This window comes from Coptis chinensis, chromosome 7 (genome assembly GCF_015680905.1).
Source record: "Coptis chinensis isolate HL-2020 chromosome 7, ASM1568090v1, whole genome shotgun sequence".
Classification (NCBI taxonomy): Eukaryota; Viridiplantae; Streptophyta; class Magnoliopsida; order Ranunculales; family Ranunculaceae; genus Coptis; species Coptis chinensis.
This window is the reverse complement of record NC_141462.1, coordinates 58,060,735-58,132,823: the sequence shown is the minus strand read 5'-3', so window position 1 is coordinate 58,132,823 and position 72,089 is coordinate 58,060,735. Positions and strand designations below refer to the sequence as shown.

Genomic DNA, 72,089 nt, shown 5'->3' with positions numbered 1-72,089 from the left:
GCCTCAGAAAAATCTTAGACCATAGAATCAGCCTCATACCTTGTGAGGACTCTCGAAAAATGGAGACTCTCGAGGAATTCAGTTTCACAGCTAGCTGGTGAAGGTTGTCCCAACAACCCCTTGTAATAATCAACAAATGTTTCTAAAACTTCCTTCTATCCTTCCCTTCGAACTCCCCCGACATCTTGCAATACCCAAATTAGATTTTTTTTCCCTTTCTCTCCTTGAGAATCTTATGAAAAAACTCAGTACACTTATCCCCAAATTTCATCCAATCACATTTGGTTCTATGCCTAAGATCCTCCCCTTCCATAATCATAAGCTAATAGAGGGTAGTTATGGCTTCCTTTTCCTTTGAACATAGAGCTAATCTTTGGTCCCCTTCCTAGAGCTAATCGTTTCTTATCAAAGAGATAATTATCAGTTAAGAGTTATAGTCTATCACAATTACTTGAGCTACAAGATTACTTGAGCTACAAGGACTCTCTACTCTACTTATATAAATACCAAACTATTTTTCATAAGGAACTACGTTGAAACTTGATCCCTAAAGAATAGATTTTGGGTACGTAGGCAGCCATTATCTTGGTTCAGTTTCATCTCTCCCAACATCAAATTCCTCTATTTCTTAGTGTGTTATTTACCATTGCTCTCGTTGTGTTGAAGCAGTTTACTGCCGAAACAGTTTCCCCCATTAAAACTTCAAGAACAAGAGTAAAGAAAGTTTAGAGAGTTTAGAAAGAGATTTTTCCAACCATCAAACCATTCCTCCAAACAAAGGATTTAAGATAAACAACAAAACCCAATCCCACTTTCTCAACATGTCACTTTCCGATATCAGAAGGCTTGGTTGAGCCTAGCAGGTTGTAAGTTGTTCATTGAGATACTGCCAACTGATTCTTTCACAGCGAACTCTGGAACGCGCAGTGAGACTTAGGGTTTTTCATCCCCTCGAGAAGTGTCTCTACCATCATCACATCGATGGTCTTGTTGTCTGGGGACTGTTCCGTCTAAACATAAGATTTCAGAGGAATCCCCATAACTCCACTCACCACTTCCTTGGTGAGCTCAAGTGAGCGACCATCTTTGACAACCGTGATGCGGTCATCCTCCCCTCTAAGCATATAGTTATAAAACGAAAGAGTGAGAGAGGGAGAATAACTCGCACCTTCGAACAAAACCAAGGGTTCCCATCCTCTTTTTCTAATCTCAGCCTTGAAGTGCACTTCAAATAGATCGTAATTGAAGAGGTTTTGAAAATTTTGCTCCTCACGATTTTAAGAACTCGAGTAATTTAGAGTAGGGATTGATAAAATTGGGGTTTTTAGTTGGAATGGGGGTTGAAAATGGAGTAGCCTATGAAAAAAATTAGGTGGTGGTGTGTATGGGTGATGGGCGGTCGCGAGCTAGAAGGGGGCAGTCGCGAGCTGGCTTGGGCTTACCAAGCTACAAATTACATGCTCACCATCCTTTTATATTTAGTTTTGAGAATTCTGAGAGAGTCATTTTTAAGGTAACAATAGGTTCCCCAGTCAAAGTGGTTCTCTTCATTCTTGACTACATCTTCAATGCATCTTCAAGCCATTCAAATCCCCCCGCAACTCTTGCATTTCAAGTATTTTTTTCTAGCATTTATTTATTCCATACTTGGTAGTGTTAACAGAACTCCTCCCCTACAATCCTTTCTCTTGCATTCACATTCTATCCAAGGGCACTCGACCATCCAATGGCCTGCCTAACCACACTTAAAAAATTCATTTGTTGATGAGCTTGATCTAATCCTAGACAATTTTTCTGAAACAACTTCATCCAACCATTGCAAATAACTTCGGCATGATTGATGTTGGCACTTCAAGTACTTCCTTCTTGGGTTCTTTGCTGTTTGCGATATGCCTAACAATCGCATCCCATCACATGTAGCTTTCGATCTTATAGGGAAAGTACATAAATTGGCACTCAATAGCTGAGTGTCCAACTTGATTACAGACCTAACATTCAACATGTGGTGAACAAAACATTTACTAATTTGAAGAAATAAAAATTAACAACAAAATTTGAAACACTAAATATTTGTCAACTGAATATTGTGTAATAATTCAATAAGTAGATTTAACAATATAATTTGTTTTCTCTATTTATTAACATACTTGTAAAGGAGTATAGAGCTCACTACCTAAAACAATGTATAGAGCTCACACAAAGACAAGTATAGAAATATCATAAACACCTCATGTATTCATTAGAAACTAATAATGCATATGCTTCGGTTTTACAATTACCTTCATTTTTGCTAAAGTAGAGCTGCTAATTGCTTTTTGTTCGAGATCCTTCTTATTGTGGTTTCAACTTTTTGTTTAGGAATCGAATTTCAAAGTCTGCTTTTGAGTTTTGATGTTTTGCAGTTGCAGTAAATGGATGAAGAGAAATCCCAATTTTTCCTCCAATTTTGCTTTGATCTTGAATAAGACCGTTGTCAATTTTTAAGAAAACAAATTTTGACCATTGTAAATTTTTTAATAATAACGAAATTACACAGTTGTAAAAGAATGACATCATCATAATGACATCAGACAATTGTAATGTGTATTAAGTACCAAGTTGGATGTTCCCGTTGGCACCATTTGTATGAGCAAATTGCCAAATCATCAAATACGTATAAATATTTAACATCATACACAACGAGTACTCATTTAGCAAAATTTGAAATATACGGTACCGTCTTTTGAAAAAAAATTAATATTGTACCCATAATTAGTGTAACATCCATTATAGTTCAATACTCATGTCGATAATTTTTTTCAACATTTGAAGCTTTTATAAAGACATAAAAGTATTTTGCTATTTCTCGGTATAGATATTTCTGATGGTTCGGTTATAATACTATGGATGTTTTGGGTAGCCAATCAAAGCAGGTGAACGTATATAAATGTTAATTTTGGTACAAAACTGGTATTGACCGACTTCATTGAGAAACTTAAACGTAACTCAGATAGATTGAGTTGCAATTTTCAAAAATCAAAATGTAACTCAATAGATTGAGATGCAATTTTAGATGGCTTCTCACTACAGTTTGAATCAATGGCTTTAAGTTTGTTTGTGGGAAATGTATGTATCGAAAATAACATAAGGGGCGTGGTATTGGCACCCCCATAAATGGGACTAGCACTCCTTCGACAAAAAGTATAACAATAATGGCTATTCCTTATATGTCCTTTTACACCCCACATGCCTATAGTTCTACGGCAGGCAGTTGCCGCGATATCATACAATCTATGACATCGAGTTGCCGCGAGATTCCATATCCCAAGGCAGGCAGTTGGCGCTACATTTTTTTTGTGTTTTTTATTTTTTTTCATTTCAAATTTTGCGTATTGAACACACACGACATATGGATACCTCATTTTCTTCTTTAAAACTTATTTATACACTCCAAGAACAACACCAAAACCATGACAAAATGTATAATCGAGCCATAATTTTGCTATCTTGCGGCAAATATTTTCATATGATATAAGAAAATTTTGTGATCAAATTAATGAAGAAGAGTTTTGATAATTAACACAAGCAAAGACTCCATTTTAGTAAACAAAATCATATCGCAGCAACTATCTTTTTTTACGGTGGCTATTAAAAAAAAAATTAAAAAGGACCCACGACAACCACCTTCCATGGGATATGGGATCTTGCGGCAACCCAATGCCGTGGATTGTGCAATCCCACGGCAGCTGCTTGCCGTTAATATTTTTTGTGTATTTAATGGAGGGGTGCTAGTACAATGGAATTGGTCAAAGGGGTGATAGTCCCATTTATGGGGGTGTCAATACCACGGCCCTAACATAATAGAAGTCTTTACATAATAGAAAAGAATTCCTGCTCCTCTCACGCCCACTGCTATGCACTTTATCTAGTATTTTAAAAAAGATAAGGTATGAGCAAGAGGAGCCACAAAGCCACAACTAGTCTCACTCACCCTCCCAACCAGTACACCAGAACATCTTCAAACTCCAAAGAGAGTCGTAAACTAAAACAACCGAGATATGAAGAGTTGTATACTCAGGTCTCGTTTCTATCTTCCTAGGCAATCTTACCTCAGCACCTCACCAGCTAAAACTTTATTCTCGTATTCATCCAAAGCATCCAGTACTCCTAAAGGAACTACTTACACTAAACCAAGTGCAGGGCACCTCACAAAACAAAGCGTTAGAAACAAGCCTCTCATCTTGAATAGCACACCAGCCACCAAGACATTAACAAAGGACGTAGTTCAGCTGGTTTCTGATGATGGGTATTCAAGATTTGTCGTGTTGGGAGCAGTTTCATTTGGGTTTGCCATGCTGCTTGCTGTAATGGATGACAAGAATAGGGCATTGGCCTTTGGTCCTGAAGGACCTTTGATGGAGGATTTCTGGGACAATATGAGGAGATACGGTTTGTATGCCCTTACAGTTAGTACAGGTGCACTTTACACCATATTTCAGCCTATAGTGGAGCTTTTGAAGAATCCCATCTCTGCAATTCTCATAGTAGTTATTCTAGCTGGCAGCTTTTATATTGTGACTCAAGTTGTTTCAGCAATGGTTGGTGTATCTGACTTCGCTTATGAGTATGGATACTAGATAAGAAGGTTCATTCCACTTTTTTCTACTTGTTTTGTACCTTAAATTCTCTTCTGAATTTTGTTACGTTAATCGTGATGATTTATATGAGATTATGCACACTCAAATATTTATGCAATCCTAGCCGTTGAGTAAATGTAATTTATCACAGACAAACGCCCGTTTATGTTTACAGAAAGTGGGTAGAATTATGAACCTGTAAATTGTGATTCAACCATTATCCTAACTAGAGCACCAAAGAACAATGGTAATTACCAAGGCAAACTCTATACAAGTTAGAAGGAAAGAATTTAAGCACAGACTCTAGAACGTGGCAAGAAACCAAGTAGAATAAAGAAAAACGGATTTACTAAGCAACTATGCTTTACTATAAGGAGCGTGTTCTACTTCGTATCAGGGGTAAACACTTAACTTTTTTAATATTTTAGAGCTCCCAGTTCTAAACCATATATATATTCTTCAAAGTTTCAAATCTGATTTTATCTTCAGTCTGAAGGGTAAAGGAATTCATTAAGTTATTAGGATTCCCTGTTTGTAGATTGCATTGTAGTTCAAAATAGAATTGCTGAGTAGTTCCGTCATGGATTGTCTGATTCAATAGTGGAGGGTGCTGTAGACGGTAAGTGTTCCATCCTTACTTCTCACAATGGTAGAGAGGTTGACTGGCTGGAGCTTCCAAAGCCGTCTTCTGCCTCTCATTGTCGAGAAGTTTATCCATGTCTGGGATTATATTCGGATTGGCGCTGTGTGCATAGACTATCAATGTCACACCCGATTTTTCAGTAGAATCTGAATCGACAACAAATAGATATTTACTCTATCCGGTGAACCGAGATCGTACATTTATGATAAACATGCATTTAATTACAGCTAAAAACAAATATTGGAATAAGAATACTTGCAAAATTAAATCCAAAATGAATAACCTCCAAATTACAATCATCCGATATGTCGAGGAACATCAAACCGAAATAAAAATAAACGAGAACGTCTCAACTTATTAACTCAAAATCCAACATACAATCAAAAAAGTAGAATCTCTAAAGAAAAGCAACTCCTAAGCAAAGCCAGCTACTCCAACTGTAGCTCCACGGTTTTCCAACTCAAAAAGCTACTACTACTGCAGTTCATGCGAAAGGTCTAGGTTCCATAAGGAACATACCCCCGAATGCAAAGCAAACTGGGGTCAGCATTAAAAATGCTGGTGTGAGTGTTCTAAATGCAATGCTCATGATAGTTAATAACAATACACATTATCACCATGAAGTTACGTATACCACGTCCACATCATTCGGCTATGTTAGAGACATCGATCCTTTGTCACCAACTAACAAGAGAAACTTAGTTTCTCTTAACGTGCAATCCATGTAGCAAATACCAATATAATATATAAAATTTAATATAACATTGTAACCAACTATCTAAATAATAACTTTAAGAAGTATACAGTACCTTAGCGCCTAACCGTTTAGAGTGGGCTTCATCCCTGCAATAAGGATTAGGTAGCCCACCCTCCTACAAAACAGGGTTAATTCAATGATAACAATAACACATAAAAATAATGTCTCAAGTATTATATAAATTATTAATACACTTTTTAATGAAGACTCCCCCACGATTTATTAAATTATCTTAGACCTCTTTTCTATTTCCTAAATGACCATTTCCCATTTCCGCACTTTGAACTCATGTCGAAATATGCCCTGCCCAAGCATGACTATCATTCACACCCAAGTCTATTTAGGTGCTCACATTTTACATTTGGGGTTACAACTAGAAATGCAATAATACAATGGACGCTTGGACATGTGTGAACAACCGCGTGAAATACCAATATCATGCAAATCCACATAACCAAGGTTTACGTCACATCTCTTAGTGAGACAAAAGACGTTTAATTCCTCCCCTAAAAGATGGAACCTTATTATAAATTTAATCCCGCATTTACTTCACATCTCACAAGGATGGAATGCGACATAAAATATCATATGAATCCACATATCCAAGGTTTACGTCACATCTCTTAGTGAGGCAAAAGACATTTAGTTCCTCCCCTAAAAGATGGAACCTTATTATAAATTTAATCCTGCATTTACGTCACATCTCACAAGGATGGAATGCGTCATAAAATATCGTATGAATCCACATATCCAAGGTTTACGTCACATCTCTTAGTGAGGCAAAAGACATTTAGTTCCTCCCCTAAAAGATGGAACCTTGTTATAAATTTTAATCCCGCATTTACATCACATCTCACAAGGATGGAATGCGTCATAAAACATATCCAAACTTGCATTTACGTCACATCTCACAAAGATGGAATGCGTCTAAATATCAAATGTATCTTACAAGATTCACATCACATCTCCTAGAGATGGAATCGTAATCATCATGAGTATAGGAAATGTCCATCTTATTCTAATAGTGTCATAGGTTTTCTAATCATTTCACATCCATATAGTATATATGTTATACAAAACAAAATAAATTTCCCGATCAACAATACTTTACGTGCAATATTTCTTATAACACACTCCCAAGAGTAACGGTTTGCACAAGCTCAATCAATTTCATGTTAATATTCAAATAAACCAAGGTTACACTTGTGATGTAAATATACTAATTTCACGCAGTAGAAAATCATGCACAATGATCATAAAAAACAATCCATTCAATAAAATTAACCATTTTCCATTCACAACTTTATCCAAAATCAATAGTCTCGTATTTCAATGTCTCAATTGACATCCCACCGTCGGATAGGCCTGCAATATTAATGGGTATGAATATTGTGTGTTATAAATATACATCTCAAATTTGAGGACAATCCAGTACTGGGTCATCCTTCATCTATGCCTAAACTTATGACTGCGGCAGTGTAGTCTTCTGGCGTAGTATATACTACGACCAGTCACGCTTATGTGTGCCTTGACAGAAACTCCACCGTTGGATTTGTCTAACATTTATATATGTCAGAGTTAAATGTATCAGGTAACTAAGGATTAAATTTGAGAGACCTCCGAGTTAGGGAAGATCTCCATCTAAACAGAATTAAAAGACTGCACATACAAGTTTTCTGGAATAATGTTTTCTGTTAACTGTTCATCTTCTTCACAAAACTCTATACAGTTCATTAATGGATTTATACTCCAAATATATAATCCATATGATCACACATAACAAACAACATATCTTACTTCTATGGAAACAAAAAAAAAAGAAAGAAATATAACTTATCTTATTAAATCTACAAGATGTAAACAACTAGGAATATCAATAGTGCGGTGAGCCCAATACTTTGTGTTCGACTTTTCTCTTTTCTTCTTCTTTTTTTTTTCTCCTTCTTTTTCAGTAGGGTTTTTCCTTTGAAATCGTGGGAGAAAAAAAAAAGGTTAGATACGTGAGAGTTATCCTTGATAATTATCCCACATTTCTCTTCTAGTTTTGCTAAACCAAAATTTCTATTTTTTTTTTTATATTTTTGAAATTTCAAAAAAATTATATCAATAAATAAAACTGAATAAATAATAATACCACAATTAATTAGTAAAAATAAAAAATGGGTTTTTACAATCAATCTGTTTATTTTGAATATGACAAGTTTAAGTGTGATGTCTAATAATCTCTTTTAATTGTTCTAAGATCACTCGAATTAATGTTTGCAATTGAAGATTAATGGTGGAAATGTAATTTGAATGAAGTTGAATTGAGTTGAAGAATTGACAGTAAACTGAAGTTTTTTATTGAACAACAATGGTGGTTTTACAATTGCTTTGTTTTCTCTCTTTCTCTCTCCAGTTTACAACAATTTTTGTGGGAATGTTCGAATGAATCTTTCGTTCTACTCATCTAGTCTTTATATAGTGTATTCAATTAGTTTTGACTCAATCAAATCATGACGCGTGTACATTGTCTTTCTCCTTCTTTTCCTGCTCAATACCTGCAAATGTTTGAAATAACCACGAAATATACCAAGATGTCAATATCTCGAGCCTTGAAATATCAGATAAAATGCCTAAAAACACGATATTTGCCCACTACATCGCCCCCTCTCGAAATTTTGAAATTTTACTTCAAATTTCAACTTTTCGAGAAACAGTTATATCAAAATAATCATTTTCACATCTGGGCCTGTCTAATAACCCAGCCCAAGCTTCAAGTATAAAAGTTTAAACAAACTGTTTCTCATTCCCTCACCTTTTCAACTTCTTACACACGCTATCTAAAGAAAAACGAGAAACCAGAATATTCCCTTCGTCTTCGTCCTTGTTATTATCTGTTCTTCTCCAGAAAAACCAACTTTTGTAAGCTGTAAGGTAAGCTCTTTACTTCTTGTACTCTACTTGTTAAACTAAAACGCACATTATCATATAATCTTTGAAAGAAATAAATTCGACAGCTTAGGGCTTTGAAGATTTTTAAACTTGAAGAGTGTAAATATGTGTATTTTTGTGTTATATAATAGTATAGAACACTGTACTATTCTTTAAAATGCTCAAAAGTTTGTATCTTTGCATCAATAATATGGTCTGTGTGTATAACCTTTTATATGTTGTTTTAGATATCAAATGTATCTACTGAAAAACCCCATTATCGATACTTCTGATATCTCAAACTGTATTATTGATGATGTGCTATATATATTAAATTGGCGATACTAAAAATACCTTTGTCGTCACCTATTTGTTTATAGTCATCGTGATGGCAAATGAAGACACCCTTTCTGATGTTAGTACCAATAGTGAAGATACTCATTCTGAAGATAGAGCCGATAGTCATAACTTTGCCTCCAATTCTACTAGGAAATATCGACCTCATACCTCCTGGGAAATCTGATAACTTGGCAAAAAATACTTGGAACTGCTCTCATTGCATGTATCCACTTTCTTCCCAAGATAGCATTATGATCTAAATGATGCTTAATGACTATAAATGTAGTCATAATCGTCTATGGACCAGCTCTCACTGGTAATTTAATTTTTCCAGCTGGCCTAGTATAGCTTCCATTGAAACCAAACAGATTAAACTGTGGTTCTTTCAGATGCGACTCATCAAATCCGATACCTGTGAATGCTATCCAAAAAAGAATGTTCACAAAACTTCCACAATCGACCAACACCTTTTGCACATCATATCCTGATATCCTCAAAGTATTTAACAAAGCATTATCATGAGGTAACATATTACCTTGGATAGATCATCAGGTACAAACATAATTGCTCTAGGTATGCTTGCCGATACTAATGTAGGGCTCACCGGTATTGGCTCGACATTCACTTCTAGTACCTCTTTAACTGTCGATATCTTCCGAATCTTGTCCCTTATAATCTTTTTGTGTGGGATGACCCCTTTGTATATCATGTTGATTACCCCTAGGGGCTTATCATTCCCCACAGACGGTGCCAATGTGATGTCTAAGAACAATCTATTTTAATTCTTCTAAGATCACTCGAATTAATGTTCATAATTGAAGATGAATGGTGGAAATGTAATTTGAATGAAGTTGAATTGAGTTGAAGAATCGATATGAAGTAAACTGAAGCTTTTTATTGAACAACAATGGTGGTTTTACAATCGCTCTGTTTTCTCTCTTTCTCTCTCCAATTTACAACAATTTTTGTGGAAATGTTCGAATGAATCTTTCTTTCTCCTCATCCAGTCTTTATATAGTGTCTTCAATTAGCTTTGACCCAATCAAATCATGATGCGTGTACATTGTCTCTCTCCTTCTTTTCCCGCTCAATACCTGCAAATGTTTGAAATAACCACAAAATATATCGAGATATTGACCCTTATGTCAATATCTCAAGTCTTGAAATATCATATAAAATGCCTAAAAGCACGATATTTGCCCACTACATTAAGCATCTCATCTTGCGTCAACTTCCTTTGCTTATGCTTCCCACTAAACTTAATAGCGATGACCAGGCACAAAGTTTATACATTCTGTCTTTGGGAGTTGAGTGAGAAGTAGCTGCAATAGGCGAATTTGTCTGTCCTCAATTTTTTCATATAGATTTTGGTTCTGATAAATCTGAAATCCCAGTGTGATGTAGGTGTCTCAACTCTCAAGTCCTACTAATATCACAAAGAAACACCAGTTTCCATTCTTTTGAATCATCTCAGTGCATGTCCCAACTTAGATAGAGATGGATTATCTCTTGATCTGTCTAATATTTGGAGGCTGATTGCATTAAAATGGGGAGTCTTCCATAAATCCCTAGAATAGCGTACTCTGAAATATTTTGTCCCTTATAAGCCTCTAATGAATGAATATACAATTATTCTAGACTTCTATTGTGTTTTCAAAAGTAGTCACAACACTATCTCCAAGGATAGAATATATGTCACGGTATGTACTTCAATTCAAAAATGAAAATAACAACCTATATGCTTTCTATTTTTCTTTCTCACTAACCAAAAATTGAAGGGTCGTTGCCAGGATCAGGATGCCTGTGTGAAGCCAGGTATCCTAACTAGGCTGGACTATAACGACTATACAAGTTTATTCTGTTCATATAGCCTCAGTGTGTGGCTTGATGCTTTCTATATATGTGTGTGTGTGAGAGAGAGAGACTAGTTTTTTTTTTCTTTGAATTATATCAAGTAAACTATCAAGTCAATATATAAACATGGTTTTGATTGAGAATGATAATGGAAACTCTAATTATTGCTTATATGTGGCTATGCGCTTGTTATAAAGCGATCAAGACTGTGTCAAGTTTTAGCTGCAAATTAGAGAAGAAGAAATCCAAACATTCCTCAGTAACCTTGAGTAACTTAAACATGATGAGCACAACACTAGAAACACAAGTGCAACAAGAACATGAAAACAGGATCAACAACTTCATCACTAGGGACGGAGCCAGGATTCAATGTTTGAAGTGGGTGAAAGTAAATGAGGGGGTAGTAGTTCATCTTTTCCAAAACTTTTGGAGAGGCACAACCTTGTGATTTCATAAAATTTTACATTGGTGGTCATACATATAACATAAGAGATTTGCAAATACTTTTAAATATTTTCCATTCATTACTAAATATTGAAGAGTGTACAATCAGAAGAGAAAATCCAACTTGGTGTAGACTCAATGTTTTTAAGCTTAAAAGCCCATTTTGCAGGTTCATGAGCCTGCCCATTTTGCAAGATTTGCAAATACTTTGGAGGGTAAGTGTGTGTGTTAGGAGGGGGGGGGAGGGGGGGAATTGGGATCTCCGCCCTGGTTCATCACTACACTTATTACCAACATTCACAGAATCTAATGCCGACTTGGATTCTAAAATAAATATCTCCTTTAATGCATCGGCCATCAAGCTTTGTTCACCTAAAGATCTACTCCGGCAAAGTTTATAGTTCCCTGGCAGTCCTCTGAGTCGAGAACAAAGGAGAAATTCATCGAAGCAGTAAAAGTTTATTTCTTGTAAAAAATGTACAAGTCTTGTGCACAACTAACTAGGTATAGTGCTTGCTGTATTGGAAGGCTATTCTGCTGGAAGGATTGCTCTTGGGAGCACCAAGTTGCAGTTGTTTGACTCTTGCTCTCTTATATAATGTAGGGTTAGTTAGACTTATCTAACTAACCCTATAATGTAATTTGATAAAAGATAGGTTATTATGGGGAAAAACAAGAGATAAGGGAAAGCAAAACTTTTTGAATGAACTTGATTATTGATTTAACTCGGTGTCTTCTCCTTACAATCTACCCATGAAGTTGTTTACAATCTACCCAGAGGTATGACAACCAAATGCTATACCAAATAAAATTTCCACTAACACTAGCAAATCCACGATGATAATTACAGCCAAACAATTAAGAAAAAGGTTTGAACAAGGGGCCAAGTAACCACTTGATCTCTAAAACAGTAATCTGATATATTAGGAGCATTTACCACTAACCCCCATCAAACATTGTACTTGGCAGCAAGATAATGTGCTCCAAATGGCCCTCTACTGCCGTGTAAGTAGAGCTCTGGTGCAATCTTCTTCTCTTCCAATTTGTTCAACATTGGTGTGAAAAGTTTCCACGCCTCATAAAGCTCATCACTTCTAATGAAAGTCTGCGCACTCTTTCAATGGCATCTAAGAGTAGCCTTTCATATGCATCCGATATTTCCTTTGTATATCTTACACAAAGTCCATTAAAAACGTTTGTGTCAAAATAGAAATTATGTTTTGCAGGAAATTAAGTCTAAAAGATATGTATAAAGTTGGACAACGGACTGTGAATGATACACATATGGAATAATATATTCGTATCCAATGTTGTATTTTGTGATATATTCTTTGTGATTTATTTCCTTTTATGTATTACATCACTTATATATATATATTATCTCTAAATGAGAAGAATACATCATCTTGTTATCCTTCTTTTCATGGTATCAGAGCTTTGCGTCTGGCTATCCTGTGACAGTTTCTCAAAGGCCTTGAGTCTCAGTGAACCATGTATGACGAGTGGCGCTTGAAGAGGACTATGACCTTCTAGCATGCTGATAATTGCAGACATCGCGGGCCTAAGAATGCAAGATGGATTGTTGCATAAGAGACCTATGTTGAGTATCTTCATTAATTGCTTCTTTCTCAGAGAAATTTGCTCCAAGGCTTGAGTCAATCAGTTCGAGGAGATTTCCTTGTTCTTGCAAGACATAGACCTGGAATGTGTCTCACCAATTTTCATCACGATGGCACAGTAGGTTAGGACACCCGTCTAGCAAAGTTATGTCTCTTTTATGGTCGAATAAATTATTGTCATCTGAGTTTAAGCACCATCGGTCTTTCTGTAAAGGGTGCGCTATGGGTAAATCCACACACCTCCAGTTTAAAATATCTAACGATATACGTACTGTTCACTTTTTACTCTTGTCCACTCTGATGTTTGGCAATCTCCCACTGTTTCACATTCTAGCTACAAGTACTATGTTTTGTTCACTGATGATTTTGCACTCTTTACCTGGTTGTATTTTATGAAACATAAATCGGAGGTGTTCAGTCATTTTCAAATTTTTCTTGCCTATATCAAAACTCACTTCTCCGCTACACTTCAAACTTTCCAGAGTGATGGAGGAGGGGAATTTGATTATGGTAACTTCAAGCAACTCTGCTCCTCCCTTGGCATCCATCATCGGTTTTCTTGTCCACACACGCCAGAACAAAATGGTTTGGCAGAAAGAAAACATCACCACTGCACATAGTTGATATGGCTCGTACTCTTTTGTTCACTTGTCATGTTCCTTTGACTCATTGGGTTGATGTTGTTTTTGTTGCTGTCTATCTCATCAACCATCTCCCGTCTCCTATTTTTCAGTGGTCATCACCTTATTCACGTCTCTATGGGAAGTCCCCATCTTACTCTGAGTTATGTATCTTTGGTTGTGCATGTTATCCACATTTAGAAGCTTATATGACTAATAAACTTTTGCCAAGAACTATTGAGTGTGTCTTTTTAGGTTACAGTCTACAACATAAGGGGTACAAGTGCTTTGACCGCTCTACTGGCAGAGTATATATATCTTGGCATGTTCGTTTTAATGAGCAAACTTTTCTTTTTTAGTCATTTTCACCTTCAGGCTCTTCTACAGCTCCTACAGATTGGGTTCTTGTTCCGGTACTTAATCCAGCCACTGGACAATCCTCTCCACAAGTTCCCTATAGCACTCCTACCATTGCTCTTCCTCCAGTGAGTGATCCTGCTATTATTCTCCCTATAGTGCTTGTGGCAGGTCCAATACTTGCTCAGGATCTTCCTACAGTGCATGCACCACCTCTAGTCTCATCTTAGCCTAGTCATTCTTCTTTGGTTACTAATTCAGGCACTTCTCAATCACCTACTGTTTCTACTACAGATGGGTACTCTTCTGATCCAGGGTCTGGCCATCCTCCTATTGGACATACTATGGTCACTCATCACAGGGATGGCATTCACTAACCTAAAGTTTGCACTAATGGTACAGTGCGGTAGCCTCTCTCTCGTGCACTTGTTGCCCAGCTTACCTCCTCCACTGAGGAACCCACTTGTTACTCACAGGTTGTTTGGTTTCCTGAGTGGCGCCAGGCGATGACAGACGAGTTTAATGCTCTTCTGAAGAACAAGACATGGACTATTGTCCCTCATCCCAAAGGTGAGCTTATTGTATTAAACAAATGGGTGTTCAAACTGAAGCTGAAATCATATGGTTCTATTGAGCGACCTAAAGCTCGATTAGTGGCTAAAGGCTTTCATCAACAACCTGACATTAACTATGACAAGACATTTAGTCAAGTGGTAAAACCCACTACTATTCAGACAATATTGAGTCTGGCTATATCATATGGTTGGTCCTTACGACAGTTGGATGTCAAGAATGCCTTTCTCCATGGCTTTCTTGATGCTACGATTTTTATGCACCAACCATCTGGTTTTGTTGATCTTACCCACCCCGATCATGTATGCCAACTTCATAAAGCTATTTATGGTCCTTGAGCTTGGTTTCAACGTCTCAACACATTTCTTCTTCATTATGTGTTTCTTCAAAGCCGTGCATATCCGTTTATGTTTGTTTTTCGCCGTTCATCAGAGATAATGGTTTTGTTATTGTATGTTGATGACATTATTCTGACTGGAAATGTTCCATCTGTACTATCCTCCTTCATCTCTACTCTTGGAGCTGAATTTGAGATTAAGGACCTTAGATCTCTCTCATACTCCTTAGGTATTAAGATCACCTCTACTACCACTGGTCTTCATCTGTCACAGACCAAGTACATTGTTGATCTACTTCGGCATTACTCTATGATGAAATGTAAACCTTGTGGCACCCCTGTGTGTGCCAAGTCTCAGTTCTCTACCTCAAATGGAGACCCCTTACCTAATGCGACTGAGTATCATCAGCTTGTTGGCTCTCTTCAGTATTTGGCTTTCACTCGTCCTAACATTGCATATGCAATTCATCACGTTGCCCAGTTTATGAGTTCTCCACGTACTCTAAATTTGATTACGGCCAAACGTATTCTCCAGTACCTTAAGGGTTCTTTAGAGTGTGGCTTACTGATTCGTCGTTCCCTTACTCCCCTCGCCATTCGGGTTTATTCTGATGTTGACTGGGCAAGGTGTCCAGATTCTCGTTACTCTACCACTGGTCTTTGTATCTTCTTGGGTTCCACCTTGGTTTCCTGGACTGCGAAGAAGCAACCTACCATCTCTGTAACGCAAGTATTTAAAAAATATATATATATATATTTATTAATTAATTAATTTAATTATTTAGTTAAAATTCACTGGATTGGATTTGGGATATGTTGGCTTGATTTCTGGGCCCGAGTCTGTGTTGGGCTTAGGTTTCAAACCCAAGTATATATTCATATTTTTCTAGAGAATAGGGTTTTGAGATAAAAATAAAATAAAAATAGAGGCAACTCATTTGCTAGAGGGTTGGAGCGACAATTCGGACGATGAGGGATTCGTCGAGTTCTAATACAGGTGAGTAGTTAGTTTTTCTACTTCACGTGTATACGGAAACAGCTTTAATGTTCAATGTTTTTCACGCATTTTTACTGTTCGTTCTTCCTCGTCGTGTGTCGTTATTGTTAAACTAATTTCTGTTATATATGGTTCATTGTTCTTCTTATTGAAAAAAAAAAAAGTTATTGAACTGTCGAAGCTTCGAGAAGCTGTTAATGGCGGCACAAGACAGAGAGATCGTCTCTGTATACTTGTTAAACTTGTATTGTGTTTAAATATATGGTGTGTTAGTTGGATACAATATTGGTTGTTGAGGTTGGATTGGGTGCTATCGGGATTGAAGTTTAGATGGGGCGGTCGAAGCTTGGAATCCGAGATTAATGGCATCGCCTGTCCATTTTTATTTTGAACTCTTGTTGTTGTAGTGATGTTTAATTGGTTGGTTTGAGGTTGGTTAGTGATGGGTGATTGAATGTTGATCGGATGAGGCTGTCAAAGCTTGTAGAAGCCATTAATGGCGGCTCGCCCAGACATCCCCTAGTAAAATAATTCGAACTGTTATTCGGTCGATTTTGGTGGTTGATTGATGATTGGTGGAAGTGGGGTAGTGTAGTGTGTGTGAGGGCGGTCGAATGGGGTGTTGCTGATGTTTCGGAGGAGCGCTAATGGCGGCGCAAATTCGAGATCTAGTTTGGATGAAGGGTATTGATTTAATGAGTTGGGGATTTTGCTTTTGTTAAAGTGGTTGGGGTTTTTCCCCTGATCATTTTCGAGTATTTTTGGAGGGGTGGCGATCGGAACTGACGGCGGTAGATCCGGTGGTGGAGGCTGCTGGTGAGCTAATGGAGAAGACGACTTGGTTGGACTTGGGCTTGGGCTTGGGTTTGGGTCGGGACCAAGTGGGTCGGTTTTGTTTGGGCCCGATTCTATTTATGTTGGTTGGGCCAGTTCTATTTTGTTTCTTTGGGCCCGGTTTTAGGTTGTTTAGTTAGGCCAAAACTCTATTTTTATGTTGGGCCGGTTCTATTTCTTGTTGGGGCCAAATCTAATTTTTGTTGTTGGGCCGGCTCACATTAGTTTTCTTTGGACCGGTTTTTCTGTTTTTTGTTTTGGGCTTGGTCCATATGTTTTAAAGTAGGTCAGGTTGATTCACTAGGCCAGTTTAGACTTTTGGGGCCGAGTCCTAAGGTTTGGGTTTGGGCTTGGCTAGTTGGGTTCGAACCGTTTCCTTAGTCATGAGCCCATGAGCCATGCACCTTTGCCCTTAGCCATGAACCAGGGCTATGACCCTAAACCTGTTGAACATGGAAATGACAGTTTGACTTTGTCAATGACAGGTTGACTTTGACATTGACCGTTGACAACACTGTGGAATGTTGACTTTTTCCAGCTTTTCACATATTTAAGAATATGGACAAATGTAGTAATAAAATATTGTCGAAAATTGTATAACTTTGTTTGTCATTATCTAATTCAGATTTGACGTGAGTAGTGTGTAAAGAATATAAATACTGGCACGTAACAAGAGGGAAATTCTTATAAGACTTAGATATATACGTTTTTATGAGAATTAATCTACACATGGACTTAGATTCACGAACTTTAGTATTGGGCTTTGATGGTGACTTGATGATAAGAGCCCAAAACTGTAGTTTTAACCCCTTAATAATCATACTTTTAGACCAATTATGTGAGTAATAATTAAGAGTTAACACTGATTACGTGTTTTTATGCATTTCAGGCTTCAAAGTCCATTATGTGCATAAATGTGCCACTTTAGCGAGATAAAGGAGCAAAGGTCGGTTACTAAGGAGTTCCGTGATTAAAGGCCAAGATTCAAGAAGATAAAGCCTTTCTAAAAAGGTCCAAAAGCTGAAAAGTCGACGCGGGCAGAAACAACACACAAGTCAGCAGAACTTCCGAAGGTCGTATCTTTGGACTCAAACCTCGGAATGGGGCCTACCTTATGTCAAAACGACCGGCTCGAAAAGAGCTTTCCAATGGTTTAAGCCTTGATCCAATCAGAGGAGCAAAAGTGGACGAAAAGTCTGTTGAAGCCAACTATAGCTGAAGAGGCCTTTTTGGACTGAAAGAATTGGGTTTTGGGCCTGATTCTCTGGCCCAAAACATGGCTCCAAGCCCATGCACGATTTTTGGATCTGAAAGTATAAAACAAAAGTTTAGCTCTTTGTTAGGGGTAGATTGTAAATGGTAGATAGTTAGACCTAGATTAGATTTAGATTAGTTAGCCTCCATTAATGAATTCTAGATCTAGTTTTTTCATGTAGATTAATTAAGTTTAGTTCCATTTCAATTATTGTATTAGATTAAACCTTTGAATCTTGTTATTCATTTTGATTAGATCAATAAAGTAGTATTTTTATCAATTTCGATTTTGTCATTCCCATTTCTAGATCTAATTTCAATTCCTGCCCTTATTTCATTTGAGTCATTAAATTAGATTTCATTATTGTTTAATTAAGTAAATTTCAATTCTTTATATCATGTTTAGTTTAAATGTAATCGGAAATGATTGCGTAATGATTCTCGGCTAAACCTCCATTAGAGGGGGGTTGAGAAGCCTTGATGAAAGCTTGATTCTGAATATCGTAGAATCGTCGTAATTTCCTTTCCACTCTAGAAACGATTAGTTTACCATGAGAATGGGTTTAATCGTTCACATGCTAGTTATGAATTGGTAGGAATGCCATGTGTAATTAGGGATTAGGAAGAACCAATTGTTCGAAGCGATTCAATTCGGATTCTGACGATTAGTTGTTAATAGGATTAAGTCGAGTTAAGGTGGAATCAATCCCCCTCTAACTCCTTATCATCGAATCAACGTAGCATTCCCTTAGTTATTCCCATTGTCGACTAGTTGCATTTCGTGGGTAGTTGCATCGTAGTCTAGTTGCCTTTTTCGTAAATCTCTCATTAGACTTTAAGTTAGATTACTTACACGTGAGAACACAGCTTGCGGAAGGACTAGGAGTGGAACCAATTACTCTACTCCACTATATCTCATAGACTTGAGAGTAGAATCTTTGATAAAACATAGACACGTAAAGAAGTTTAGTTTTACTTGCGTTTAGAGTTCATCGCTTTATTTCGTAGGTAAGACTATTCATTTTACTATTATCAAATGGCGCCGCTGCCATCTTAGTTTCACTTTCGTATTGTTTTCGTAGTGTTAGTACTGTTCTTAAAGTCCAATTTCACCCACCCACCCATGTTTGATTTATACTGTGGTTGTCCATTTCAGAGTTGAAAAATTTCGGGCCAGAAATTACATTGAAAGACGCTAGCGCCTTCCTTTGAGCGACCGCCCTAACTCATCGGGCCCTCGAGCGACCGCCTTTAAACTCTGGAATTCTAAGATACACTGGAGCGATCGCGCTATCTATCGCGACTGCGCGCCCTTGACAAAATTTTTCGGATTTCGGCAGTTTTGATTGAACTTTGATCTTTCATATTTTTCGGTGTTCTAACCTCGCTATATATACACGAACAAGCGTAAACAAGACGCTATTCATAAGCGAAGCAAGGGCCTTAATCAGGTATTCCTTTCTTCCACACCTCGATCTCTGTTAGAGGTTTATACTAGTATATCGTAATTGTTTGGAGTGTTGATGTGTTTAGCTAAGTTTGGTTTTAGCCTTGTATGAGATTAAGGTCCGGCCGAACAAAAACACCGAACGTAATTACACAACAACAACAAACAAACAAGTCTATCTAGTATACCACCCACTACACCTCTAGCTACTATTTCACACACATCACTCGACACAATGCCCGACGAAGAAGAGAGGCCTCTCTCGACTTCTACAAAGCCTTGGCGATAGCCCCAAATCTTGCATCGTTCTAGCGGACCAGTGGGGATTTCGAATCCCTCCAAATATTTTTAATTTGTTACCCGCTTTTCATGGATTAGACCATGAAAAACCTTATCAACATTACGCGTAGGATTGAACAAGTCCTAACAACATTCCACCATCCTACGATTAGTGCGGAACAAATTAAATTAAGTGGTATTTCCTTTCACCTTAGCCGATAAAGGCGTCTTGGTTAAGCGCCCTGGCCCAATTTACGTGGACTCGTGGGCTAAACTTGTTCAAATTTGTTTATGGAACATTTTTACCCACCCCTAAAGACGGATGAGATGCTTTCCAAGATTCATTTCTTTTCGACAAAATCCTCATGAAACATTTTCGAGGCTTGGAATCGCTTCACCGATCTCCTTATAGATTGTCCACATCATAACTTAGCTTAAAGACACGTTAGTTCGTGCCTTTTTCAAAGGACTTCTACACCACCATAAAGAAGTCCTTGACATAATGAATGGGGGTATTTTCTTAAGCAAAGGAGCTTCGGAGGCTTATAAATTTTTAGAGGACCAAACTAAGCGAAATAACAACTGCGGGGGTAGTGATGATTACTCCCGCTCCGCTAGTTCTTCTTCAACAGATTAAGGCTACCCGGTATGTTTGAGGTTAAATCAGATCCCCGAGCTTAAAACTCTAATTGAATCCCTCACAAAAAGGTAGAGGCCATTTCGTACAACAAAAGCCAATCCCCGTCATGAATGTAAATTCAAATCCATGTAGTTTCTGTTGGAGCCCCGAGCATCCCGACTCCCACATCGTCCTATAGCCTATGAACAGGGCTTGTTCCATTAATAGTGAACCTAACACCCCTTGAGACAAAATCCCAACTTCGGTTGGAGAAATAACCAAAACGTCACACCTCAAGGGTACAATAACCAATATGTTAGGCCTCCGCATACGGCTTTAACCAAGCCCCACTACGACAAAGGATGTGGTCGGGGAATTTTAATAATAATTATAACAACCAAGTGCAACCTCGACAAGGTCAAGCACAAGGTCAAAGTAGTTATAATAATTATAATGCTAGTAGAGGTATCGTCGGTAAATAATAACTACCAAAATCCACCCATAAATAATTCATGTGAAATAGTTCGTCCACACCACCCGTGACTACTACACCCACACAACCGGATCGTCTTGACACCTTCATACAAGTGAGCCAAAACTTTTTCCAAACCATGGCTCAATCTAACCAACGGCTTCTACAATCAGTTAATAATTTAACCAAACGGTTGGCTCAAGATAAAGCCCAACCCAAAGGTGTGTTGCCGGTCACGAAATACCTAATCCTAAAACAACAAATACAGCCTTTGAGGGTAACCGATAATACTAGTAGTGAATATGAAAATGTAGGTGAGCTAAAGGCCATCACCACTCTCGCTCCGGGCAGAGTGGTTGATAACAAAGTAACTATGCCTATAGTTACCCCACCAAGAGCCCCTACACCGCTATATTACTAGATGCGAAATAGAAACTGAAGAGCCTACCAATTGTAGAGGTACCAGTTACAACAAAACCTAAGAAACAGGAAGCCACGCTTAAACACCCAGGTAATACCATTGCTAAATATAGACAGAAACCACCGTTTCCACAAAAATTAGCCATGTTAACTAGGGATACAAATTACGAGGAGATTAGGTATGTTTTTAAGAATCTAACTATAAACCTTCCCTTCCTCGAAGCTATAAAAAAGCTACCACACCATGCTAAGTTTCTTAAGGAATTGTGTACTACTAGGCGTAAGACCAATATACCAAAAGACGCCTTTTTAACAGACCAATTCCCAACTCTATCTGAACATAATGGAATTGTTAAGTACAAGGACCCCTCGGGTTAGATCCAATTGCACAATGCACCTTAGGAGATTCCTATACGACGACCGCGTTATTAGACTTGGAAGCTAGTGTAAACTTACTCCCGTTTTATTTGTATAGACAAATAGGTCTAGACGAGATGTAACCCACTAGAATGACGTTGCAATTAGCTGATCGGTCTATTAAGTGTCCTAAGGGTGTCGTCGAAAATGTTCCGTAAAAATTCAGGATTTTTACTATCCGGCTGATTTTGTCATCCTCGATCTGAAGTCGTTAATGACTCTGTCCGATCATCTTAGGGCGACCTTTTCTCGCAACCGCCAACGCGCTCATTAATTGCGCGATGGTTCAATGTCCATGTCTTTTGGCCATCTTGCTATTGAAGTCAATGTTTTAAAACAAAGACCGCGATTACCCGATTCGATCTATGGATGGAGAGGTTAGCATGATCGAGGCGTTGCTTTCGAGATTATTTCAACAACACGTTCCCGATAATCATATGCCCAAATTTCTTTCCTTTGGAAGTTCGGACTCCAACATTTCCATCCCTACACTAGTCGATACACATATTACGGATGAGGATGAGATAGATGACTTTCTCAAAGATGTAGAGGACTATCATAGTAACGAGGATATGACCAATCTAGATGAGCAATTCGATGAGTTTCTTTGAGAAGGTGATGAATCACCCTATCAAGAACTACTTTGCACAACATCCACCTCGATTCCCCTCCTTCCACCCTTTCAAAGGAATCTCGAGTTTGCACTTGATCCTTTTGTTTCTCCTGTGCTCCATAATTTTTTAAATCCACCTAGTAAACAAATACTACAGAAGGACAAACCACTTGACACCTTCATTTTCAGAATTGAGGCAAGTCCTACACACACAATGAATGAGTTTTGTGCTAAAACCACATCCTCATTGTTTACGGTGTCTTTCTACAACTTATCCATATCCACTATATTCTTCACAACCATTCACTTTTTCACACTTATTTACTAGAACACCCACTCATTCAAAAATGAAAAATAAGGTGCATGATAGGTTACATAATAGGGTTATCCGACTTCGCTTTCATTTCACTAGGTTGAGTCATAGGAAATCTTGGTGCTTGATTGTGTTTGGATATGTTTTCTGTGATATTTATTTATGGAATGATCCACAATTATTTCGGTTGTTGATATATGATAAACTACATGTTCATACATACGTCTAGATAAAGTCTCAAGTATCTGACTATAAACGACTCAACTTTTGTGGTTGGTGCATTTCCTTTCATTTCCATATATTGGTGAGTGCACCATTAAGGTAACCGGGCCCTCCCTATGGAGTGTGTGGTTGTAAGTACCGGATCCTAAGTCCACGTTTAAACATAATTCACGTTTTCCACTCGTGCACATGTTTTCTTTTTTTTTTTTTTTTTTTCATGTTTCTCTATGGGGTGAATTATGTCTTTATTATTTATTGTTTTTACTTTTAAAATTAAAAAATATATATATATATATATATATATATTAAAGAATAAGCATAGTAACCTAGGAAGTCTCGAATCGACTTTTAAAAGACCCTATCGCTAAAAACAAATTTTCTAAGCCGTTGTAAAAATTTGTTTGGGGGTGGGGTGTTCGTGTTTCCGTACTAAATATTTATGTCCCATTAGAGTTGCTTAGGCCGTTTTATTGTATTACGATTTGGGTTGACATAATATATGAATTAGAGTTCAATTGTTCACATAACGTACGTCATACACGCACTTCGAGGCGTTTTCTACTATCTTATATGTCATCCACGGTCGGAATAGAGTGTTTTATGGATCATTGGATTGGAAATTCTCTCCTGATCATTTCCATATCTCATTCGCAAAAATCGGACCGGTAACGAAGCGGCAATTTTGATTTGAAGTTTCGCAAAAAATCGGAAAAAAATCACAAATTTCGATTTTGGGCTTGGGCCCAACCCGCGCCCACCGACAGCGCGACCGCACCCTTACCTTAGCCAACAGTCGCGATCTTCTTCCTCCATTCCGCCATTAATGCCCAAAAGCTTGAAACAAATAAAAAAAATAAATAAATAAATAAAAAGAAAACCTAAATTAACCCATGCCCCCAATTCAAATCGATTTCTAATCTAACCTAAAAGCTTCCCATCACAACCACCAACGATTTCCATCACTAAAAACCATCAAAAATTCAGAATTTTGGTGCTGCCGCGCCACCACTTCACCACCACCACATCACATTTAAACCCTCACTACATTCCAAACTTCCAATGGCTCAACAACACCGAATTTTACCGGAGCAAGCTTTTACCGCCGACCACTTCTCGCCGTTTTACGGTGACGAGATGATCAGTCGAGACTGGAGTAGCTTGTGGTACTCGACTGAAGCCTATTACCACGAGGACTTAGTCCGACGGTTCTATGATACGAGGGAGTTGGAAGGGACGAGGATTTTTGTAGTTGTGGCGAAGAGGCGGAAGGAAGTGACGACTGGGTTGTTGGCTTAGATTCTAGGCATTCCGCCTAAAATCCATCTGGATGTCACCCTGTAGGAGTCCCAACATAATGGGGTAGAGCCATTGATGCACGAGACAGTTATTGGAGGCGACTACAATGCGAGATCGCATTGTGTTCGATTGGACTTCCTTAGGACCAACCCGGTGGCTCTGACCCGGTGGATTGGTCGGAACGTCCAGGGAAGGGAAGGTCGGCGACATCGGCCCGAATCGCCTCCACATCTTATGGATACTCCAGGGCGGAAGTATGACTTCTGCATCTTAGAGTTTTACCGAGCATGATTAGGGGAGTAGGGAGGTCTGTTGCCCCCTCTCCTCGTGTTGATAACAAAGATCATCTTTGAAGTTGAGAGCGGCTTCAGGCGATCGATCGGACATACATCACCCTCCACCGTAACCCTCGTGATCTATAAGGAGTGTGTCCAACGGGTTTGGAGATTGGTTGAGGATAGAGAAGAAGAAGAAGAGGATGGTGGAGCTGAGAATGAAGAGGAGGCTGGGGGAAACCAGGATGCCTCGGAGGATGAGGAGGACTTGACGTGTTTTGACGCGGATGCCTTGGAGAGGTCCGGTCGATCTGAACGCATGGCTGTGATCCATCGTGGCATGCGTTCGCTCAACACTATCTGTGAAGACCTCCGGACTTGACAGGCAACGATGCATCATAACTTCGAGCTCCGAACCCAGAGAGAGGACAAGAGGTGGGAACAGATGAGGGCCGAGCTAGAAGCTCAGTGCCAGTTCCGGGAAGAGATGCTGACACGATTCCCATCTCACGGGGACTCTCCTTCTGAGGATACACCCTTGAGACACGAGCGCCGTCGCCGAAAGACGAATGGTGCTGGTCCATCGAGAGCTTCGGGGAGCGATCTCCGGACCATGTGCCCTCCGCTACCAGTTCCGGAGTAGCTAGGGATAGTATAGTTTTATGTTTTATGTTTTATTTGTAGTTTCATTACTGTCATTTATTTTTATGTAAGGTTCTTTCTGTAAGTTGAATTTTGTAGTGAAATGTACTCCGCATGAATTATTGTTAATATAATGGGTTATTTTCATTATGCGTGGTTGTTTAATATTGACCCCACCTTCCCAACTTGTTTGGGGGTGGTTTTATCTATTCCAGCATGATTTTTATATAACCCTCGTGTTAGAATTTATTGCGGAGTCAAGGTGAAAATATGGCTGTTTAGGCATATATATGAATAAGTATCATGGTAGGATGAAATCTAGATTAAATAGGTACATTCTATCATAAAATCAACCTAAAAGATAACTGGGTTTGAATTAGAATCAAGGAAATGAGTTGTTTCCTTTTTGGGTTTGGAAATTTTAGGATTTTCGAAACCGTCGTAATTAGTTTTGGCAACTTCTCGATCCATTTTAGCAACTTTAAACCTATATAAACTTGATACAATCTATCCTCACAACTCACACTACACCTAAACTCCATCACTCACCTTTCACTCCCGCGATTCCCTCGTTTTGGCTCATTTTCCGAAGTTTTCAGAACGAAAGCGCTTTTTTCAGCCCTGAGGCGACTTTCGGCGCTTCCAGATATTTTTTCTGAGTTTTATCGAGGCTTCAGCGCCAAGCTGAGCGACCAGCTCAAACACTGGAAATTTCAATTTCTTCAGAAGGCCAAGGCTATCTATCGAGCGCGCTCTCGCTACGACTTATGTGGACCAGGAAATTTCCAGTTTTTTGTGCATAGTATCCGGATCATTCGCAGCTATTCCAAAGCGTAATTTTGAGATGACATCTCCAACATTGATACCGGAATAGTCTTTCGAAGATTTGTTCCAAAGCACTACTTATGGTGCTTGGTTTTGGGTTTATCACATTCGATTGGGTTTGGGAGCCGCTTTTATGGTAAGACCGGATGCACTTTATTCTCCAACACTAGTATCTTATTTTTACGATAACTGCATTTTCTTTGAAAGACCAGATGGAGAACAAGTGTTCTCCATCAACATTGATAATGAACCAATGGAAATTACCAGGTTCTTGCTAGCATTTGTTCTTGGACTTGCTATGCCCGCTGAAATACAAGACCCATGGTGCTATTGGGTCTATAATATGTATGTCTACACTTACGAGTTTTTGCATGAGTAGTATGGCGTGGGCATTTTCCGTATCGAGGACCAAGGGGAATATAACGTCGCCTTTGGTAGCCTGTCCATGAACATAGGAACTATTATGTTTTGGATCATGCTAAACATTTTAGGGGAATGGCATTTTTCTTCTGTGAATGATGCCACTTGCAGCGTCTTCCTTGCTTTAGCCACGGGACGTATGTGTCATGACCTTCCCCGAACCTTGATGTCTAGTTTAGCTCGATCCCATAGCATGAGACATAAGTACCTTCTTATGCCCGTTCTAGTTTCTCGTATTATGCTATGTTTCTTTCCTATTTTTTGTACACGCTTCACGGATTGGATTACGGATCGATTAATCGCATGCGACCCACCAATAGTATTATTCGATCTTTCCGTGTAATGATTTTGGCAAGGGTGGAGGATACAACCTCATCTGGTTGCACCCTACACCCCGTCGGAATAAGTGGCTCTTAATAGGTTAGCAATAATAGATGATAAATGGCGGGAAGCCCGGCAAATTATCATGGCATGGCAGACGCTGAAGGAACCTCACTTCTTTATGGAAGAAGAGAATGAGGAAGATGACAGTAATGCGCGGGGATAAGGTAAGTTTCATTCTAGTTAGTGTGCGCTTATGTCCCAAGCAATTTCATTCTTGTTAACCCCATAATGGGTAGAACTTCATTATAGAGTTATGCCAGTTTTATTTCCTATATTAGTGCGTTCTAACCTTGTTTTACAGATGTTCCTGAATTTCACGCACTTCAATGGTATTTTTCCTACCCTCTTTTTCTTTAAATGCTTTGAGGACAAAGCATGCTTCTTGTTTGGGGGGCATAGAAACACATGTAATTAAGGCATCTGTTAGGATATAGATAGAGTTAATATGCATTTGTTTTCTAGTTAAAATTTTTAAAATTCAAAAATATAAATAAATAAGTTCATGCTATACACTTAGGAATAGTGGTATTGTTTTCCTTCTCTATGCTCTTAACAATCTAGAAGTCTCACGTAGCTTTTGCATTAGAATAATTGTTAGAAACTTAGGTTAATATGTAGGTAATAATCTTTGCATCTATCTATAAATATATTACATGAGTATCTATGATTGTTAGCAGTAAGTTTCTGAAATCTAGGCTAGAGTACTTATTCTACAAATCCGGTGAGAATATAGCCTAAAGCCTTATATGAGCGAAACATTTGAGAAATAACATAAGGGAGAAGTAAAATCTAGATAGAGATATCACACGTCCACTTGCTTGATCACTATGCCATATCCTAAGCGAGAATTTAGGCCCTCTTTGGATCGATATAGCCAGAAATTCAAACCTATGAATTATTTTCCGCTAGTCGCCCCTCTGAGCCTTTCTTTAGCCTTCCATAAATCACAAATCCTTTACCCTGTTACAAAAACAAAACAAAATAAAAAAAAAAAAAAAAAAAAAAAAAAAAATCAACCCACCCAATTTAGAATAAGTCTGAGAATAGAATGAGGAAGAAAGAAGAAGAGAAAAACCTGTGTAAACAAAAGTTAGTTAATTGCTTCAGAACATAAAGAAAAGAAGTTTCCATCCAAGGAAAAGAAAAATAAAAATAGAAATAAAATAAAAACTCCAATAAAAGGGAGTCAAAAGCCAAAGAAAAAAAAAAGAGAAAAGAAAAAGAAAAATATGGCTAAGGATGGAAACAAAGTATAGAAGCAAAAGTAAATAACAAGGTTTTCTCTAGTTACATAATATGAAGACTCTATTATCTCAGACTTGTCCTTTTTGAATATCCATTTCCTTTCTTTTTAAACCATCTCCTAATCCCCGCAACACCTAATAAAGACCTCTAGCTCAATTAGGAATAGGCTAGTGTGATAGTAAGTGGCAGATGTGTTTGATCGACTCTGGCTTCCTTGTTGTCATTGAGATTGTAAGGTAAAGTGTGCCCACTGCACACTGGCGTAGCGGAACTTGAGTGGAAAAATCAGAGTGTTGTATCTTGACTATTATTGTGAGAACCTACTTAAGGACGCTATTCCGAGTTTCAGAAATGCTAGACATTTCATAGTATTACTCATTGTATATATGTTTATTATAGATGATTGATTATTATGCATATCTTAGCTTAGGTTTTTTACTTGGTTATTCTTGTTCATAGCTAGTGAGATGTATAGATAGTTTGGAGCATGAATAAGGAAACAATAGTTTTATTTCTTAGTCGTTGTAGTATAGATGAAGTTTGTGAGTACCTTCACTAGAAAACTCTCACGAGGCTATAACTCGTCCACTAGGGAATTCCTAGTGGTTTAAGGCCTTGTTGCATATGGTCAATGCAATCGCACTCGGCGAAACGAGAAGTAGATAGAACTCCATTTTTGGTCACTTATGTTAATTTCTCATCTTTGCTTGAGGACAAGCAAAATGCTATTTGGGGGTGGTTTGATAAGAGCCCAAAACTGTAGTTTTAACCCCTTAATAATCATACTTTTAGACCAATTATGTGAGTAATAATTAAGAGTTAACACCGACACGTATTTTTATGCATTTCAGGCTTCAAAGTCCATTATGTGCAGAAATGTGCCACTTTAGCGAGATAAAGGAGCAAAGGTCGGTTACTAAGGAGTTCCGTGATTAAAGGCCAAGATTCAAGAAGATAAAGCCTTTCTAAAGCCCGGTCAAAAGCTGAAAAGTCGACGCTGGCGTAAACAAAGACAGAACTTGAGAAGAAGGCGTATCTTTGGACTCAGACCTCGGAATGGGGACTACCTTATGTCAAAACGACCGGCTCGGAAAGAGCTTTCCAATGGTCTAAGCCTTGATCCAATCAGAGGAGCAGAATTGGACGAAAAGTCTGTTGAAGCCAACTGCAGCTGAAGAGGCCTTTTGGACTGAAAGAATTGGGTTTTGGGCCTGATTCTCTGGCCCAAAACATGGCTCCAAGCCCATGCACGATTTTTGGATCTGAAAGTATAAAAACAAAAGTTTAGCTCTTTGTTAGGGGTAGATTGTAAATGGTAGATAGTTAGACCTAGATTAGATTTAGATTAGTTAGCCTCCATTAATGAATTCTAGATCTAGTTTTTTCATGTAGATTAATTAAGTTTAGTTCCATTTCAATTATTGTATTAGATTAAACCTTTGAATCTTGTTCTTCATTTTGATTAGATCAATAAAGTAGTATTTTTATCAATTTCGAATTTGTCATTTCCATTTCTAGATCTAATTTCAATTCCTGTCCTTATTTCATTTGAGTCATTAAATTAGATTTCATTATTGTTTAATTAAGTAAATTTCAATTCTTTATATCATGTTTAGTTTAAATGTAATCGGAAATGATTGCGTAATGATTCTCGGCTAAACCTCCATTAGAGGGGGGTTGAGAAGCCTTGATGAAAGCTTGATTCCGAATATCGTAGAATCGTCGTAATTTCCTTTCCACTCTAGAAACGATTAGTTCACCATGAGAATGGGTTTAATCGTTCACATGCTAATTATGAATTGGTAGGAATGCCATGTGTAATTAGGGATTAGGAAGAACCAATTGTTCTGCGAAGCAGTTCAATTCGGATTACGGACGATTCGTTGTTAATAGGATTAAGTCGAGTTAAGGTGAATCAATCCCCCTCTAACTCCTTATCATCGAATCAACGTAGCATTCCCTTAGTTATTCCCATCGTCGAATAGTTGCATTTTCGTGGGTAGTTGCATCGTAGTCTAGTTGCCTTTTTCGTAAATCTCTCATTAGACTTTAAGTTAGATTACTTACACGTGAGAACACAGCATGCGAAAGGACTAGGAGTGGAACGAATCACTCTACTCCACTATATCTCATAGACTTGAGAGTAGAATCTTTGATAAAACATAGACACGTAAAGAAGTTTAGTCTTACTTGCGTTTAGAGTTCATCGCTTTATTTCGTAGGTAAGACTATTCATTTTACTATTATCACTTGAGTTCACCTAAATATGTTGAACGAATACATTTCATGATTGATTATTATTATGAGTTGCTACTTAAATGAATTGTAGTATGTATGAAGGCTTGAGATATTCCATATGGTGTAGTGCAATATATGATTGGCACATGAAATAATAAGTTTCGAGATTTGATATAGAGATACTTGGATATCGTGCAATGAATAGTATTGGCATGTGATAATGTGGATTATATTATAATGAGACACATTGAGCTTCAGTACAATTAAGTATACTGGCATGGGATTGAATAGGAATTATTCCGAGATATAAAAGTATGACACTTGAATAAATTACGTAACGAAAATCCTGGAACCTAACTACCACAACTCATGTGATTTGGCCCTTGTGATGGGCGTATGTGATATGATTGGCCCTTCGGGCATTTAAGTGAATTGGAATGGCCCTTCTGGCGTAGCCGAATGGTGGTTTGATTATTCCGTTCACAAAATTAGAATGAGATGCGCGATATTTTATGCCGAATAGTGGCAGTACTTACATAATGACTTTCGTGTGAGGGTTACCTGGTGTGCGGCATCCCGCTCAGGGTAGTTACGCATGGAGTGGTTCATTATGTGAGGGGAGGCATGTGGATGTACATGTTCAGCGTTGGGAAGCGATTATCGTAGCTAGGGAAACTAGGTAAGACATAGATACGACGTGATTTTAGGGACACGCAAAGAAAGCCTTAAATAATATAATTATGGTAATATGTTAGTTAATGATATATCTTTAGATAGATGATTGTATATGGTTTTGCAGAAGGGTGGGTCAAACTAATTACTTGTGCAGGGACAACCCACTCTGCAATTGAGCATGAAATGCGGTAAGTATAGAATATGCTTGGCTGGTCATTAGTTTAGTTAGAACCTAAGGCGCCTTGTGGAGGAACTAAATGCCTTTTTATTATGCGTATGGTTTTGTGTGGTTAGTGGGAAGTTAAGGTGCCTCAGTGGAGGAACTACCTGCCTTACTTATTGTAGTTAAGAATGTCGTAGTAATTGTTGGAAGTTAAGGCGCCTCGGTGGAGGAACTAACTACCTTATGGATTGTGTATGTATATGTATAAGTATATGTTGTATTTTAGGTCTACTCACACCAACATTGTTTATAATGCTGACCCGATTTGTATGTTTGCTTATCGGGTGTGTTCATTAAATGAACATAGTTGATAAGTCTTGACAGGTTTAGTGTTGAAGAAGGTTGGTTGCTGCTTGTGGTTTGCGTTAGCGTCGCATTTCAAGATAGGTTTTGTTTTCCCTTGAGGTGATATAGATTTTCAGTTGAGACAATGTTATTTGTATTTTCATTTGTAATTTTAAATAAAGAGTTATTGAAAAGAGATTTGTAACCTAATCTTATTTGTGAATTTTTGTAATGAAGAGGACTTTTGTTTAATTGAATTTTTTTATTGGTTTTTAATTATCCGCATATTTAAACTGTTTATGGGTTTTTGGGAGTTGAGAGTGCGTCACATCTCGAAGATCGAAGAGTCGGGAACAAATATTGTTTTTCCGAATTCTGTCGAAATTCGGGATGTGACAATCTCACGTTCCAATGTTGATGCTGATTATCGATCACTTGCTCATGTGTGTGCTGAAACTATTTGGGTCTCTCATCTATTGTGAGAGCTTCAACTGTTGGTTTCAGGCCTTATCACCCTTTTCTGTGACAACATAAATGCTATTTACATGGCTGCCAATCCAGTGTTTAATGGTCGGACCAAACACATTGAGTTGGACTATCAATTCAGTCGAGAGCGTCTTATTGTTGGGACTCATCGTGTCCAGTTTGTTCCCTCCCCTGATTAGCTAGCTGATATGTTCACCAATTGGCTACACAAGCCTCATTTTCAATTTCTATAATCCAACCTCATCTCTCCAGGACAGTCAAGTTTGCAGGGGAGCGTTAAGGATACACATATGGAATAATATATGTGTATCCAATGTTATATTTTGTGATATATTCTTTGTGATTTATTTCCTTTTATGTATTACATCACTTGTATATATATTACCTCTAAATGAGAAGAATACATCATCTTGTTATCTTTCTCTTCATGGACAACCTATGCAAATTGTGTGATACACCTCATGTCATTGATGTACTTCAGAGAATATTATTTTTTTAAATCCAAAAACTCAATTTTAACGAATTGATAGCAGCAAACACTCGCATGACTAGTCTAAATAAAAATAACTGCACATTTTGGAAAGCCAAGATGGAAGACTTGCTTGATTACAAAGACTTGGCACAACCCATTGAGAATTGAGAAGTAAAACCGGATACAGTATCCGATGCCGATTGGAATATGCTTGATGAAAAAGAGATTGGGTGCATTAGACAATGGATTGGCGACAACATAATCCACATTGTATCCTAAGAGACCACCACTTTTAGTTTGTGGAAGAAATTGGAAGACCACAATGAGGAGACAAGAAAGGGCACACAGAATAGCTCCTATCACTCAGAGATTCTTGTCACAAAAAGGCAAGAGAGAGGTAAAAGTAGAGAGCCATCTCATTCTAGAGTTGATGACAAAAGAAAATCTAAGAGGATGAGTAGGCCTCCTAAGAAAGACTTGTCGTGTTATCATTGTGGTATCCATTGCCACTTCAAGTATGAATGCATAGAATTGAAGAGGGATGAGAAGACTAGTACCATACACGAAGACAAGTTAGAGATAAAAGAAAGCACCACCGGCCAAGACTCTACTGTCATAGCTAGCTTCAGAGTGTGAAGTAGGGATTGTGTCAAATTGTGGTGAGCTATGCTTGAGCACTTCATGCTAAGGTACAGAGTGGGTGGTAGATGTAAGAGCTACCTACCACGTCACACCCCACAGGAGTTTCTTCACTACTTATAAATCGGGTAATTTTTGTGAGGTGAAGATAGGTAACAATAAAGTCTCGATGATTACAAGAATTAGTGATGTTCATGTAGAAACTAATGCTGGCTACACCTTGACACTCAAGGATGTAAGACATGTCCCTGACATTCGGCTAAGCCTAATTTCCGTTGGGAAGTTAGATAACAAAGACTTTCAAAACTCGTTTGGTAATAAGGTATGGAAACTGAGCAAATGTTCCATTGTGGTAGCCAAAGGGAAGAAGAATTGTTTGCTTTACAAGAGACAAACTAGTTTGTATAAAGCAGAGTTAAATGTGGCACAAGAACAAGCTTCCACCGAACTATAATATAAGAGACTGTGTCATATGGGAGAGAAAGGCATGGAAGTTCTTGCCAAGCAAAAGGCCTTGCCAAACATCAAAGGTACGCTTTTAAATAGATGTACGTACTCATTGTTTGGTTAGAAAACAACATAGGGTGTCTTTCCAAAGATTCCCCTCTCACCAAAAGGAGAACATCATTGAGCTAGTACACTCAGATATATGTGGTCTCTTGAAAGTGAAGTCTCATGGGGGAGCTTTGTACTTCTTGACTTTCATTGATGATGCATCAAGAAAGATATGGGCATATAGTTTGAAGACCAATGATGAGGCTCTCAGTGGAAAGAGAGACTGGGAAGCCTTTGAAGTGTATTCGTTCAAATAATTAAGGAAAGTACATTGGGTCGTTTGAAGAATATTTCAAGTGTCTTGGGATTCATCATGAGCAGACAGTTCCCAAGAAACCGCAGCACAATGGTATAGCCAAGAGAATGAACCATACCATTATAGAGAGAATGAGATGCATGTTGTCTCACTCTAGTTACCAAGGAGTTACTGGGTAAAAGCAATGCGCACAGCCGTACATGTGATCAACCTATCGCCTTCAAAGCCTCTAAATAGTGATTATCCAGAGAGAGTATGGCCAGGCAAAGATATTGATTATGGATACTTGAGGGTATTTGGGTGCAGAGCATTTGTTCATATTCCCAAGGATGAGAGATCCAAGTTTGATGACAAAGCCAAGCAGTGCATTTTTCTTGGTTATGAAGATGAGAAGTTTAGTTACAAACTTTATGATCCGATCAACAAGAAAGTAATCCGAAGTCGAGATGTTGTGTTCTTGGAAGACAAAACAATAACAAACTTTGAGAATGGTGAAAGGCTAGAAGTTTTCGTTTATGATCTTGTTGATTTAGAACTAGAAGTTCCTATTATGGAACGAGATGCAGAAGGCATTAAGAATGCAAATAACCTTAGGTTTGAGGCTCATGATGATGATCCTATTGCTCATGATGGGATTGAACCTATTGAGATAGAAGATGCAGAAGAATTGCATGAACCACCACCAAAAATGCATCCTCCGGAGCCACAAGAAGATGAGGTGATGAGGTCCGAGAGAGAAAGACAAGCTTCAACAAGGTACCCACTATATACATATGTTTTACTATCTGATGGTGGAGAACCTATGTACTATCAAGAGGCTTTTGAAAGTACAGACAAAGAGAAGTGGTTGAAGGCTATGCAAGCTAGATGAGATGGGTTCTTTGCATACGAATTACAATTATAACTTAGTTTAGAAACCGAAAGGAAGAAAAGTTCTCAAGAATAAGTGGATCTTCAAAGTTAAGCATGAGGAGAATAATCCACATCCAAGGCACAAAGCTCACCTTGTTGTGAAGGGATTCAGTCAAAGGAAAGGAATTGACTTTGATGAAATATTCTCTCCTTTAGTTAAGATGACTTTTATCAGGGTGGTATTGGGTTTGGCCACAAGTATGAACCAAGAAGTTGAGCAACTAGATGTCAAATAAGCTTTTCTTCATGGTGATCTTGAAGAAGATGTTTACATGGACTGGCCAAAGGGTTTTGAGGTCAAAGGCAAGGACCACCTAGTATGCAAGCTGAGAAAGAGTTTGTATGGTTTGAAGCAAGCACTGAGACAGTGGTACATGAAGTTTGAGTCCTTTATGGTGAAGCAAGGCTACAAGAAGTCTACTTCTGATCACTGTGTATTTGTTCATAAATTTCCAAATGGGGATTTCATAGTGCTCTTGTTGTATGTGGATGATATATTGATAGTTGGCCAAAATATTAACAAGATATCCAAGCTGAAGAAAGACTTGAGTAAGGCCTTTGAGATAAAGGATTTGGGTCAAGCAAAACATATACTTGGTATGTGGATCACTGGTGACAAAAAGAGTGGGAAGTTGTGGCTTTCTCAAGAATGCTATATTGAGAAGGTGTTGAAGAGATTCAACATGGATCAAGCGAAGCCAGTCAATTGTCCGCTTGGTGGCCAATTCCGCATGACCAAAGATAAGTGTCCAAAGGTTTAGCATGAGAAGAAATAAATGTAAAAGATTCTTTATGCATCCACAGTGGGCAGTTCGATGTATGCAATGGTGTGTACATGACTGGATATTGTTTTCGCAATTGACGTTGTAAACCAATTTCTGTCAAATCATGGTAAAGAGCATTGGAAATATGTTAAGTGGATATTGAGATATCTCTCAAGGGCACTTCCAAGGTGTGTTTGTGTCTGGGTGGAAGTAAAACCTTACTTGAAGGCTACACTGATGCAGAAATGGTAAGTGATGTTGACTCAATGAAGTTCACTTCCAGTTAAATATTTATTTTTGCAGGGGGAGCAGATTCTTAGCAATCTAAGTTGCAAAAATGTGTTGCCCTCTCCACTACAAAAGCTGAGTATGTTGTAGTCACTGAGTGTTGCAAAGAGATGCTATAGATGAAGAGGTTCTTCAATGAACTAGGGCTAAAGAAGAAATAGTTTGTAGTTTTGTGTGACAGTCAGAGCGCTATCCATTTGAGCAAGAATCCGAGTTTTTATTATATATCCAAGCCGCACATACATGTGTGTTATCATTGGATTAGAGAAGTTCTCGAAGAGAAGCAAATGTGCATTGAGAAGATCCATACCGACAAGAATGGGTCAGATATGATGACCAAAGTTTTGCCAAAAGATAAGTTTGATGTTTGTTATGCTACCGCCGGAATGGTGGCACACTCCTCCTATTGATTTGGGAATGCGTTGAGGTAACCCCCTTCATGGCTCAGGAGGAGGAGATTGTTAGGTGTTTTCCCTTATGATAAGAGCCCAAAACTGTAGTTTTAACCCTGTAACAGTCATACTTTTAGACCAATTATGTGAGTAATAATTAAGAGTTAATACTGATCACGTGTTTTTATACATTTCAGGCTTCAAAGTCCATTATGTGCAGAAATGTGCCACTTTAGTGAGATAAAGGAGCAAGGGTCGGTTGCTAAGGAGTTCCGTGATTAAAGGCCAAGATTCAAGAAGACAAAGCCTTTGTAAAGCCCGGTCAAAAGATGAAAAGTCGACGCGGGCAGAAACAGCACACAAAGTCAGCAGAACTTCCGAAGGCCGTATCTTTGGACTCAGACCTCGGAATTAGGCCTACCTTATGTCAAAACGACCGGCTCGGAAAGCGCTTTTCAATGGTCTAAGGCTTGACCCAATCAGAGGAGCAAAAGTGGACAAAAAGTCTGTTGAAGCCAACTACAGCTGAAGAGGCCTTTTTGGGCCTAATTCTCTGGCCCAAAACATGGCTCCAAGGCCATGCACGATTTTTGGGATCTGAAACATATAAAAACAAAAGCTTAGCTCTTTGTTAATGGTAGATAGTTAGACCTAGATTAGTTAGCCTCCATTAATTAGTTTTAGAACTTAGTTTTAGAATTTCAATTAGTTAATTAATTAGTTTTTCATATCTTGTTTTAGATCTAGTTTCATGTTTAATTAATTACTTTAGAACAAAGTAGATTATTAATTTAGTATTTGAATCATTGTTTTATTATTCATTAGATTAATAAAATAGTGTTCTTGGTAATCTAGTTTCAATTTCCATTAATTGTTTAGTTTCAATTCTTAGATTCAATTACTTGTCATTATTAGTTTCAATTAATTCTTGCATGATTAGTTTCCAATTGAGTTTAAATAAGCAAAGTTCAAATATTTATATCATGTCTTGTTCGAATTTGATTGGGAATGATAGCGTGATGATTCTCAGCTAAACCTCCATTAGAGGGGGTTGAGAAGCCTTGATGAAAGCTTGATTCCGATTATCGTAGAGTCGTCGTAATTTCCTTTCTACTCTAGAAATGATTAGTTCACCATGAGAATGGGTGTAATCGTTCACATGCTAATTATGAATTGGTAGAAATGCCATGTCTAATTAGGGATTAGGAATAACCAGATTGTTCTGCGAAGCAGTTCAATTCGATTCTGACGATTAAATCGTTAGTGGATTAAGTTGAGCTAAGGTGGAATCATCCCCCTCTAACTCCTTATCATAGAATCGACGTAGTATTCCCATAGTTGTTTAAATAGTCGACTAGTTGCATCTTGTGGGTAGTTGCATCGTAGTCTAGTTATCATTTCGTAAATCTCTCATTAGACTTTAGTTAAGATTATTTATACGTAGAAAACACAGCATGCGGAAGGACTAGGAGTGGAACGAATTTGTTACTCCACTCTATTTCGATAGAATTGAGAGTAGAAATCTTTGATAAATTAGGCACGTAATAAGTTTTAGTTTACTTACGTTTTGAGTTTCATCGTTCATTTCGTAAGTAAACTATCATTTTTTTGTTTATCAAATGGCACCGCTGCCATCTTAGTTTCACTTTCGCATTGTTTTCGTAGTATAAGTACTCTTCTTAAAGTCCCATTTCACCCACCCACCCTTGTTCGATTCTAACTGTGGTTTTTTTTTTCAGCATTAAACTTCCTCAGAAAAAAAAATAAAAAAATAAAAAATAAAAAATAAAAAATTGAGTGTGGAGAATTACCAAAGGAGAGCGACGACACGTGTACTCAAGTTATTGGAAGCGAGCGACCAGCTCAAACAAACGTAACTTCGAAGTTTACACTTGGCGCTGCGCCCAAAGTGGCGCACCAGCCAGCTGAATTTTGCGATTTCCACGGGTTTGATTCGAACTTCAATTTTTCAAGTTTTTTCGGTGTTCTAACTTGTTATATATACCGAACACGCGTAAACAAGATGTTATTCATAAAGCGAAGCAAGGGCCTTAATCAGGTATTCCTTTCTTCCATACCTCGCATCTCCTGTTAGAGGTTTATACTAGTATATCAGAATTGTTTGGAGTGTTGACGTGTTTAGCTAAGTTTGGTCTTAGCCTTGTATGAGATTAAGGTCTGGTCAAACAAAAACACCGAACGTAATTACACGACAACATCAACAAGCAAGTCTATCTAGTATACCACCCACTACACCTCTAGCTACTATTTCACACACACCACCTGATATAATGCCTGAAGAAGGAGAGACTCCTCTCTCTGACTTCTACAAAGCCTTGAGCGATAGCCCCAAATCTTGCATCGTTCTAGCAGACCCAGTGGGGGATTTTCGAATCCCCCCAAATATTTTGAATTTGTTACCCGTTTTTCATGGTTTAGACCATGAAAAACCTTATCAGCACATCCGTAGGATTGAACAAGTCCTAACAACATTCCACCATCCTACGGTTGGTGTGGAACAAATTAAACTGAGGGTATTTGATAACCGTAAAAACAATAAAATCCTAAATATTAATGCTACAAGAACACTAATACGTAATCCTACCGTTCTTACGTTTAAATCAAAATCTCTTACTCTCAAAACATAATCATGCAATATAATGAGTAAGGATTCGTTCCACTCTTAAACCTTCAAGACTTAAATAGAATTCAATTTATCAAATACAAGGAACAATGATGAGAGTGATGTGTTTGGTGTGAAATTTCTATACTACCATTCCCAACACAAGAACAATAATAACAATAAGACATAATTAAATTAAACTGAAATTAAAACTTTATAAATCTAAATTTAACAATAGTCTAAGAATCAAAATGAAGACAACCTAATTTATGAATTTAATGAACAATAATTAAAATCTAACATCAATAACTACGAAATGACTAACAACCAAGAAATGAAATTAGATCTAAGCAATAGATAAATGACAAAATCGAATTTGATCAATAATAAACTACTTGATTTATCTAATGAAGCAATAACAATATTTTAATACTTTAAATTAAAACAAGGGAAATGAAAACTAATAAAAATGGAGATTCAAAACTAGATCTAGATCTAAAAACTAATCTAGATCTATCTTTTTCTAACCCTAAACTCCATTAACATTAGCTTCCTAACCTAACTGCCATTGACTGCCATTAACACTGAGTCAAGCTTTTGTTTTTATACATCCAGATCCAAAAATCGTGCATGGGCTTGGAGCCATGTTTTGGGCCAGAGAATCAGGCCCAAAAACCCATTTCTTCGATCCAAAAAAGGCCTCTTCAGCTGCAGTTGGCTTCCACAGACTTTTCGTCCACTTCTGCTCCTCTGATTGGGTCAAGGCTTGGATCATTGCAAAGCTCTTCCCGAGCCGGTCGTTTTGACATAAGGTAGGCCTCAATCCGAGGTCTGAGTCCAAAGATATGGCATTCGGAAGTTCTGCTGACTTTTGCTCCTTTATCTCGCTAAAAGTGGCACATTTACGCACATAATGGACTTTGAAGCCTGAAATGCATAAAACACGTAATCAGTATTAACTCTTACTTATTATTCACATAATTGGTCTAACGATTGTGATTATTAAGGGGTTAAAACTACAGTTTTGGGCTCTTATCGAGTATTCCCTTTCACCTTAGCCCGATAAAGGCGTCTTGGTTAAGCGCTTGGCGCTTAATTACGTGGACTCGTGGGCTAAACTTGTTCAGCTGTTTATGGAACATTTTTACCTACCCCTAAAGGCGGATGAGATGCTTTCCAAGATTCATTTCTTTTCGACAAAATCCTCACGAATCATTTTGAGGCTTGGAATCGTTTCACCGATCTCCTTATAGAGTGTCAACATCATAACCTAGCGAAAGACACGTTAGTTCGTGCCTTTTCAAAGGACTTCTACACCACCATAAAGAAGTCCTTGACATAATGAATGGGGGTAGTTTCTTAAGTAAAAGGAGCCTCGGAGGCTTATAAATTTTAGAGGATCAAACTAAAGCGAAATAACAAGCTGGGGGTAGTGGCGATATCCGCTCCGCTAGTTCTTCTAATATAGTTAAGGCGCCCGGTATGTTTGAAATTAAACACGATCCCGAGCCTAAAACTCTAATCGAATCACTCACTAAAAGGTAGAGGCCATTTCTGTTCAACAAAAGCCTATCCCGTCATGAATGTAAATTCAAATCCATGTAATTTCATTTGGAGTCCTGAGCATCCCGACTCCCACTGTCTTATAGCCAATGAACAGGCTTGTTCTATTAATAGTGAACCTAATGCCCCTTGGAGACAAAATCCCAACTTCGGTTGGAGAAATAACCAACACGTCACACCTCCAGGGTACAATAATCAATATGTTAGGCCAACGCACAGTTATAACCAAGCTCCACCACGACAAGGACAGGGTCAAGGTAATTATAATAATTATAACAACCAAGTGCAATCTCGACAAGGTCAAGCACAAGGTCAAGGTAGTTATAATAATTATAATGCTAATAGAGGTATCATTCCAGTAAATAATAACTATCAAAATCCGCCCATAAAAATTCATGCGAGATAATTCCAGTCACACCACCCGTGACTACTACACCCACACAACCGGATCGTCTTGACACCTTCATACAAGTGAGCCAAAAAAATTTCCTAACCATGGCTCAATCTAACCAACAGCTTCTACAATCCGTTAATAATTTAAGCCAACAGTTGGCCCAAGATAAAGCCCAACCCAAAGGTGTGTTTCCAGGTCACGCAATACCTAATCCTAAAACAACAAACACAGCCTTTGAGGTAACCGATAATACTAGTAATGAATATGAAAATGTAGGTGAGCTAAATGCCATCACCACTCTCCGTTCTGGCAGAGTGGTTGATAACGAAGTAACTATGTCTATAGTTACCCCACTAGTATCCCCTACACCTGCTATTTTACTAGATACCGAAATAGAAACTGAAGAGCCTACCACTGTAGAGGTACCAGTTACAACACAACCTAAGAAACAGAAAGCCAAGGTTAAACATCCAGGTGTTACATATGCTAAATATAGAGAGAAACCACCGTTTCCACAAAAATTAGCCATGTTAACTAAGGATATAAATTATGAGGAGATTAGGGACGTTTTCAAGAATCTAACTATAAACCTTCCCTTCCTCGAAGCTATTAAAAAGCTACCACACCATGCTAAGTTTCTTAAGGAGTTGTGTACTACTAGGCATAAGACCAATATACCAAAAGACGACTTTTTAATAGAACAATTCCCAACTCTATCTGAACATAATGGAATTGCTAAGTACAAGGACCCGGTAGATCCCTCTGCATCTACAATACACCTTAGGAGATTCTATCGACGACATCGCGTTATTAGACACGGGGGCTAGTGTTAACTTACTCCCGTTTTATTTGTATAGACAAAATGGGGTCTAGAGGAGATGCAACCCACTAAAATGACGTTGCAATTAGCTGATCGGTCTATTAAGTATCCTAAGGGTGTGGTTGAAAACGTGCTGGTAAAGGTTCAGGATTTCTACTATCCGGCTGATTTTGTCATCCTCGATACAGAAGTCGCTAACGACTCTGTCCCGATCATCTTAGGGCGTCCTTTCCTGGCAACTGCCAATGCGCTCATTAATTGCCGCGATGGTTCGATGTCCATGTCTTTTGGCCATCTTGCTGTTGAAGTAAATGTTTTTAAAACAAAGACACATTTAACCGATTCGTCTATAAATGGAGAGGTTAGTATGATCGAGAGCTTCGCTCGAGATTATTTCAACAGCACGTTCCCTGATAATCATATGCCCAAATTTCTTTCCTTTGGAAGTTCAGACTCCAACATTTTCATCCCTACACTAGTCGATACACATATTATGGAGGAGGACGAGATAGATGACTTTCTCAAAGATATAGAGGACTACCATAGTAATATGGATATGACCAATCTAGATGAGGAATTCGATGAGTTTCTTAGAGCAGGTGATGATTCACCCTATCAAGAACTACTTTGCATAACATCCACCTCGACTCCCCTCCTTCCACCCTTTCAAAGGAATCTCGAGTTTGCACTCGATCCTTTTGTTTCTCTTATGCTTCATAATTTTTTAAATCTACCTAGTAAACAAATACTTCAGAAGGACAAACCATTTGACACCTTCATTTTCAGACTTGAGACAGTCCCTACCTACACCATGAATGAGTTTTGTGCTAAACCCACATCCTCATTGTTTACATGCTTTCCTTCTACAACTTATCCATATCCACCATATCTTCCACAACCATTCACTTTTCCACACTTATTCACTAGGACAACCTCTCGTTCAAAGATGAAAAAGAAGGTGCATGCTAGGTTACGTTATAAGGTTATCCGACTTCGTTTTCAGTTCACTAGGTTGCGTCATAGGAAATCTTGGTGCTTAATTGTGTTTGGGTATGTTTTTTGTGATATTTATTTATGGAATGATCCACAACTATTTCGGTTGTTGATATATGATAAACTGCATGTTCATACATATGTTTAGATAAAGTCTCGAGTATCTGACTATAAATGACTCAATTTTTGTGTTTGGTGCATTCCTTTAATTTCCAGATATTGGTGAGTGCACCATTAAGGTAACCGGGCCCTCCCTATGGAGTGTGTGGCTGTAAGTACCGGATCCTAAGTCCACGTTTAACATAATTCACATTTTCCACTCTTGCATGTTTTCTCAGATTTTTTGAGTCATGTTTCTCTATGGGGTGAATTATGTCCTTATTCCTTATTGTTTTTCCTTATAAAAATAAAAAAAATATTAAATAATAATTATAGTAATCTAGGAAGTCTCGGGAATCTTACTTTAAAAGACCCACTTTTAAAAAACAAATTTTCTAAACTCTGTTGTAAAAATTTGTTTGGAGGTGGGGTGTTCGTGTTTCTGTCCTCGAATGTTTGATGTCCCATTAGAGTTGCTTAGGCGGTTTAATTGTATTTCAATTCGGGTTGACATAATCTATGAATTTAGAGTTCATTCGTTCGCATAAAGTACGTCTTGCACGCACTTTGAGGCATTTTCCACTATCTTATATGTCATCCACAGTCGGAATAGAGTGTTTTATAGATCATTGGATTGGAAATTCTCTCCTGATCATTTCCATATCTCATTCGCAAAAATCGGACCGGTAACAAAGCGGCAAATTTAGTTTGAAGTTGCGCTAAAAATCGACAAAATTCGAATTGGGCATTGGCCCAACCCGCGCGCACCTGCGTCCCTTGCTTCACACCAACAGTCGCGTTCTTCATCTTCTCAAACCGCCATTTACAAAAAAAACAAAAAATTCAAAACCTAAAACAAAAAATTAAAAAGAAACCTAATTAAACCCACACCCACAGTTCAAATCAACTTCAAATATTCTCTAAAATCTTTCCACCACCACCTCCACCAATTTAAATCACCAAAAACCACCGGAAAATAATAATAATAATAATAATAATAATAATAAATCACACCACCGAACCACCACCGCACCACCACCATTGTTGTTCCAGTGAGGTTGTTCCTCATTGCTTCCTACACCTTCTACAAACCCCAAATCAGTTCAAACTCCAATGGCTCAACAACGTCAAATTTTGCCGGAGCAAGCATTTACTGGAGACCACTTCGCGCTGTTTTACGGTGATGAAATGATTAGTAGAGATTGGAATAGCTTGTGGTACTCGACTGACGCCTTTTACCATGAAGAGTTAGTCCGACGGTTTTACAACACGAGGGAGTTGGGGGGGGGGAGTAGAATTTTTGTGACGGTGGCAAAGAGGAGGAAGGAAGTAACTGCTGGGTTGTTGGCTGAGATTCTAGGCATTCCTAGAATCCATCTGGATGCCACGTTACAGGAGTCCCAATATAATGGGGTCGAGCCGTTGATGAACGCGATAGTTACCGAAGGGAACTACAATACAAGCTCGCATTGTGTTAGCGCGGGCATCCACCGAGAACCAACCGGTGGCTGCATTTCGATGGATTGGTCGGAACGTCTTAGGGAAGGAGAAGGTCAGCGACATCGGTCTGAACTGCCTCCACATTCTATGGATACTCCAGAAGCAGAAGTACGAGTTCTGTATCTTGGAGTTTTTGCTTAACATGATAAGGGGAGTAGGGAAGTCTATTGCATCTCTCCCTATTTTGATAACCAAGATCATGTTGAAGTTGAGAGCGACTCCGACGTCTGATAGGATTTACCTCACCCTACACCGAAATCCTCGTATTTATAAGGATTGTGTCCAACGAGTTTGGAGGTTGCCTGAGGATAGGGAAGAGGATGAGGAGGATGGTGAAAATGAGAATGACTCGGAGGATGAGGAGGACTTGACTTGTTTTGATGCTGATGCTTTGGAGAGGTGTTGGTCAGATGCAGAACACATGGCTGTGATTCATCGTGGCATGCGTTCACTCAATACTATCTGTGAAGACCTCAGAACTCGACAGGCTACTATCCACCATAACCGAGATTCGTACCCAATGAGAGGATGAAGCGGTGGGAACATATGAGGTGAGCTAGAAGCTCGGCGCCCGGTTCAAGCCGATATGCTTGGGCGCTTCCCACCTCGCGGGGATTCTCTTCCGAGGATACATTATCGAGGCACGGCGTCGTCGTCGAAAAGGCGAATGGTTTGGCCCATTGGGAGCTCAGGAGCCATCTCCTGAGCGTGTGCCCTCCGCTACCAGTACCGACGTGTTTAGGGATAGTATAGCTTGATGATTTTTATTTGTAGTTTTATTATTGTTAGTTATTTTAATGTCAATTTTAATTCGGTAATTTGAATTTTGTAGTGAAATGTACTTCGAATGAAAATTTTAATATAATGCGGTTATTTTCATTGTGCGTGGTTGTTTAATATTGATCCCACCTTCCCAAATTGTTTGGGGGTGGTGTTATCTATTCCAGCATAATTTTTATATGACCCTCGTTTTTAGAAGTTATTTCGGAGTCAGGGTGAGAATATGGCCGATTAGGCATATCTATGAATAAATATCATGGTAGGATGAAATCTCGATAAAATAGGTAGGTTCTATCCTAAATTCAACCTAAAAGATACTAGGGTTGTTTAAGAATCAAGAATATGAGTTGTTTCCATTTTCGGGTTTGGAAATTTTAGTATTTTCGGAAACTGCCGTAAAAACTTGTTGGCAACTTCCCGATCCGTTTTAGCAACTTAAAACCTATATAAACTTCATTCATTCTGTACTCACAACCCACACTACACCTAACTTCCATCACTCACCTTTCCCTCCCACGTTTCCCACGTTTCGTCTCATTTTTCAACCATCAGCACCTCGGAGCGCACCTGCGCCCCAGAGGAACGCACTCGTGCCCTACTCATCTGTCGAGAATTTTGCACCGGCGCACCAGCGCCAAGGTGAAGCGACTTCGCTCAAACACTGGAACTTCGAAAATCATCGAGGCGCACTGCGCCCGACCTCGTAAACACAAAAATTTCCGGTTTTCTGCGGGTTGTTCGGGTTATTTGCAGCTGTTCCAGAGCATCGTTTTGAGATGACATCTCCTACAATAATACCGGAACAATCTTTCGAAGATTTGTTCCAAAGCACTACTTATGGTGCTTGGTTTCGCGAGGCGATGGGAACTGCTTATGGTAAGACCTGTTGAACTTTATTCTCCAACACTAGCATCTTATTTTTACGATAACTGCATTTTCTTTGAGAGACCAGATGGAGAACAAGTGTTCTCCATCAACATTGATGATGAACCAATGGAAATTACGGGTTCTTGCTAGCATTTGTTCTTGGACTTGCTATGCCCGGCTGAAATACAAGACCCATGGTGCTATTGGGTAGATAATATGCATGTCTACACTTATGAGTTTTGCATAAGTCGTATGGAAGGGGCATTTTCCGTTATCGAGGACCAAAGGGGAATATAACGCGTCGCTTTTGGTAGCTTTGTCCATGAACATAGGAACTGTTATGTTTTGGATCATGCTAAACATTTTAGGGAATGGCGTTTTTCTTACGTGAATGATGCCACTTGCGTCTTCCTTGCTTTAGCCACGGGACGTATGTGCCATGACCTTCCCAGAACCTTGATGTCTAGTTTAGCTCGAGCCCATAACATAAGGCATAAGTACCTTCTTATGCCTGTTCTAATTTCCCGTATTATGCTATGTTTCTTTCCTATTTTTTGTACACGTTTCACGGATTGGATTACGGTCGACACTGTACGACCCACCAATAGTATTATTCGATCTTTCTGTAAAATGACTTGGCAAGGGTGGAGGAAACAACCTCATCAGGTTGCACCCTACACCCCGTCAGACTAAGTAACGCTTAATAGGTTAGCAATAATAGATGATAAATGGCGGGACACCTGGCAAATTATCATGGCATGGCAGGACACAAAGGAACCTCACTTCTTTATAGAAGAAGAGGATGATGAGGATGATGAATAAAGCGGGAGATAAGGTAAGTTTTCATTCTAGTTAGTGTCTGCTTATGTCCCAAGCAATTTGATTCTTGTTAACCCCATAATGGGAGGAACTCTTATAGAGTTGCGTCAGTTTTATATTAGTATGTTTTAACCTTGTTTTGCAGATGTTCCAGAATTTCATGCGTTTCCATGGTATTTTTCTACCCTCTTTATTTAAATGCTTTGAGGACAAAGCATGCTTCTTGTTTGTTTGGGGGGGGGGGCATAGAAACACGTGTAATTAAGGCATCTGTTAGGATATCGATAGGTATAATATGCATTTGTTTTCTAGTTAAAATTTCAAAAATTTAAAAATATAAATAAATAAGTTCATGCTATACACTTAGGAATATTTGTATTGTTTCCTTCTCTATGCTCTTAATAATCTAGAAGTCTCACGTAGCTTTTGCATTAGAATAATTTTTAGAAACTTAGGTTAATATGTAGGTAATAATCTTTGCATCTATCTATAAATATATTACATGAGTATCTATGATTGTTAGCGAGAAGTTTTCAAATCTAGGTTAGAGTACTTATTCTACAAATCTGTGAGAATATAGCCTAAAGCCTTATATGCCGAAATATTTGAGAAATGACACAAGGGAGAAGTAAAATCTGGATAGAGAAATCACACGTCCACTTGCTTGATCACTAAACCATATCCTAAGCGAGAACTTAGGCCCTCTTTGGATCGATATAGCCAGAAATTCAAACCTATGAATTATTTTCCGCTAGTAAGCCCCCTCGAGCCTTTCTTTAGCCTTTCATAAACCACAAATCCTTTACCCTGTTACAAAACAAAACAAAATAAAAAAAAATTCAACCTACCCAATTTAGATAAGTCTGAGAATAGAATGAGTGAAGAAAGAAGAAGAGAAAAACCTGTGTAAACAAATGTTAGTTAATTGCTTCAGAAAATAAAGAAAAGAAGTTTCCATCCAAAGAAAAGAAAAATAAAAATAGAAATAAAATAAAAACTCCAAAAAAAAAGAATAAAAGGAGTCAAAAGCCAAAGAAAAAGAAAAAAAAAATGGCTAAGGATGGAAACAAAGTGTAGAAGCAAAAGTAAATAACACGGTCTTCTCTAGTTACATAATATGAAGACTCTATTATCTCAGACTTGTCCTTTTTGAATATCCATTTCCTTTCTTCTTAAACCATCTCCTAATCCCCGCAACACCTAATAAAGACCTCTAGCTCAATTAGGAATATCTTAGTGTGATAGTAAGTGGTAGATGTGTTTGATCCACTCCGGCTTCCTTGTTGTCATTGAGATTGTAAGGTAAAGTGTGCCCACTTGCGACTTCGGAGATAAATAAACTTGAGTGGAAAAATCGAGTCTTGTATCTTGACTATTATTATTGTGAGAACCTACTTAAGGGCGCTTTATTCGAGGTTTTAAACGAACACGCTAGACATTTCATAGTATTACTCATTGTATATATGTTTATTGTAGATGATTGATTATTATGCATATATTAGCTTAGGGTTCGACTTGATTACTCTATATGCATTGCTAGTAAGAGGTATAGTTAATTTAGAGCATGAATAAGGAAATAATAGTTTTATTTCTTAGTCGTTGTAGTATAGATGAAGTTTGTGAGTACCTTCATCGGAAAACTCTCACGAGGCTATAACTTCGTCCACTAGGAATTCCTAGTGGTTTAAGGCCTTGTTGCATATGGTCAATGCAATCGCACTCAGCGAAACGAGAGTAGATAGAACTCCATTTTTGGTCACTTATTCTAATTTCTCATCTTTGCTTGAGGACAAGCAAAATTCTGTTTGGGGGTGGTTTGATAAGACCCCAAAACTGTAGTTTTAACCCTGTAACAGTCATACTTTTAGACCAATTATGTGAGTAATAATTAAGAGTTAATACTGATTACGTATTTTTATGCATTTCAGGCTTCAAAGTCCATTAGAAATGTGCCACTTTAGCGAGATAAAGGAGCAAGGGTCGGTTGCTAAGGAGTTCCGTGACTAAAGGCCAAGATTCAAGAAGACAAAGCCTTTGTAAAGCCCGGTCAAAAGTTGAAAAGTCGACGCGGGCAGAAACAGCACACAAAGTTAGCAGAACTTTCGAAGGACGTATCTTTGAACTCAGACCTCGGAATTGGGCCTACCTTATGTCAAAACGACCGGCTCGGAAAGAGCTTTCCAATGGTCTAAGGCTTGACCCAATCAGAGGAGCAAAAGTGGATGAAAAGTCTGTTGAAGCCAACTGCAGCTGAAGAGGCCTTTTTGGGCCTGATTCTCTGGCCCAAAACATGGTTCCAAGCCCATGCATGATTTTTGGGATCTAAAACATATAAAGAGAAAAGCTTAGCTCTTTGTTAATAGTAGATAGTTAGACCTAGATTAGTTAGCCTCCATTAATTAGTTTTAGAACTTAGTTTTAGAATTTCAATTAGTTAATTAATTAGTTTTTCATATCTTGTTTTAGATCTAGTTTCATGTTTAATTAATTACTTTCGAACAAAGTAGATTATTAATTTAGTATTTGAATCATTGTTTTATTATTCATTAGATTAATAAAATAGTGCTCTTGGCAATCTAGTTTCAATTTCCATTAATTGTTTAGTTTCAATTCTTAGATTCAATTACTTGTCATTATTAGTTTCAATTAATTCTTGCATGATTAGTTTCCAATTGAGTTTAAATAAGCAAAGTTCAAATCTTTATATCATGTCTTGTTCGAATTTGATTGGGAATGATAGCGTGATGATTCTCGGCTAAACCTCCATTAGAGGGGGTTGAGAAGCCTTAATGAAAGCTTGATTCCGATTATCGTAGAGTCGTCGTAATTTCTTTTCCACTCTAGAAATGATTAGTCCACCATGAGAATGGGTGTAATCGTTCACATGCTAGTTATGAATTGGTAGAAATGTCATGTGTAATTAGGGATTAGGAATAACCAGATTGTTCTGCGAAGCAGTTCAATTCGGATTACGACGATTCGTCGTTAGTGGATTAAGTTGAGCTAAGGTGGAATCATCCCCCTCTAACTCCTTATCATAGAATCGACGTAGTATTCCCATAGTTGTTTAAATAGTCGACTAGTTGCATCTTGTGGGTAGTTGCATCGTAGTCTAGTTTTCATTTCGTAAATCTCTCATTAGACTTTAGTTAAAATTATTTATACGTAGAGAACATTCACAACCAGAAAAAAGACTTCTTGTGGCGAAGATTTTGCCTCAGCCATCGATTTGGAGGCTAAAAGCCCTTTTTTGTGGCGGCCATCATTAGTTGAGGCAAAATGTAGCCTTTAGCCTCGGCTTGTCACCCTTTGTGGCAAAAAGTTCACTTCTAGCCTCATGATGGGTTAGGCCGCAGCTAAAATTTCACTTCTAGCCTCGAATCAAGTTAGGCCGCGGCTAACTGTTGCACTTGTTATGGGAGGTGGGGTCCGTTTAACTGGTTATCTAAAAGAAAAAGAATCGCCCCGCTTTATTTCCATATCCCGCCCATGTTTTCATTATCCCGCGCCCATTATCACCCAAAAAAATCAAAAAAGAAAAAGAAAACAAATTAGTCCTGTTTTTAGGGTTTTATATCTCTCCCAAATATTGAAAAGAAAAAGAGGATCTAAACTAAACCAACCATGGGCGGCTATTAAAAAACCTATCGGAAAACCCAAGTCAACTACAAAACCAGGTAAGCCTTAGTTCCAACTTTTTTTTCCTTCACCAAATTCATTTAATTTGAGGTGAAGATTTCTCATTTTTTTGGGTGTTATAATGGCAGTCGGTGGAGTTTCCAGTCGAAATTTCTGCTACTTTATCGGTTCGGGTATTTCCTCACCAAATCTCTTTGTTTCGGCTACATGTCAGTTTGAAGTCTTTGAACAAGCTCATAGAAGTCCGTTGATTAAACACCTCACGCGACAGGTAGGCCCAAGGATCATCTGGGGTAGCAGAACCTGGTAAGTTATGGGGCAATTATTTATATGAATCTTTGAATATTAATGCATGAACTCGTGTATTTTTTTTGTAGTTGGGTATAGTAATGCATAGACTTTGTGGGCATATGCTGGAATTGTTTATAGGGTATCATCATATGGTACTAGTGCTGTATATTGAAGTTAAGATGGTATTGAACTCTTTTTTGTATGTGTTTGTTTTGTGATGAGTCTATGTGCCATTGATATTAAGGGACAAAGCTTTGAGTCCCCCGATAAAGGGAAGTGAAGTAGGTAGAACAAACTAATGAGGCAGTTAGATTGTGTTGATGTCCTTTAACCAACACATTATCACCAGTTCAAGCACTGAATTGAGATAACATCCATGGTAGAAAGTGTTCATTACCATTGACGCTATGTGCTACAATTAGCATGGCATAAGCTTAATTTTTTGCTGATTTGATATCCTGATGCAAAGGCCATTGTTAAGTAGGTCGCCATACATGCAAGAGTCATTAGTTTACTATATTATTTGTTACTTGAGTAGGTTTTTTGTTGTCGTGTACTATGGTAGAGACTAAGGACAGGTGGTGTATCACTCAAACTACGAATATTTCTAATAAAAATTTAATTTAAAGGTCCTATCCCATAGTCATGGCAAGTTGACATATATGCGGTTTGGAGTAGCTTTTAGCAAGGTGGTAGCTCCGTTTCACCCCCTTTTGTACTGCGATATAATCAAATTTGAAAATTTTGCTGCATAAAATCAGATTAGTGTAAGCGGAGGTCTACTCAAATTGCCTAATGTCTCCCATAATTCCATGAGCGTTAACATTCAACTTCAACTAGCTTCTCCTAGTATAGTACTTCTTTGTTCTTGTACATGTAGCAGTTGGTAAATTTGTGTTAGAGATTTTGTTTTATAAATTTAGTAGTGGGATTACTTATCTTTGTGAGTGAATTGTGAAATTAATATTATGTCGTTAGGGAATTGCTTCCTTCCTTGCTGATTTTACATTTTTAGTACATAGCCACCGGATCATGGGCTGGTTCAGCTCCCTAGTGTTGGGAGCTAATAGATTGCGGGCTTAAAAAAATGGAAAAAAGAATAGCATTGTGGTGCTAAGTAATGTATAAATATGAGATGCACTGAACATAAAGCATAAATGTATTTTTTTTGGGTTCTTGGTTCCAGACTGTATACATGTACTTCATAGAACACACGTGTTCCATAGATGCCTCTTTTTTCTAATTGAAATGAAGAATTAATATAGTTCATTTGTTCAAGTATTTGAACTTATATTGATTCATGAGCATGACCAGCAACCAAATCCAGTATTTGAACTTATATTGATTCATGAGCATGACCAACAACCAATTATGCTCTCACTTACCTGTTAATTGCATGCGCTTGTAGTGTCACTTTCCTCTTATTTGCATGTACTTGTTGTGCTATGGAGAGGAGGACAAGTAATTAGCATTGAAGAGGGTGGCATCATTTGAATCTGAATTTGGGTAAGCAACTATACATAATTTACAACTTAACTATGGTTCTTGTTCTCTGCTGTTAGTAGTTTTTTTTTTCTTCTACTTTTCTATTTGATGATATTCATCTTGTTTCTCTTCCTTTTTTACTGATTCCTACAAATCAAATGTGGAAGTATATGTGAAATGTTTATGCAACTAGGTATCAATAACTAAAATCAATGGATTTCTAGCAAATTAATGGTGCTTTCACTTAATCTAAGTCCACCTCCAACTGCTATACTTATTTTAATTACAATATATAAGAGACTTAAAATGATGCAGCCCAAAAGCGTCTTTGTTATCACCACATGCACATCGTCTTTGATCAGGGACTTTATGGGTCGTTTGTTCACCTTGTGCACGATGAGAGCATCACGTGAACTTGATACATGTCTATTACTTTGCTTTGCTTTGCTTGATGTAGGTGTTAATGAATGGTGTTCTGGTTTATGGATGGGGGTAAGGAAGTATTGGTCTAATGGACCTGATTTTCATAAGCAGTTCATGATGGTGGTCGTTATGACCATATGGTGAGTTTCTCTCATAAGTCAAGTGAAATGGCTCTTCCATTTCTAGTTCAACCTCTGCTATTTCACCATTTTTCTGAAATTTAGTCATTTCGATTTTGTTACACTAATGACATAGGCATTATTTACAGTAGGGCAGGTAGCTAAGTGTTGGTTGAGGACACCCAAGTTGTTTTTTTTCGTCTTGGTTCCCAAGAATTAAGGTACCAATATCAACACTTTGTATTGGCAAATTTATTTTTGTAGCTAACTCAATATAGCTTATATGCTTACTGTTTAGTAGGTCTTGGAGGTGTGAGATATATATTTCTGAAACACTTGATAGTTACAAGATTAAGTAATGTGTTATGGTTATTGCATTCATGTGTTATGGTTATTGGACTAAACACTGGGAGCAGCAAGGTGGAAATGGAACACGCTTAAGGTAACTGTAATGACCCTGATTTTATCGAAGGCTAGTTTGGTAGTTTTCTTGTAAGCTTAGGATTACTATGGTGATTTTGTTATCATGGTAATGCGATATTTCTTAATCGAATATATATATTTAATTATTTCAATTACTATTGTTAAGCGAGTTTTGATTAAAGTTAGTTGTTGTAATCTTGTAGCATTAAGAATTATTTGACTAGGTTTGATACATTTTTTGTTGTTGCTGTTGTGGGTTTTTGGCATTAAGTGCAACTTAAGTAACTAGCAAGGGTTACAGTATCATAAGCTAGATTGGAAATTAATTAGTTTGGATATAGTTTGGTTTGAGAGTCAACATGGTCCAGGACAGCTCAAGGCTTTAAAGGATTGTTATTAACATTACTCCTACACCTCCTACCTGGACTTAACCATGAGCTGTTGTACTCCACTACCTTAGTTAGTTTCTTGTGAGATCGTAGGATCGAAGAAGCAAGAAGTTTATTCAACCCGGGACATCTACTTTCTTTGCTGAATGAACCGCTGTTTTGAAAGCACCTATGTTTATCAAACCCCTGTCTTTTTGTGGGTAGAAAGCGATTTGACTTATTAGTGCAGCTGGCATGAAACAAATCTCAGTGATCTGATGTCTCAATGCCCAATTCCGCTCGTACACCAGAGCATCGATTTGTCAGATCTTCGAGAAAAAGCAGTCAACGGGATCCATACTTGAAGTGGAATCAGTTTATACAAGTATGATATCACTCCACAAGTCACCAATATATTGTGCTTTCATCCCAATATGTGCATGTATGTGACATTGCGAACAAACCAAGGTATTACTCTGTTGATCGAGACTTGGAAGTACTCAAGGGCATCTGCCATAAACGAAGGCAAGGGGAGTCGGAGTCCAGCTTTCAGCAGTCCAAGGAATATCAAGGGATTTTCATCGGTTTCAAGGTCGGCAGTCCATGGATATTCAATTTTGATTTCTTTTGGAATTGCAAATGTGTTACGGATATTTTCCAAATCCGAAATATCACCGAATGGGATAATATTCCAGTCAAAAGTGGGGATTTCAGCGAGGAAATGAATTCTAGAAAGAGAAAAGGAGTTCAGCGAGGAAATGAATTCTAGAAAGAGAAAAGGAGTTCAGCGAGGAAACGAATCCTTCCACAAGTATAAAGATTCTCCTTTATTCTCTCTTCCGGAGGACTCAATTCCGGATGAGTAGTGGGCTTCATATCTCCTGCTCAAGTATTCCCAACTCCGGATGAATGAGTGTGGTTTTGATCCAGCCCCGATTTACAAGCGTGGAGAACAGAATCAAGCAACCCATTGAGCATATCCCGTCGTACTGCGACCAGATACTTGCTACCTAAACCAACAGTTAAGGGGCTGAGATATCTAAAACTACAGCTAAGGGGCTGATAAGAATGAAGAGCGTGGAGAAAACTACCATCAAGTCTACTACTATTGATCACAAGGTCAATAATGCTATTGTTACATCGGTGTTCAAGGATAACTCCACTATTATAGAGATGCTACAGGGGAAAATCGGTGGACCGCAATCACTTCTTACACCGAGATGGTCTGATTGTGATTGCAAGACTTGTGCTTCCTGGAGCTCCGACCCTCTCACAACGACACTCTTCTTGTTCACGCAGAAGGACCAAAAGACAATGTCAAGGATCATGTCACAGTTGTAGTAGGAAGGCAGGAGGATTTTGCTTGTGAACTCGAGGAAATTTGGAACAAATCAAGCAATTGAAGAACTGCTTGTGCTACCAAAGTGGAAGCAAGTGCATGGCAGCCGATCGATCAATACTTTTATTATAGTTTACAATAATACAAAGAAGCAAAGTAATATATATTCTTTTATTGAAATGATCACCTTTATAACTGATACAGAGACTGATAATGAGATTGGGTAGCCTCCTAAGTTTTGTTTCGATTTGAAAGTGTTTTGGCTAAAGAAGAAGTTTGATATTTTTTTGTATAAATTACCTTTTTGTTTTTCATTTACGGAAGTCGCATGCAAAAAGAGTATCTTGTTTCATTTGCGGTGATTATTTGTGTAGTATCTTGTTTTCAACTACTTAAAGTAGAATAAATGATGGGGTTTAAGGCCGATTATTGGGTATTGTCAACTACGTCATAATCCATGTGTTTGCTACATTATAATATTATCTATCTGTATTATTCAGTTTCTAATAATGGAATTGCATCTACATCTACTCTGTTTTGTATAGAATCTAGAATTCTAGATATGTTACAAGTAGTTATCGGTCTTGACTTGTTCCTTTTTCCCTTGGGCAGGTGAGAAAAAAAGGGCAGGGAGTGGCTATCATCCTTGGTCTTTCGGGTCTTAGGTATGAAATAGCTACAAAACTTATAGTTAACATTTTGGTTTATAGAGTTGACACTAATGAAGCATATGCTAAGCTTGGTAGATGACTAAGCACTGTTGGAGTGATAAATCTTTAATTATTGTCTTCGGTTTATGTCTTTTTTGTTATTTCTAAACTTTTCTTGTTGTTTGTTTACGCAGAAAATAAATGCACAACGATGGCTTATTGTACATGCATGATTGATTTCGAAACTTCATAGTTTTTGCAATTTTGGCGCTAATAGGCGGAATATGGTACTATTGCGTATGCGTACTGTTGGATTTTGGACTTTCATCACAATAATTTTTTGTGTAGATAGTTTGATATTTTTGTTTGTGTGATACCGAAATACTCGAAAGATGGATTGTTATTTATCTTATTTTTGGTAGTGATTGGAATTGGTTTATGTAGCTTCCATGTGAAATGAAATTTCAGTTTAGATTCTCATTCATAGCTCTATGTGGTTTTAGTACACAAATTATTATTATTATTATTATATATACAACATTTTTTGCCACGGCCATTTGCTATAAAAAAAAACCTAAGGGTGTGTTTGTTAACTGGCAAATGGGGGTGGCTAATTGTATTTTCCCACTATAAGTACTATTTGCCAGTGTTTGGGTGTATTTAAGGGCCCTGGCAAACACTATTTGGAATTAGCCGACAAATCAAATTATCCCACTAGAAGTGGGAAAATAGAAAACACCTCGCCCCAAAGTTAAATTAGTCACCCGTTATTTTCCCACTATGGTAGGAAAATAGAAACAACTCTCCCTCTCGATCTCTCTTCTCTCTTTCTCACTGCCGCCTCTCATCAACTCGCTCTCTTTTCAGGTATTCTCTCTCACTCTCATCTCTCATCTTTTTTTTTCTCTTCTCTCTTTCTCTCTCAAACTCTCAGTCTCTCTTTCTTTTAATCTATCTGTCTCACATTTTTTCACTGTTTCTTTTTTGGCATTTCATCACTTCTATTTATTTGCATTAACAGACACCAAAATAAAGAAAACCAAAATACTCACGTTTCATGTATGTATATACTTATCAAAACTCAAAACTTTACTACTAAATGGTGTGTGTGGTAGTGTGTGTAGTGTGTGAAATTAGGTGGTGTGGTGGGTGTGGTGGAGTGGTGGTTGTGTCTTTCTTCTTCCGCCGCTATGATCTTTGTTGGGTTCTTTTCTGCTTCTTTGAAATTTTCTTTGTCTTTAGTCTTTGGTGTTCTTTGGTTACGTGGTGCTGATTTAGTGTGTGTGTGCACAGGTTACAAGTATATATAGCAATCACTGTTTTCCTGTGTTCATTTTCATTCATTTCTCAGTTCCCACTAAGAAAAATGAGATCAACATGGGTAGTAAGTAATGCATAAGCCCAATAGAGCAAGTAAGAAATGAGATTAGCATGATCTAGTGTCAAGTTGGAAATTATCGTTTAGAAAAGAAAAGGGGGAAAATAAATGAAATATTCCACTACCACCCACACTAAATAGACGCACTGGACCATTTGTCATTTTATCTCTACACCCTTCCTTTTGGAAAAGTCTGATTTCGTTATTCGAGTCTTCCTTCTTTAGCTCTTGAAAACCATTTAAGGCCATCTCCAGCGGATTCAGACCACATGAAATGAGTCACCAACATGTCTCTATTACCACGAAATGAATGTTCTTTGTTGGTTCATTAAAACAAAATCATACTTCTTTGGAAAAGGATCTCACCATATTTTGCTCATTATTGAATAAAGGTAACCGTCTTCACCAAAAAATATTTATAATAAATTTGATGTGGATTGCACTTTGGTGCCTCAATTTGATGTGGTGCACTGGTGTTAAGGTAATTTGTGTGTGTATTGCAGTCCCTCTTTAGTAAATTTATATTGTGGATTGCAATTATTTGTCATTGGCGGCTTGGCGCTGCTGCTAGTGTGCTGCATTTTATTGTGTTCGTGTGCTGTGTGAGTGGTGTGAGTGTGTGTGATGCGTGAGTAGTGTGTGTGCTACTGTGGTGTGTGCTGATTTAGTGTGTGTATGTTGTCTAAATCCACATTTGGCCTTCAAATGTAATTAAATAGACGATCATGATTTATACAGAGAATCTTATGGTGTATCGAGTATCAATTATCTTGATGCACTTTCTTAACTAGGAATTGTTTTATGTATATTAACTCGACTTGTATGCTTATTAATTAGATATGGCATGCAAATGAACAAATGCGATGGACAATGTTCTTATCGATACATTTCATAGCGAGCTACTTCTAGGTCATAAGAATGAGAATGGATTTCTTCTAATATCAAAAGAGCGTGCAACGGAAACACTCCAAAACATATTTACATTTGGTATCGACTTGACTATTAGTCATGTAACTCAACGAATAAAGACCTTACGATGGATAGCACGCGATATTGCTAATGTAACTATGCAAGAGGGGTTTAAATGGAGTTCTGAAGAACAGAAGATCATAGCTAACAATGATATTTGGGATCAAGCAATATCACGGAATCCGAGTATGGGAAAGTACAAAAATAGAATTTTTCCAAGGCACAATGACATTTTATATGTGTTTGGATAACAATAATTGTTATGGTTCATTGCACTTTCACTTTATTTTATAGTTGTTTGAGAAGACATCCTATGGATACTATTAAAGTTGAGTTGTATTGTATTGTATTTAATTGTATTTTATTTGTATTTTATTTAATTTTTTGTTATACTTCATGAGTTTGAAAACCAAAAAAAAATATCTCCAAAAAATTGAAATATCATTTGCCACTGGAGAAAAACCATGTAAACAAACACTGGCCAAACTGACAAATCTTATATTTTCCCACTATAAATTTTTGCAAACAAACACTGACAAACTAAAATTTTCCCACTATAGATTTGTCTGGCAAATCTATATTGGGAAAACACTGGCAAATCTTATATTTTCCCACTAGAAGTTTGCCAGTTAACAAACATACCCTAAAAGTAATGTTTTGCTGCGGCTATTTGCTGCAAAAAAAAAACCAAAAATAATGTCTTGCTGCGGCCATTTGTTGCAAAAAAAAACCAAAAGAATGTTTTGTCACGGTCATTTGCTGCAAAAAAAAAACCAAAAATAATGTCTTGCTGTGGCCATTTGTTGCAAAAAATAAAAAAAATCAAAGGAATGTCTTGCTACGGCCATTTGCTGCAAAAAAAAAAACAAAAAATAATGGCGGGAGAATCATTTATTGCCACGACTTATGGCAATAAATACTTTTTGCAGCGGTCGTGCCTGTGACAAAAAGAAATTAATTTATTTTGACAATTAAATTAATTCAAATAAAAAACAATGTTTTGCCACGACATGGTCGCGGCTAAATGTTCACTCTTTTGCAGCGGTGGCAAAAGTCGTGGCAACAAACTTTTTTCCACACCCTTTTTTGCCTCGAACGAGGCTAAAAGTTTTTTCGTGGCAAAATACATGTTGCCACAAATTTTGGGCTTTTTGCCACCACAACTGACCGTGGCAAAAAACCATATTTTTAGTAGTGATTACTTTGCGAAAGAACTAGGAGTGGAACGAATCATCTGCTCCACTATATCTCAATAGGATTGAGAGTAGAAATCTTTGATAAATTAGGAATGTAATAAGTTTTAGTTTACTTACGTTTTGAGTTTCATCGTTCATTTCGTAGGTAAACTATCATTTTTATATTTATCACCTTACATGAGGAAGATTGGCAAAACAAGAAGTTTGGTTGTATTGGGAGAGTGGATGACATTGTAAAGTATGGTTGGCTTGGTCCTACCAACTTTCCCACTCATGGACGGCCCGTCAGAATAGTCTCACTTCTAATGTTCCTACTTCGATACTATTTCAAAGTCAGTTTGGTCTGGAATCCCTAAAGCTCTTTGCCAGGATGTTAATTGATCAACTCCAAAATGTGCATTTTACTACCATTATATTACTGCATTACAACCCTTCTTACGTTTAATGAAAAGATGATAAACGTAAAAAGAATAGTTTACTACGAAATGAACGTTGAAACTCAAAACGCAAGAAAACTAAACTAAATTACCCGTTGCTATCACAGATTTCTATACTCCCAATTCTATCGAAATAGAGTGGAGTAAAAAGTTCGTTCCACTCTCAGTTCCTTAGTATTGAAGTTTTCTACAATTGACTAGTAATCCAAAGTTTAATGAGAGCAATGGTGGAGGTTTTATACTATGACGTGAATTCGAACAACAAGATACGAATAACAAAATGACATATATAAAGATGTGAACTTTACTACTTTTAATTAACCAATACTTCAAATCTAATTAATGACTAAGAATTGAATAACAACAATTGAAATTAGATCTAATAAATTGAAATGACAAAATTGAAATGACAAGAATAACTATTTTATTTCTCTAACTTAAATGAAGAACAATGATTCAAAGGATTAAACTAAAACAATGAATTGAAACTAATTAATTTAACTAATTGAATTCAAATAAAACTAGATCTAGAAGCTATTTTAATGGCTACTTTTTTACTCTAACCTATCTACCACTCTAACTTAAGAACTAAGTCTTATTTTATACAAAGGAGGAGACCATATCCACAATTTCGTGCATGGGCAGAGGAGCCATGTTTTGGGCCGGAAAATCGAGCCCAAAGCCCAATTTCTTCAGTCCACAGTGCCTGTTTCAGCTGGCTTCGACTTTAGTAGACTTTTCGTCCACTTATGTTCCTCTGATTTGGTCAAGGCTTAGACCATTGGAAAGCTCTTTCCGAGCCGGTCGTTTTGATATAAGGTAGGCCCAATTCCGAGGTCTGAGTCCAAAGATATGGTCTTCGGAAGTTCTACCGACTTGTGGACTATTTCTGCCCGTGTTGACTTTTCAGCTTTTGACCGGGCTTTACAAAGGCTTTGTCTCCTTGAATCTTGGCCTTTATCACAGAACTTCATATCCCAACCAACCCTTGCTCCTTTATCTCGCCAAAGTGGCACATTTCTGCACATAATTGACTTTTATTTGCCGAAATACATAAAACACCGTGTGAATCGGATTAACTCTTATTTATTACTCGCATAATTGGTCTAAAAGTATGATTATTGAGGGGTTAAAACTATAGTTTTGGCCTCTTATCAAACCACCCCTAAACAGCATTTTACTTGTCCTCAAGCAAATATGAGAAATTAGAATAAGTGACCAAAAATGAAGTTCTAACTACTCTCGTTTCGCTGAGTGCGATTGCATTTACCATATGCAACAAGGCCTTAAACCACTAGGAATTCCCTAGTGGACGAGTTATAGCCTCGTGAGAGTTTTCCAGTGAAGGTACTCACAAACTTCATCTATACTACAATGACTAAGAAATAAAACTATTGTTTCCTTATTCATGCTCTAAATTAACTATACATCTTACTAGCAATGAATATAGAATAATCAAGTCGAAACCTAAGCTAATATATGCATAATAATCAATCATCTACAATAAACATATATTCAATGAGTAATACTATGAAATGCAATAGCAGGTCCGTTTCTGAAACTCGGAATAGCATCCTTAAGTAAGTCCTCACTTAAATGTCAAGACAAAAACCACTCTGATTTTTCCGCTTAAGTTTCACTACTCCAGTGTGCAGTGAGCACACTTTACCTTACAATCTCAATGACACACAAGGAAGCCGGAGTCGATCAAACACATCTGCCACTTACTATCACACTAACTTATTCCTAATTGAGCTAGAGGTCTTTATTAGGTGTTGCGGGGGTTAGGAGATGGTTTAAGAAGGAAGAAAATGGATATTCAAAAAGAATAAGTCTGAGATAATAAAGTCTTCATATTATGTAACTAGAGAAAACCTTGTTCCTTACTTTCGCTTCTACACTTTGTTTCCATCCTTAGCCATATTTTTCTTTTTCTTTGGCTTTTGACTCCTTTGATTCTATTTTTTTTTTTTGGAGTTCTAACTCTTATCTTCTTTTATTTGTTTCTTTTCTTATTCCGTTTTTTTTTATTTGGATGGAAACTTTCTTTTCTTATTTGAAGCGACTGACAAATTCTTGATTTCAAAGGTCTTTCTCTATTCTATTCTTCATCTCTATTCTCAGACTTATTCAAAGGACGGGTAGGCTGATTTTTTTTTTTTTTATTTGTTTTTGTAACAGATTAAAGGATTTGCGGTTTATGAAAGGCTAAAGAAAGGCTCAGAGGGGCGACTAGCGGAAAATAATTTCATAAGGGTTGAATTTCTGGCTATATCGATCCAAAGAGGGCCTAAATTCTCGCTTAAGATATGGTATAGTGATCAAACAAGTGGACGTGTGATTTCTCTATCTGGATTTTACTTCTCCCTTGTGTCATTTTTCAAATGTTTCACTCATATAAGGCTTTAGGCTATATTCTCACAGGATTTGTAGAATAAGTACTCTGGCCTAGATTTCAGAAACTTTTTTTTTTCCAAATAAACTAGGGTTAGGCCGACCCCCACCTGTATTAATCTAAATTTTCCTTACATATATAGTTTTACTCGTATCCTCGTTTACAATGTTCTGTACAACAAAATCCAGAGGATAAGCAAAATGTATAGTAGAAAATTCAGCATTTTCAACACTTCTATGTAAACTAGCAAAATAATCAGCTACCATATTCACTTCTTGAAAAGCATGTGAGAAAGATATGAAACTGAATCCTTCCTTCTTCCTTTCAATAGCCGCCACAACATCTCGACAATACCAGGGAGGTTCCTCAATTTTGTTGATTGCATTGACGGCTCTTATTGAATCCGCTTCTACTTCTACCTCTAAGTATCCTTCTACTAGACATCGATCAAGACAGACCTCTATAGCTTTCAGTTCTTGGAATATAACTGACGCCATACCACCACTTCCACTAAATGCAGCCATAACCCTGCCTTCATTGTTTCTTATCACTCCTCCATGTCCCGGTCCATGGATATTCAAGGCTCCATTAGTGTTTTCTTTCAATCTCAGATTATCTATCGGAGGAACCCATATGCGATTCGTTTTGCATCCATTTGTTTGAATTCACCGGTAATACCAATTCTAAGCAACAACCCTCTTCCCCTTGCACTATCTCTGAGCTCCGTTCAAAGCACCTGAAGATAGTTTCTCAAATCTCTAACCATCTTGTTAAAAACTGACTCTAGGGGTTTTCCATCATGTCGAAAGCATCTTGAATTACGTTCCTTCCATATATAATCCACCGATGCACATATGAACACCTTATATATCTCCCCCACCTCAACATTTTTACATTGTCGAATAATCGAAACCCATTCCCTATTCGCATTGGAGGCATCAGTGTGAATACCTAGTAGCTGTTTCACCCTTTCAAAGAAATTTCTTGAGTATTGACACTCAAAAAATAAATGCGCTGAGTATTCCCTGCTATCGTTACATAAGCAGCACACAGACCTGTTAAGGATCCTCTTATGCATTAACATGTCCTGTGTTGGTATACTATTAGAAAACAGCTACGAAGTGGAAAAGGAATGGTGTGGCAAAACCCATTTTCCCCATACCATACTGCACCAAGGTTTATTCTCTCTTGCTCTGGTCAAAGCTTCATAAGCACTCTTGGAATTAAATTTAGATTTCAGAAACTTGCTGCTAACAATCATAGATACTCATGTAATATATTTATAGATAGATGCAAAGATTATTACCTACATATTAATCTAAGTTTTTAAAAACTATTATAATGCAAAAGCTACGTGAGACTTCTAGATTATTAAGAGTATAGAGAAGGAAAACAATACCAATATTCCTAAGTGTATAGCATAAACTTTTTATTTTTATTTTTTTAATTTTTGATATTTTAACTAGAAAATAAGTGCATATTATACATATCTATATCCTAACAGATGCCTTAATTACACGTGTTTCTCAACAACAACAAGAAGCATGCTTTGTCCTCAAAGTATTTAAAATAAAGAGGGTAGGGAAAATACCATTGAAGAACGTGAACTTCAGGAACATCTGCAAAACAAAGTTATAACATACTAATATAGGAAATAAAAATTGACGCAGCTCTATAGGAGTTCTACCCGCTATGGGGTTAATAAGAAATAAATTGCTTGGGACATAAGCAGACACTAACTGAAACTAAAACTTACCTGCACTCCCGCTTACTCGTCGTCTTCCTCATCATCTACAAAGAGATGAGGTTCCTTCGCGTCTTGCCATGCCATGATAACTTGCCAGGCTTCACGCCATTTATCATATACAATCGCTAACCTGTTTAGTGTCACTTGGTCGGATGGTGTAGGGGGCAACCAAATGAGGTTGCACCTGCCATCCCGGCCAAGTCATTACACGGAAGGATCGAATAATAGAATTGGTGGGTCTCATAGTGTCGACCCTAACCCGATCCGTGTAACGGGCACAAAAAACAGGGAAAAAACGTAGCATAATACGACAAACTAAAACAGGCATAAGAAGATACTTATGCCTCATGCTCTATGCTCGTTCTAAACTAGACATTAATGTGTTGGGAAGGTCATACAGCGGCCATCCCTCAGCTAGAGCAAGGAAAAAGCCACAAGTGGCGTCATTCGCAGAAGAAAAATGCCACTCTCCTAATATGTTTAGCATTAGAAAGAACATTACTGTGCCCACGTTCATGGATAGGCTACCAAGGGCGATGTTATATTCCCCTTGGTCCTCTATCTTAAAGATTCCTCCCCCATAATGTTCATGAAAATCCTCATAGTTATAGAGGTACATATTATCTACCAAATAGTCGCATGAGTCTTTTATTTTGGCGGGCATAGCAAGTCCGAGAGCAAAGGCTAAAAAGAACCTGGTAATTTCCATCATTTTATTCTCGACGGTGATGGAGAACACTCGTTCTCCATCCAGTCTAGTAAATAACTTACAATTATCATAAAAATAAGATGTAAGTGTATGAGAATAAAGTTCATCTGGACTTAACATTAGTCGTTCCCAGCCTGCTTGTATGATCACCTCGCGAAACCAAGCCCCATAGGTGTGACTTTGGAACAATTCTTCAAAAGACTGCTCTGGTATGATACAAGGGGATGTCATCACAAAACTCCTCTCAAGAACAGCCACAACTATCCTAGAACAACCCTCGGAACTGGAAATTTTTTGTGCCCGCAGGGGCCAGGGCGTAGGTGCACTCCAGCTATGCTTGGTTTGGGCACAGGGTGTGCTCAGGATGAAAACCGGAATTCCAGTGTTTTGGGCATAGGTAGCGCTCAGGTGTGGGCTGAAGAGGGTGCAGATCGTGCTCAAGGTAGGATTTCTCTAACAGTGCTAGGGAGCAGGTGGCGCTTCTCTGGGGCGCAGGTGCGCTCGGGGAGTTGATAGGCCGAAGTGCGAAGGAAAAATAAGGTAAAATGGGAGTGAAACGTGAGAGATGAATGTGAGATGTAGTTTGGGTTGTGAGTGTAGAATGAATGCAGTTTTTAAAGGTTTTAAATTGCTACAATGAATCGAGAAGTTGCCAAACAGCTTTAAGGCAATTGCCGGAAATAATAAAATGTCCAAAACCGAAAAACGGAAACAAATCATATTCCTGATTCTAAAACAACCCTAATATCTTTTAGGTTGAATTTAGGATAGAACTTGCCTAACTCATCGAGATTTCATCCTTCCACCATATCTATGCATAGCAATGCCCATACTGGCAATATTCTCAATCCTCACTAAAAAATAACTGCTAAAATGGATGATCATATAACGCATTATGTAGGCTAAATAATACCACCCTCAAACAATTTGGGAAGGTGGGATTAATAATAAAAATAATACATAATCTGAAAATAACCAACTTAAATCGACATTTAATTCAAACAACATAAAACAACCAAATTCAAATTTAATTACTGAACTAATAAACGAAGTAATAAAATAATAAAATACTAAATAACAGCGAAACACAAAATTATTTGGAACACTAGCCATGTGATGAAGAAGGACCCTGAGATGGAGATTGTTCATGGAATGAAGAAGGGCCCGAGCCATCCGTTCTTCGGCGACGACGTTCATGCCGTTCAGACTCATCTGAAACAGAACCCTCCAGGGGTGGCAGGCATCGTAGAATCTCTACTTGGAACAAAGCCGGCTTCCATCTCGGCCTTTATTCTTTGTATAATCGATCCTGGTGACGTCGGTGGATAGTCTCCATGTTAATCAAGATATCTTCTTGACCCTTTTCGAGTATTTCAAAACTCGTGTTAATGTTCGTTTGTTTATTTCAAACTATAATCTGCCTATGTCGGATATCTTCACAAATAGCGTACATGCAACGCACGCTAGTATGCAACACTGGCATGCGTTCTGAATCAGACGTACATCTCTCCAAGGCATCTTCATCCAACCATGTCATATCTTCCCCTTCCTCATCCGAATCCACCACCTTATCCTCCGACAACATCCAAGTCTTTTGGATACACTCCTTATAACTACTTTCATTTGCATGCAATTTCAACATCACCCGCTCAGTTCTTGGTTTATTCCCCCAAGACAACATTATCTTCGTTATTAAAACAGGAAACGGCGTGGTACTCTTCCCAACTCCTCTAATCATATTTATCAAAAACTCGAGGATACAGAATTCATACCTCTGTTCTTGCAATATCCAGAGAACGTGCGGACATGTGAATCCGATGTCGCTCACTTTCTCCTTCCCAATGACGTTCTTACCAATCCACTGAGCTACAGCCAGTTGGTTGGTTCGCAGAGATGACTGTTGAGCACAATGAAAAGTTGTATTATATTGACCTTCCATGACGGCGTCGTTCATCAATGCAGGAACTCCAGTATACTGGGACTCCTGCATGGTGGCGTCCAGGTGGTGTCTAGGCGTAATGCCTAAAATTTCAGCCAACCTCTCTCTCGATAATTCCCTCCTAGTCCCAGCCACTTTCAGGAAAATTTTCTAATCATCCAACTTTCTCTTCTTATAGAATTGTTCAACCAAATCAGAGTGGTAGAAATCATGTGTCGAGTACCACAACCGATTCCAACCCCTCTTAATCATCTCGTCACCGTAAAATAGCGCGAAGCGGTCGGCCTCAAATGCTTGTTCTGGCAACAACCTTCATTTTTGAGCCATGATATCTGAGAACGATTTGGTAGTTTATCTGGAATGTGGGAATGGAGTTTGAGACTCCCTTACTGACAAAATAGTAGTGGTGGTGCGGGGGTGTCGATTTGGTTGAGTTTTTGTATGTTTTCGGTGGTGGAAATTTTTGGGATTGGTGGAGGATTGTTGTGGAGAAGATTTGAAGTTGGAATTGTATTGGGGCGTCTTAGTTTTTAGGTTTCTTTTTATTTTTATTTTTGGTAAGGTTTTTGAATTTGGCAATGGTGGAAATTGGAAAGAATTCGCGTATCTGTTGGAGGAAGGAGACGCACGCGCGTGCGTTGGGCCCAAGCCCAACTTGATTTTCCGATTTTGTCGATTTTTTAGCACAACTTTAAACTAAAATTCCCACTTCGTTACCAGTCCGATTTATGCGAATGAGATATGAAAATGATCAGGAGAGAATTTTCAATCTAATGGTCTATAAAACACTCTATTTTGGATGTGGATGACATATAAGGAAATGGAAAATGCCTCAAAGTGCGTGCATGACGTAAGTTATGCAAACGAATGAAATCTAACTTAATTGAAAATGTCAATTCGAATCGTAATACGATTAATGGTCTAAACAACACAACTGTAAAGTTGAACAATCTAGGATGGAAATGAACACCCCACTCCCAAACAAATTTTAGACACCGAGTTGAGAAAATTTATTTTTAAAAGTGGGTCTTTTAAAGTCAGATTCCCGAGACTTTTTTAACTTACTATGTTTGTGATTTTAACAAGTTTTTATTGTTTATGAATAAAATTTAATATAAGAAAAACAAGAAAGCATTAAAAGCATAATTCACACCATAGAAGAACATGACTCAAAAACCGAGGAAATATGCAAGAGTGGAAAACGTGAATTATGTTAAACGTGGACTTAGGATCCGGTACTTACAGCCACACACTCCATAGGGAGGGCCCGGTTACCTTAATAGTGTACTTACCAATATATTGAAATGAAAGGAAACACACCAAACAACAAAATGAGTCGTTTATAGTCAGATACTCGAGACTTGAACAAATAACTGGATATATATATATATATATATATGGAATGCATTCCCAAACAGAATTAAGCACCAAGATTTCCTACGACGCAACCTAGTAGAATGAAAGCGAAGTCTGATAGACCTCGAACCTAACCGAGCATGCACCTTCTTTTTCATCTCTGAACGAGGGGTTGTCCAAGTGAATGAGTGTGAAAAAATGGATGGTTGTGGAAGATATGGTGGATAAGGATAAGTATTAGAAGGAAAGAATGGAAAGAATGAAAATGTGGGTTTAGCACAACCCTCATTCATGGTGTGGGTAGGAAGTGTCTCAATCCTGAAAATGAAGGTGTCCAGTGCCGTTTCCTTGGTAATTATTTTCATATTAGGAGGATTTAGAAAACCATTAAGCACAGAAGAAGCAAGATGGTCAAGTGTAAACCCTAGGTTCCGTTGAAAAGGTGTAGGATGGGGTACATTGATGGAAGGTGAATAATGTGAGGTGGGTGAATGGTTATCAATAGGAGGGGACTCTCGAGGTGGCGAAGAAGAGTTGCAAAAGAGTTGAAGGAAATCTTCCTCAATTTCCTCAACGTCCACGGAGTCCTTATTAAAGTTGGAACTTCCAAAGGAAAGGAATTTGTGCATCTGATTATTTGGAAACTTGGTTTTAAAATAATCATGAGATAAACTCTCGATCATCCTAACCTCTCTATCAATATTGATAACATGAACCTGTGTGATCTATTTAAATACATTGACCTCAGCGGAAAGATGGCCAAAAAATAAAGACATCGAACCATCGCGACAATTTATAAGGGCATTGGAAGTTGCCAAGAAGGGGCGCCCTAAAATGATTGGGACAAAGTCATTAGCGACTTCTGTATCGAGGATAACAAAATCCGCAGGATAGTAGAAATCTTGAACCTTAACCAGCTCGTTTTCCACTACACCCTTAGGATACTTGATAGACCTATCAGCTAATTGCAACGTCATAGTTGTAGGTTGCATTTCTTGTAGACCTATTTGTTTATATAAATAATAAGGGAGTAAGTTAACACTCGCTCCCAGGTCTAATAAAGCAGTGGTCGTGTGAGTATCTCCTAAGGTGCATTGTACAGTAGGACAACCAGGGTCCTTGTACTTCACTATTCCATTATGTTCTGATAAAGTTGGAACCTGTTCAGTGAGAAATGCGTCTTTTGGAATATTTGTCCTACGCCTAGTAGTGCACAACTCCTTAAGAAACTTAGCGTGGTGAGGTAATTTTTTAATTGCATTGAGAAAGGGTAGGTTAATCGTTAGATTTTTGAAAACTTCCCTAATCTCGTCAAAGTTTGTATCTCTTTTTAACATTGCTAATTTCTGTGGAAACGGTGGTTCCTTACTTTGTTTAGCGTATGGTTCAACTGAATATCTAACATTTGCTTTTTGTTTCTTAGGTTGTGGTTTAACTAGTACCTCTACAGGGGTAGGATCTTCAGTTTCTATTTCGGTATCTAGTATAATATCTGGTGTAGGAACTCCTTGTGGGGTAACTATAGACATCGTTACTTTGTTATCCAACACTCTGCCTTAACGGAGAGTGGGGATGGAATTTATCTCTCCTACGTTTTCATTTTCATTACTAGTATTACCGTTTACTTCAAAGGCTGTGTTTGGTGTTTTAGGATTATGTATCGCTTGTCTTGGAAACACACCTTTGGGTTGTACCTTCTCTTAAGCTAACTACTGTAAGGAAAGTTGGATGGCTTGTAAAATTTGTTGTTGAGTTTGCATAAAGGTATCAAAGTGATCCGGTTGTATAGTGGTATTTATTATAGGTTGTGTGATAGGAACTATGTCACGTTGATTATTTATGGGTGGGTTGTGATAGTTATTATTATTAACCGAAATGATACCTCGATTTGCATTATAATTATTATTGTTATAATTATTATAATTACCCTGACCTTGTCCTTGTCGTGGTTGAGCTTGACTGTTATAATTATAATTACCCTGACCTTGTCCTTGTCTTGGTGGACCTTGGTTGTAATTGTTTGTTGGCCTATCATTTGGGTTAAACAACCTTGGAGGTTGTTGATTATTTCGCCAACCGAAATTGGTGTCGCCAAGCTGCATTAGGTTCACTATTAATGGAACAAACGTTATCTTGTTGTGATTGTTGTTGTTCATATGCGAACGAACAATAGGAGTCGGGATGCTCTGGACTCAAACATAAATTACATGGATTGGAGTTGACATTCATGACAGGGATAGGCATTTGTTGGACAGAAATAGCCTCTACCTTTTTAGCTAGAGATTCTATTAAATTTTTAAGTTCCAGATTGGGTTTCATCTCAAACATACCGGCGGCTTTAGCTGTTGTAGAAGAACTAGCGGAACAGGAGATATCATCACTACCCCCCCCCCCCCCCAATGATTATTCCGCTTAGTCTGATCTTCGAAAAATTTATAAGCCTCTGAGGCTCCTTTACTTAAGAAACTACCCCCATTCATTATGTCAAGGACTTCTTTATGGTGGTGTAGAAGTCATTTGAAAACGGCACGAACTAACATGTTTTTCGCTAGGTTATGGTGTGGACACTCTATAAGTAGGTCGGTGAAACGATTCCAAGCCTCTGAAAATGATTAATGAGGATTCTGTTGAAAGAAATGAATCTTGGAAAGCATTTCATCGGTCTTCAGTTGTGGGTAAAAATGTTCTATAAATAGTTGAACAAGTTTAGCCCACGAGTCCACAGAATTAGGAGCTTGGGCAGTTAACCAAGATGCCACCTTATCGACTAAAGTGAAGGGAAATACCCTTAGTTTAATTTGTTCAGCACCAACCGAAGGATGGTGGAAAGTAGTAAGGACTTGGTCAATCCTACGCATGTGCTGATAAGGTTTTTCATGGTCTAACCTATGAAAAACGGGTAACAAATTAAATATATTCAGGGGGATTCGGAAATCCCCCACTGGGTCTGATAGAACGATGCAAGATTTTAGGCTATCGCTCAAGGCTTTATAAAAGTTCGAGTGAGGAGACTCTCTTTCTTCTGCCATAATCTCAGGTGTGGTGTGTGGTGTGCTAGCTAGAGGTAAAGTGAGTAGTATACTAGAAAAGCGTGTTTGTTGCTATTGTCGGTTAATTACGTTAGGTGTTTTTCTTCGGCCTGACCTTAATCTCATGCAAGGCTAAGACCAATCTTAAAAATTAACAACAACATTCCAAACAATCCTGATATGCTAGTATGAACCTCTAACAGAAGATGCGAGGTGTGGAAGAAAAGAGTACCTGAAAGTCTCCTTGCTTCGCTTATGAATAGCGTCTTGTTTAAGCTTGCTCAGTGTATATAACAAGTTAGAACACTGAAAAACTTGAAAGCAATGGAAATTTGAACAAACCTGTGGAAATCGAAGTTTGTTTTCAGCAGAGTAGATGCTTCGAGAATATGCCCTAGACGGTAAGCAAGTGGCTTCAGCAAAAGTTGGAATTCGAGTGTGGCGTGGGGCGCTTGTCTTTTGCCTTGGTAGGGCACAGGTGGCGCTCAGGCAAAATTCGAGATTCCAGGCATGTGGGCGCAGGGTGCGCTCCACTTTGGCTTGCCCGTAGTATGCCAGTGCACTCGAGTAATTTTTGTGGAAACGTGCAAATCTGAAACAGACAACCACAGTGAGAATCCAAACAAGGGTGGGTGGGATATAGGACTTTGAAAAACTATCAAGTCTACAAAAAACAATACTAAAGAGTACTAAGATGGCAGCGGCGCCATTTGATAAACGTAAAAATAATAGTTTACTACGAAATGAACGTTGAAACTCAAAACGCAAGAAAACTAAACTAAATTACGCGTTGCTATCACAGATTTCTATACTCTCAATTCTATCGAAATAGAGTGGAGTAAAAAGTTCGTTCCACTCTCAGTTCTTTAGTATTAAAGTTTTTTACAATTAACTAGTAATCCAAAGTTTAATGAGAGCAATGGTGGAGGTTTTATACTACGACGTGAATTCGAACGACAAGATACGAATAACAAAATGACATATATAAAGATGTGAACTTTACTACTTTTAATTAACCAATACTTCAAATCTAATTAATGACTAAGAATTGAATAACAACAATTGAAATTAGATCTAATAAATTGAAATGACAAAATTGAAATGACAAGAATAACTATTTTATTTATCTAACTTAAATGAAGAACAATGATTCAAAGGATTAAACTAAAACAATGAATTGAAACTAATTAATTTAACTAATTGAATTCAAATAAAACTAGATCTAGAAGCTATTTTAATGGCTACTTTTTTACTCTAACCTATCTACCACTCTAACTTAAGAGCTAAGTCTTATTTTATACAAAGGAGGAGACTAGATCCACAATTTCGTGCATGGGCTGAGGAGCCATGTTTTGGGCTAGAAAATCGAGCCCAAAGCCCAATTTCTTCAGTCCACAGAGCCTGTTTCAGCTGGCTTCGACTTCAGCAGACCTTTCGTCCACTTTTGCTCCTCTGATTTGGTCAAGGCTTAGACCATTGGAAAGCTCTTTCCGAGCCGGTCGTTTTGA

At 37.9% G+C, this 72,089-nt stretch overlaps 2 long non-coding RNA genes across 3 annotated transcripts; both read left to right on the top strand.

The window, feature by feature from the left end:
* Nucleotides 1–49,881: 49,881 nt before the first annotated feature.
* Nucleotides 49,882–53,021, top strand: LOC147488136 (uncharacterized). Of its 2 annotated transcripts, none has more exons than XR_015203084.1 (6): nucleotides 49,882–50,366; nucleotides 50,457–50,634; nucleotides 52,028–52,125; nucleotides 52,562–52,667; nucleotides 52,796–52,867; nucleotides 52,948–53,021. It is a non-coding gene; the product is annotated as an uncharacterized LOC147488136 (long non-coding RNA). The 2 variants fall into 2 exon arrangements; XR_015203085.1 differs by having other exon boundaries at nucleotides 52,945–53,021.
* Nucleotides 53,022–53,055: 34 nt separating this feature from the next.
* LOC147488135 (uncharacterized) lies at nucleotides 53,056–55,903 on the top strand. Its single transcript, XR_015203086.1, has 3 exons — nucleotides 53,056–53,088; nucleotides 55,389–55,441; nucleotides 55,621–55,903. It is a non-coding gene; the product is annotated as an uncharacterized LOC147488135 (long non-coding RNA).
* The last annotated feature ends 16,186 nt before the right edge of the window (nucleotides 55,904–72,089 follow it).